Source organism: Eptesicus fuscus, chromosome 9 (genome assembly GCF_027574615.1).
Source record: "Eptesicus fuscus isolate TK198812 chromosome 9, DD_ASM_mEF_20220401, whole genome shotgun sequence".
Taxonomy (NCBI): Eukaryota; Metazoa; Chordata; class Mammalia; order Chiroptera; family Vespertilionidae; genus Eptesicus; species Eptesicus fuscus.
Window position 1 is genome coordinate 48615671 of NC_072481.1, and position 60948 is coordinate 48676618.

Here is a 60948-nt window from a genome sequence, read left to right on the forward strand (position 1 = left end):
TTGATGTTGCCAATTATTTTTTCATATAATATGAAATCTCTGGGTTCATAAATAACATTCTTTCCCTATTCAGGAAAAACCATGCTCAGCAATGTGTTATTCATGACTTAATTATTCTATAGATGCTTCATTCATATGCATGCAGATATATCTGGCAGCATTGCATTTTAATGAAGATGCTGAAAGGCAGCAGGCTATAATTTCTAACAGAGAATTCTGTCAGGATTGAACAATAGCAGCGCCTGGAGAGGACTGGGAAATAGCATAGCCCAGAAAGAAAATTAAAAATCCATTTAAATATTTTAATTATAATCTTCATTAGTGAAATTTTGAAGTCCTTTTGCACATACAGAGCTTCTATAGTTTAGGAGCTATTTTTGTTGGAGGAGAATAATTTTGAGGAAGAAAAATATTTTCAAGATTCCATGGATTGAGGTACAATCTCTTCCTTGGGAGCACAGGACTAGGTCTCTGCCCCTATCCCCTGTACCTGCTTAGCCTGACTTATTTTCATTGAAGTACTGGGGTCAAAATAACCCATTAGTTCAACCTTGCAAGGGACAATGAGAGGAAAAAGGGGGGGATTTATTTCAGGGTTTTTGTGTGTGTATGTGTGTGCTGAATACACGTATATGAGGTGTAGTATTTTAGCACTAGTTGGATGCCCCTCAAATTCCCATCCTTTGACCTTTCATAAAGCTCAGTTTGACTAGAAACAATTAAGACTTATTTCAAATATGAGGATTGCCAGAGTTTTTTTGTTGTTGTTGCTCTTGTTATTTTTTTTAATCCTCACTCCAGGATATTTTTTTTCCATTGATTTTTAGAGAGAGTGGAAGGGAGGGAGGAGAAGAGAGAGAGAGAGAGAGAGAGAGAGAGAGAGAGAGAGAGAGAAAATATATAGAGAGAATTCTATTTTCCCCATTGATTTTTAGAGAGAGTGGAAGGGAGGGAGGAGAGAGAGAGAAAAGCTGTGAGAGAGACACATCCATTGATTGCCTCCCACATGCGCCCTGGCACATACCTGCAGGTAAGTGCCCTTGACTTGGAATTGAACCCCCCACTCTTTGGTTTGTGGGCTGATGCTTTAACCAGTGAGTCACACTGGCCAGGGTAAGGATTGCCACAGTTTTGTTATGGTTTCTCTTTCATTTTCCTAGGAATAAATATCAAAGAAAATGATAACATTGTTAAAAGCACAGGAAATAGCTAAGTAAATTATGAAACAGGTCATAATTCTACTTGCTCTATTATAAAATAAAAGCAAAATAGAAGCCTATCACTACATGTTCAGGTATTTTAGGAGAACTATGAATATGCAAGTGACAGGGTGTTTGGGGCATTTAGGAAGGTGTGGCATTTTCTGGAAGGGTGATGAATAACAGGAGCAGCTGTCTATGCAATACCTGGGTTTCCTCCCATGCCTTTGAAACTGCTCTTGTTCTGGTCACCGGTGTTCTTTGTGTAGTCCAATTCAGTGCACACTTTGCTGTCTTCCTTTGACTTTACTTCTCTCTATCTAATTCAACATGAATGACAGCTTCCTTTCTTCAAACATGCTTCTCTCATGACTCTTGATGCAATTCATTTCTACTTTTTAGCCTCTTGTACTAGTATTTCCCCCCTTTTTTCTTTTCTTTTTTTTATTGTTAACCTTTGGTAAATAGAATTTAACATCTCTTATGTACTTGAATTTTTCATCTTTTTCTGTAATTTACATCTTTGATGTAAATTTTAAAATGTTTCTATTTGCTTGTCATATTTTGAGGTAGAAACCCAACCTCTTTCTCCCCTATATGTATGACCATTTGTTCTAGAATTATTAATTGAATAGATCTTCTTTTCACCAATGGTCTGTAAAGCCACCTCTATTGTAGATTGTATACCAACAGTTTATTTAAGTATGGATCTATTTGTTTCCTGTTACTGCATAACAAATTACCACAAATTTGCATTTTAAAACAACACCCATTTACTTACACCCAGTAGATCAGAAGTCCAGGCAGGCTTTACACCATTGTAATGAGCTAGTTATTTATAATAGGAAAGGAGCAAAGAGGGAAGGCCAGACATCATAGGCATGGCATTTGGCCAGCTGCAATTTCACACTCCCCAGGGAACACTGGCCTATTCCCTGCAAAATGTTGGGGGGAAGGGATCTAACAAAAGGAAGATAGGTAGACACATGCCAAGTAAAATTGGGGTGACATAGGGAAGGTACTTGTCTGTCAATCACACTTGGGGACAGAAATGTTTGGCCAGAATGGGTGCAGCCACTGCAAGCTCGTGAAAACTTGGGAATACATAATCCCCTAAACACAGAAGTTTGCTCTCTTAGTTCTCTTGTTGCTCCCTATTTCTGTTGTTATGTGACTTTTAGCTCTTGGTTCTCTTGCACTTATTTGTCCATATGACCCATGGCCATATAGACCCTATATGCAATGAACTAATGGACTGCAGTGAGAAACAGAAGCTAAGCTAACCTGATGCTGGACTGAACCTGGTTCCAATATGGAATGGAAACTCTGGATACTGGCTTGGATTCTACTAGTAGCTCTACTGAAGCCCCAACTACACTTATTTTATAACTAGACTAAGGGAATTGGGACTTAGGAAACCCAGGGGTGCAATTCCATGGAAATAAGGCTTTCTACTATATCTCATCTTCCTGTGGGGAAATGCCTGTTCCAGCAGTATCCCAATAATCACGCGCCCACTAGCAACTGGGGAGATGATCCCTTCTTCTTTCCTCTAACAGGCTCACCTGGGTTCTCATAAGTGTTGAAACTGGTGTTGGCTGGGCCAGGCTTTCATCTGCAGGTTTTGGACCATAACCTGCTTTCAAGCTCATCAGGAAGTTGGAAGAATTCAGTTCCTTGAGGCTATAGGATTGAGGTCCCTGATTCCTTGACTATGAGCTTGCGGCTACTCTCAGCAACTCAAGGCCACCCATATTCCCTGTGGCCCCTCCCATCTTCAAAGCCAGCAACCACATGTCAAATACTTCTCAAGCTTCCAATCTCAAGTTCCTTATCTTCCACCAGTCAGAGAAAGATCTTTTTTTGAAGAGCTTATATGAATATATTAGCTATATCCAGGTAATCCTCATTTTTCCACATAGTGTAACATAATCATGGGAAGGATATTTTATCATATTCTACCTTAATCAAAGTGGAGGATATTATACAAGGCAAGAATCATTAGGAGTAATTCTTAGAATCTTACCTATCACAGTCTGTGGGCTTTCTAACCATTGGTTTAGCCCCGTGCCAGTATCCACATTGTCTAATCAAGTTATATCAAGAATCCCACTGATATTTTAACTAGAATTACATTGGATTTATATGGTTCTGTCTTTTTGATATTGAATCTTTTTATTAAAAAGACTAGTGGCCTGGTGCATAAAATTCGTGCACATTAAAAGGGAATTAATTAGAAGACATATTTTAATATTGCTATTTGCCCTTTCTCTATAATAGGAGTGTCAGAGATGAGAGAAAATTAGTAAAATGTATATAAAATCTCCCTCCTGTCAGAGTCTGGGGCATATCATGGGACCTAGAGTCAAGTCCCCGCCCACCACCCACACGCATTTTGAAAATGCAGGAGACCCAGACCCGGCTGGCCCCACCCCCGTCAAACCCCTCTGGGTAGGAGGCGCAGCCTCAGGTCTCCCAGCCTGGTGCTGGGGTGAGGGGCCTGGCCTGAGGTCCCCCATCAAGCCCTGCTGGGTGGGGGTGTGGCCTGAGGTCCCCTGTCAAGCCCAGCCCCTCCCCCCCACACACACAGCATCATGTCAGCGCTGAGCGGGGACGCACGCAGGCAGAGTCACGTCCGTAGCTGGGGATGCAGGCAGGCAGCTTCACCTCAGTGCTGGGCTGGGACGCACACAGACAGCATGACCTTAGCGCTGGGGGCGGAAGTCCCCGCCCCTGTCCCCGTCCCCGCCCACAGACTGGTTGTGACTGGGACACTGTAGCAGAAAAATTAGCATATTACCTCTTTATATGTATAGATGTGATATATCTCGTTATTTATAATTTTGTCCATAAATCGTGCATATCTCCCTTTTTATATGTCATAATGAAACATTACAATGATTTCTGGCCCAAACAAAAATTTTGATTTGAAGTGGGACTTTTGGAATGGTTGAGTGAAGAGGTACACAAATCCTCTCCCCGCAAAACCAACTTTAAAACCAGACAAAACTCAAAAACAACCACTTCAGGGTTTTAGAAATTGACCAAAGGCATCCCTCTAATTGACAAGAATTTATTCAAGTAAAACGAAGCATCAGTAATCACAGTGGGAGCCTGTGGCATTTTATCCCCAGGCTTCTGCCATTCCTGACCCCATCTCTGCTGTTCAGTCATTTTCCTAGGGCAGGGCAAGCTCTGAGCACTGAAAGCCTTTTTACTAGAGATTTGTTTTAGAGCACAGTTAGCCTAGGGCATTTTCAAAAATGATAGTAGGAAAATCTAGGGAAAATCGCAAACAATTTAAGAAAGCTGATATTCCTGCTTTGTGAGGTCACAATACTACTTGGGCAAGCAACAGACTGATAGATGGGCCAGGAAATTGAAAGGGAAATTCAGAGATTGAGATAGTGATAGGCCTTCATGTGTGTTCACGTAGCTCCAGTGATTTAGAAGAGGGTATGCATGCTTAAGAATGTACACACACACAGGAAAAATCAAATAGGGCTCAGCTATCTACTTTTCCCTGACAAATGGGAAATCTTGAGTAGGCAGAAAGAATAAGCTAGAGCAGACCTGTAAACTGCTTGAACTTTTATTATATTCCTTAAAAACACACAGCTCCATTGGCAAAGAGTGGGAGTCTTCCTTGTTCAAAATGTGTATTCACAACATCTAAGCAATCATTGGCTGACCACTAAGCTATGCTGACCTCTAGGAAGCCGGGCTTAAAAAGAAACCACAAATACATTTTTAAAAACCTGAGCGGAGATATGGCTGGCTGCACAATGCTGGGAAGACAGACTCTACAGAGTTAATCCAGGAAAGTTATCAAAACAAAAATATCAGCAAAAACAACTACCCCTGGAGGGGATAAAAATACAGAGTTGCTAATATATATTACTTAAAATTTCCAATTTAAAAAATTACATGGAAAAATAAATATTCAGGAAAGTGTGACCATACACAGGAAGAAAACCGAAGGGATTCAGGACATGTCACCCCAAAATATGCCACTTTGGCATAGTGATAATTTGAATTAAAGGCACTTAAATAACAGCAGGTGCAAGAAAAGCACTTGATTCACCCTTTTCTTCCTGAAAAACTCCCTTGTGAGATCTTCCCTCCCTATGCCAGGAGGAAAGGAACATTCTTATCACCAGATATGGGAGTCAAGGCCAAGAAAATTAATTACATTTCCGCAATTGCCACTCTTTGTTCAACCTAGTATATAAGTATCTAGGTTCTGTCACTTTTTGGATCTTCATTTCCTTATGAAGGCTCCCATGTCATATAAAGCTAAAATGAAATAAATTTGTTTGCTTTTCTTGTTATTGTGTCTTATGTCAATTTAATTCTCAAGCCCAACTAGATTCTTTAAGAGGGGAGAGAGAAGGGATTTGCCACTCCTACAAAAGCAATCAGTAGAAACTATCTCTGAGGGGGCCATATATTAGACGTGGCAGAGGAATAAATCAAAGCAATTATTATAAACTAGAGGCCTGGTGCATGAAATTCATGCACGGGGGGGTGGGGGGGTGTGTGTGTGGGGGGGTGTCCCTCAGCCCAGCCTGTACCATCTCCAATCTGGGACATCCCTCTCACAATCCAGGACTGCTGGCTCCCAACCGCTCGCTTGCCTGCCTGCCTGATTGCCCCTAACCACTTCTGCCTGCCAGCCTGATCAACTCCTAACCACTCCCCTGCCAGCCTGATTGACACATAACTGCTCCCCTGCTAGCCCGATTGCCCCTAGCTGCCCTCCCCTGCTGGCCTGGTCACCCCTAACTGTCCTCTTCTGCAGGCCTGATCGCCCCCAACTGCCCTCCCCTGCTGGCCCAGTCCCCGCCAACTTCCCTCCCCTGCAGGCCTGGTCACCCCTAACTGCCCTCCCCTGCTGGTCTGGTCACCCCTAACTGCCCTCCCCTGCTGGCCTGGTCACCCCTAACTGCTCTTCCCTGCTGGCCTGATCGCCCACAACTGCCCTCCCATGCTGGCCATGTTGTGGCAGCCATCTTGTGTCCACATGGGGACGGCCATCTTTGACCACATGGGGGTGGCCATCTTGTGTGTTGGAGTAATGGTCAATTTGCATATTACCTCTTTATTATATAGGATGTGTTTAAATAAAGGAAGCAATATTTAAAGAGGTAAAGGAATTATAACAGCAACTCATCAAATAGAGAACATGGATATAGAGATAAATATTATTTAAAAATCAAATAGAAATTCTGAAGCTTAAAAGTAGAATAATTGAAATGAGAAATTCGCTACAGGGACTCAGAACAGATTTCAGCTGGCAGATTAAAATAAGTCAGTGAAATCAAGGATGGTTAAAAAATTATAAGAAATTACAAAAAAAAGAACAAAGTCTCAGAGATCTGAGAACACCATCAAATGACCAAACATAAGTGTTCCAGAATTAGAGGAGAAAAAAGAAGGGGAAGAAAAAAATATTCAAGAAATTGTGCTCCAAAATAAGTAAAATATATATAGTAAAAAGCATCTGCATTATTTTGTTTGGCCTGTCATAACAAAATGCCATAAACTGAGTGGCTTAAACAACAGACACTTATTTTTCACAGTTTTGGAGAATGAAAAGTCCAAAATCAAGGTGCTGGCAGATTCAATGGCAGCCTTCTTACTGTGTCCACACGTGGCAGAGAGTGAGGGAGTTTTGGTCTCTCTTCCACTCCTTACAAGGACACAAATCCCATTATGGAGGACCCATCCTCATGACCTCATCTAAGCCTAATTACCTCACAAAGACCCCATCTCTAAACACCACCATATTGAAAGATATGGCTTCAAATATGAACTTTGGGGGGACATAAATATTCAGTTCATAACAGCATCCTACAAATGAATTTAGTGTACTAGAAAATATGCAATACAAAAAAGGCAGTAAAGGAAGAAATGAAAAACAAAAATGACACGAAATATGTATATAAATAAATCCAAATAAAAATTTAACAAATAAGTTAAAAGTAAAAAAACATAGAAAAAACTTGTATTAGAATGGCCAAAATCAGAAAAACTGACTATCTTTACTGCTGGTAAAGATGGAACATGAACTCACATTCATTGCTAGTGGGAATATAAAATGATATAAATGCTTCGGAAGACAGTTTAGTAGTTTCTCACAAAACTGAATACTTATATGATGGACTCAGCAATTGTGCTCTTAGGTATTAACTGATTTGAAAACTTTTGTCCATATAAAACCTGCACATGAGTATTTATAGGAACTTAATTTATAAGCCAAAGAAAGAAACTAAAATGTCCTTTGGTAAGTGACTGTATAAACAAACTGTGGCACATCCATAGAATGGAATGTTATTCAGTGATTTAAAAAAAAAATGAAGCCATAAAAAGACATCATGAATTTTAAATTCATGTTGCTAAGTGAAATAAACCAGTTTAAAAAGGTTAATACTCTTATGATTCTAATTAGGTGATAATCTGGAAATGGCAAAAGTACAAAGACAGTAAAAGGATCTGTGACTTCCAGGGTTTGGCAGGAGGTGGTGATAGTTGGGGAAAGAGTCAATAGGTGAAGCACAGGATTTTCTAAGGGTTTAAAGAATTCTATATAACAATGTAATTGTGGATATGTGACACTATGCATTTGTCAAAACCTTAGAGCAAGAAGAGTGTACTTTAATTGTGCAAATAAAAATTTATTTAGAAGGTTTTAGGAATCCCAGGATTAAATCCAGTAAAAGAGTAGAACCAAGATGGCAGCATAGGTAAACATGGCACTCACTGCCTTCCACAACCACATCAAAATTACAACTAAAATACAGAACAACCATCATTCAGAACCTCCTGAAATCTGGCTGAATGGAAGTTCTACAACTAGAGAAGTAAAGAAGAGAGCACATTGAGACTGGTAGAAGAGGCCCCAAGCCTGGCACTAGTAGCAGAGCAGCCTGCCTTGCTTCACAGCTTGGCCTCTCCTGGGCATTTCCAAGCCCAACACAAGTAGCAGCTATCTTCAGATTGCTCTGTAGCTCATTCCAGGTGGAACAAGCAGTGGTGACTTTGCATCTTCCAGGAGGCCCCAGAGCCAGTGCACCCAGTGGACAGCTTCAGACCATGCCAGATTCCAACTCTACACATCCATGAGTGACACAGTCAGGGGGCAGACTCCGTGAGCATCAAAGCCCCACTGAAGCAAGTCCTGCTCCATAGGGGTGTCCCCTGCACAGCAGCTCTTCCACTATAGTCGCAGCTGGTCCTCACAGCCAGTTGGCTTTGGGATCACTTCATCCCAGTGATGCCAACAGCAATCAAGGCTCAATTACAACAAAACTGTGCAAACAACCCATACAGGGGCACACCTGGAGTGCCTAGCTCAAGTGACTGGGGGGGCTAAGCCAGTGGGCCACAAGGTGAGAAATATGCGTGAATCTTGAACTGAGAATGACCCTTGGCCAGTTACCCACAGTAAGAAAATGGAGATCTTAGTCCTACAACCACATAAGAACTGTTTCTGCCAGTAATCTAAATGGGCTTGGAAGCAGATTCTTCCCCAGAACCTCCTGATGAGAACATACCTCAGTTGACATCTTGATATTTTTCAACCTTTGAGATTCTCAACAGAGGACATAGGTATAGTATATTGGACCCTTGGAAACAGAGAGATAATAAATTTGTGTTGTTTACAGTTGTAAGTTTGTGCTAATTTGTTATGCAGCAATAGAAAATGTTTGTGTGTGCATGTGTGTTTATAATTCCAAAAAATCCCCTTAAGCAAAAGAGACCACATTTTTTTTGTCAATAAAATAGAAAAAAAGGAGATATAGAATTTTTACTAAAACACATAAAAGCAGTCTAGCTAGAGGTTTTAAAAAGATCGTGTAGGTCAGTGATGAAATGAATTTTATAGTACACATAGGATTCTAATAATTTTTAAAAGCCCTTAATCAAGAGTGTTAGCTCTAAGTTTAAGCTTCTTATTATTTTACCCTTTTTCAGGATTCTGTGAGGAATATATACACCTGTGTAGTATGTGCTCTTTGAGAGTTGAGATCTCGTTCAAACCAAATCACTTCAGCAAATAATCATTGAGCACCTTGTATGCACTACTAAACACTGGGCTTAGCTCTGGGGATTAAATTATAAATATTTCTTGTTTCCTAGTGGCTTTATGTTGGATAGGAGAAATAGTCAAGTAAATATACAATGGCAGTATAGTATGTTAATTACTATAATTAGCTACTACAGGAGCACTTATGAAAATAACCTGATTCAAACTTGAGAGGGGTGGTGATAGGGAAGTCCAAGATTTGAGGAGCAAGAAGGTGACAACCAAGTTGGCAGTATGTTGTGCATTCATGTACAGATGTGCAGGAGTGATGTGTGTGTGTGTGTGTGTGTGTGTGTGTGTGTGTGTGTGTAAAGTGTTTTGAGCACAGGAAATACATATGAAACATGTCTGAAACTGTGAGAGGATTTGACAGATCTATAAGTATTTCAATGTATCTAGAACTAGAATGCTAGGGTCAAGTGACCAGAGGAAGATGAACAGGTAAATAGGAACCAGTTATGAAGGGTCTTCCATGCTAATTTGAACTTTATCCTGAGGATAATAGGAAAAATCATGAAAAGTATTAAGCATAGGAGGGATTAACATTATCAAGCTTTACCTTTAGAAAAATCTGTGTGCCTTATGGTGGTGAACTCTAGGGAACAAGATCAAATGGCAAAGAGTTTAGACCAAACTCTTCCAGATTAGAGATAGCTGACTGAGTGATGGTAGGAATGGGGAGGAGAGAAGAGTGTATGGACTTGAGAGATAATAGGGATGAGATCAACATGTGTTTGTTTTGATCTGGGCTATGAAAAAGGGGAAGAAGAAAGGTTAATATCCATGTTTCAGGCTTGTGAGACTGGGTAACTGTTTGCATCAATCAAAAGATGGAAACTCAGAAGAGGGAATGTTTGGGGGAAAGAGATGCGCTTAGTTTTGAACATGCTGGTTGGAGATGTACGTGGGATAGCCAAGGGGAAATGTCAAGTAGAAGGTTGTTCTAAAAGTCAGAAGATAAATCTGGACCAGATAAAGGTTTTGACAGATGAGTGCTATGAACTGTTGAGGAAGGGAGTTGAAATTGTTGGCAAGATAATGGAAAGTGATAAAATAAATGCTATTTATCTGTAAAATGGGGATAAATTATCTGGACTAATCATGAAGACAGCATGGCCAAAGGCTTGGAAAACTTTTGACACATAAATGTGTAGACATGTAAGAGCATAGGATACATTATAAGCAAAGGACACTCAGATATCTCACCTAAGATATGTGAGGTGAGTGTTGATTCTCAGGCTCCCCTAGCTCTTCCTAGAACAACTGCTATATTGGTGGTAATGGTGTTTCACCTGTGAGGGATGAGGTCCTGCAAGGTTGAAGGAAGCACTGAGCAGAAGCTGACCAAATATCTTATATCCCCAAAGATATCACAGCCAAATTCCAGGATAATTACTTTATAAGTCTGAAAAAACTTCCTTTAGCAAGCTTCATTATCTGTGTCTAATCAGTATAAGTTCCAGGTACAACTCCTTACTAAGCCACCAGTTACTTCTTGCTACATTGCCCTAGGTTTTAGAATGACGACTACGCATCTTGAGTAAGTAGTTACCTATAAAGGACTTAGCCTTGACTAAGACCCTCAGCATCTAGTTTACATAGTAGTCCCAAGAATTAAATGATGTAAGGTATAAAAATGCTTGATACAGTGCTTCACATAAACTAAGAATATAGTAAACTAGAGGCCTGGTACATGACACTTGTGCACTGAGGGTGGGGGTGGGGGGTCCCTCAGGTCAACCTGGAGCCGCTCGCAGTCTGAAAGCCCTCTGGGGGTGTCCGACTGACGGCATAGGCCTGCTCCCCATGGACATCCTTAGAGCTGTTGCAGAGGCAGGAGAGGCTCCCGCCACTGCAGCTGCACTTGCCAGCTGTGAGCCCAGCTCAGGGCTTCTGGCTGAGCAACACTCCCCCTGTGGGAGGGCACTGACTACCAGGGGGAAGCTCCTGCATTGAGCGTCTGCCCCCTGGTGGTCAGTGCACATCATAGCAACCAGTCGTTCCACCATTCGGTAGATTTGCATATTAGCCTTTTATTATATAGGACTAGTGGCCTGGTGCACAAAATTCGTGAATGGGGGTGGGGTGTCTCTCTGCTCGGCCTGCACCCTTGCCAATCTGGGACACCTCGGGGGATGTCCAAATGCCGGTGGGATTGGGCCTAAACCGGCAGTCAGATATCCCTCTCACAATCCAGGATTGTTGGCTCCTAACCGCTCACATGCCTGCCTGCCTGATCACCCCTAACCACTCTGCATGCCAGCCTGATCGCCCCCAACTACCCCCCCTCTGGCCTGATCACCTGTAACTGCCCTCTGCTGCCAGCCTGATCACCTCCAACTGCCCCCCTGCCAGATTGATCATCCCCAACTGCCCTCCCTTGACAACCTGCTTGCCCCCAGTTTCCCTCCCCTGCTGGCCTGCTCACCCCCCAACTGCCCCCCATGCTGGCCTGCTCACCCCCAACTGCCCCCCCCCCTGCTGGCTTGCTTGCCCCCAACTCCCCCCCCTGCTGACCTGCTTGCCCCCACTGACCCCCGCTGCCGGCTTGCTTGCCCCCAACTCCCGCCCCCCCCCCCCCCCGCCAGCCTGCTCGCCCCCAACTCCCTTCCCCTCCCCCCCCCCCCCCACTGGCTTGCTTGCCCCTAACCGCCTCTGCCTTGGCCCTGCCACCCTGGCTTTGTCTGGAAGGACATCCAGTCTCCCGGCCTAATTAGCATATTACCCTTTTATTAGTATAGATGTTAGCTGCTACTGCAGTTAATTCCTATTACTTGCTATTGCTTTTACCACTGCTATTATTGTAAAAGAAGTAAAGACATTGGGGAGAGAGAAGGTATCTGGAAGTTATGATGAGGTTGAAGAAATAATAGAGTGGCAGGAAGCTTGCAGAGAGCAAAGTGTTTGAATTTAAGCTTTAATAGAGGGAATAGTTCTGAGTAATGACAGGACTATAACATTCTAAGATGCACATAGGAGTATGAGTGATGTGAAACAAGAGATAGGAAAGGGAGATGTGAGATGACAATCATTAGCACTAAGGAGGTCAAAGAAGTCAGAGTTTAGGGAATTGATTAAGTCATCCATGGGATTATGGAGCTCTCCCAGGATGACAGCATGGCTTGAATTAGAAGAGACAATTGTGAATAAATGCTAATATCTTTAATAAAAGGATAAAATACTGAACTTTGTTGGTAGGATTCCCATTCCTCAGAGTGTCTCTGGATCCCCTGGGTTCAGCAGAGTTATTATGTGCTCTACTTATGCTGTTGGCAGATTCTCCCCCTCCTCTAACTTCAGCAAGTGACTCTCCTAGGCCAGTCACCAGAGACCTGCTAGGTATTTAGGCCTGACCTGGCTGTTTGGAATACTTCCAGTATACTGTGTACCCATTCTTCCAGTTCAGGCAAACTGCTCTGGTTCCAGGAAGAAAAATCCCTTACAGCTATTTGACTAAACATCACGAAATCTGTTCTCATTCTAATTTAGAATGCAGAGACTTGTGTGGTGACTCACACATTTGAAAAGCTCAAATTAAGTAGTGGTGATCTCAACCATGATTCACTGATGAAAACTGGAAAGTGATTCATCTTTATATGCATGTCCTTGGAGTCACGGGGCTTAGAGGTCTTTTTCTGAACACACTGCACTCAAGGAAAGATGCTGGGCCCTCCTGTGGTGGTATTTTAGTAATTGCACAGAATCATTTACTATATTTTCTTACAAGGCCATTTTCTTTAGCCCATTTTATCCCCATCTGTAATCTGTAAGTTGCTCTAGTGCTATCATGACTCATTGCTAATAAATCAGGGAAGGCAATGATGCTCTCAGGCCAGGGTGGGGATACACTTGGTAAATCTTTGGTGCAGATTCACAATTCTGTAATCTGTAGGGACCATTGCATCTTTCTTAGTATCTACTAGTATAAGTTATCAAGGAATAACTTATTTTCTTAGAAGAATAATAGGCTTAAATTAATTTATAAGATCCTAAGAGGAAATAATAATAAAAAGTACTAAAAAGTGAAGATGACTTATACTATAACACCGTGGTCGGCAAACTGCAGCTCGCGAGCCACATGTGGCTCTTTGGCCCCTTGAGTGTGGCTCTTCCACAAAATACCACGGGCTGGACAAGTCTATTTTGAAGAAGTGGCACTAGAAGAAGTTTAAGTTTAAAAAATTTGGCTCTCAAAAGAAATTTCAATCGTTGTACTGTTGATATTTGGCTCTGTTGACTAATGAGTTTGCCGACCACTGCTATAACAAATAAACTCAGAGATTAAAGACTCTTGTGTACCAGTAATAACATTGTTCAGAATTAAAAATCAGTGTCCAAAAGATCCATCTGAAAAGGAAAGACCATATGATTTGACCCCAGTAAGCATTTATTTGTGCACCACTCTGTGCCCAGTCACTGTGCTGATGTCCCAAGACTAGGTAGGAGCTCTTCCTGTGAGCTTCCCTAGCACCTTATACTAATGCTCACTGTAGTTCTTATAAACAATCAATTCCAATGCCATCTGATATACCTGTGACCTCCTCTCTGGCCTATAATGTTTATAGCTAACATTTTACTGAACTTATTTTGTGTCTGATACTGAGTCTAAGCACTAAACATGTCTTAGCTTATTTAGTATTTATAGAAACCCAATTTTTATATAGAAAGAAACTAAAGCACAGAGACATGAGATATTTCCCAAGGTCACAGAGCATAAGATGGGTGACCCAGGGTCTAAAGCCAGGTAGAATTGCTTGAGTCCATGTTGTTCATCTCTCTCCTGTATGCCTCTCTTTAAGTCTCTTTCTTACACATTGTCACAAGAAAGACAATGATGCTAGTACTGGGCGTCATCATATCGGCCACTCAGCTTTCCTGCTTGTGTCCCTATGGTCTTATTTTTTTTTTTTAAGAGAGAGGGGAAGGGAGGAAGGAAGAAGGGAGGGAGGGAGAAAGGGAGGGAGGGAGAGAAAGAGAGAGAGAGGGGGGGAGAGAGAGAGAGAGAGAGAGAGAGGGAGAGAGAGAGAGAGAGAGAGAGAGAGAGAGAGAGAGAGAGAGAGAGAAATATCGATTGGTTGCCTCCAGTATGTATCCTGACAAGGGATCCAACCTGAAACCTGGTATGTGTCATAACCAGAAATCGGACCTGTGACCCTTCTGTACATGGGGCAACCAACTGAGCCACACTGGCTAGGGCCCACAGTAATATTTTAAAACCATTAGATAAAGTTACCATCTGTGCCAAACCCCCCAGTGGTTCCCCATCTCACTTAGAATAAAATCAAACTCCTACATAATCTGTCTACTGCCTGCATAGTTACCTCATCTTTACCATTTCCTTTCTTGTTCACGCCCCTCTACCTACATCATTCTTCTTGCTGTCCCTGGCAGATAGCAACTCCTTCCTGCCTCAGGGGATGGAAAATTGCTCTTGTCTCTACCAGTGAAATTGTTTCCCTAGCATTTCTTTTGCCTCATTGGTATCTCTTCCTAAACATGATCTTTTCAAAGAAGCCTTTTCTGACCACACTGTCTAGTACAGCTCACCCATTCCCAGTCTCTGACTTGCCCTTACTCCACTTCATAGCAATTAATAATTATCTGAAATTTTAGATGACAATGCCACCTTCATGATGATAGGCAATTTATTGTATTGTTCACAGCTGTATCTTGAGCACTGAGAACTAGTGCCTGGTTCCTAGTAGGCACTCAATAAATATATGTTGAATGAATGCCTATCTAGTAATAGATCTAAACTTTTTTAAATGAGTGAATAAATGTATGCAGTCTTATAGATGAAACACAGATCATTTTAATATAGTGTGAAATGTTTATGAGTGCATAGAAGAGGAATTCTTAAGTATTTCAAAGTACAAAGAGTAATTAAAATTAAAAGTAAATGAAAAGTAAGACAGTAGAGTTAGGGTAAGGGCATAAAATAGAATCAGCAATGAGGCTATAAAAGACACATACCACAGTATATTGATATAGTTCCAATCCCTGGGACACAAACCTGATTCTAACCTTCCTAACTACCAGCAGCAAAAGGAATTTCAATCAATTTTATAAGTCATATCAGAGAAAAACAGTCCAATTGTTTAAGAAAAGGTCAGTCCAGGTAGAATTTTTTTCTTGAAAGAAAATATGCACTAGGTATGTAAGAATATAATTATTTGCTAAAACATGGACTTAGATTTTCATCTATAATTTGATGTTTTGAATTTTAATTTTTCGTGCTCAGACTCTAATTTGTTTCTAGTTAGAGTCGTGGTGGTGTTGACTATTTTGCATCTACTGAAGAGGAAGCCTACATCCAGGTAAAAAACATTTTTCTCACATTAAATTATGGACATCTACCTGTGGAATATGATGATCCTTTATGTAGCCCAGAAAAAAGCTAAGTGGACAATTTCCTCAAGATTTTGAGTCTCATCTAGATGTAAGTTGATAAGAGGAAAAAAAAAGTAAATTTGTTCCTAAATGGATTGCAATCATTTCCACTAAAAATTGTGATGCATTTATGCCAAGTATTTAGATGAATTATAAAATGTGGCAACAGAAGTTAGCATTTAGCAATAGAGAATAATTATCCTTTTTATAAAGACATGATATAAATAAATTCTTGTTCTTGACTAATCAACTGGAGACTAACTTGAGTTATAAGTCAGATGCATTTTCAAGCTCATTATAACTTCATGGGATTTGATGACTCCTGTGGCAATGTGATTTTTGTCTTTAAACTTTGTTAGTACATTTTATATACCCAGGCAAAAGAAAATGTTAGAAAGTTTTGAGGATCTGTGACTGCGAAACCCCACAATCTTATGGAAGTAGAGAAATAATTAATGTCAAGAAAGAGATCTTTGAATTATAGAAGTTCTGAAAGGACTGTCAAGCAGGGATGAATTATTTTGAAACAGAAAAGCCATGGTGATCATAAAACAGCTTCTGGAATTCAGTGGATCCTGACTTTGGATCCCCTTTCAACTACTTATAACCATGTGACCTTCAGCAAATTATTTACTCTCCATGTCTGTTTCTTTATCAATAAAATGAGTACAATGGTAACAATCTATTTCATAAGGTTATTGTAAGAATTTAACCAACTATTCATGTAAATGGTCTGGCACATGATGAAAAATGATTGCTATTATGATTAGTGCTTATATAGGTGCCAAAACTTTTGGCAGGCACAGAATTGCTATTGTTTGATAAAGCAAGAAAGCAAAGGGACTGGCCATTAGCTTAATGTTTTACCAAGATTTGTATCTTTTGGAGTGACTAGCACATATTTATTGAATGAATAGATGAATGAATATATGGACACAATCTGTTTTTAAGCTGCTCATTCATTTACTAATTTATTCAGCAAATAATCATTGAGTACCAACTATAGAGAATGATGTGATGTGAATATTAATCCCATTCCCAGTGGACGAGAGGGTTCTGCAGAGAGAAATTTGTTTCAGTATCCAAATCTTCAGCAGCTCAAAGTGAAGTTTAGACTGAACTGAGTGCTATGCTATTTGCTTAAAAATACTTTGCTTATGCCAGGCAAATTAATTTCTCCGGGGAAGGCTCATTGTTTAGTGCATGAGTTAAAATTTTTCATGGTAATTAAGAAGCAAATTATACTGTATCATGTATCATCACAGATATTTAATGAATATCTGCTGGGTATGTTTACATGTGCTGGGCACCTCATAAATTTTGGGTTTCTAGAGAGGTGTGAGAACAACTGGCTTACTAAATTCAGTGTTCTTATTAAATGTTTCATTGGTTTTATCATTTTGGAGTAACACCTGAGCCTGTTGGATCAAGAACTAATGGGCCGAAACCAGTTTGGCTCAGTGGATAGAGCGTTGGCCTGCAGACTCAAGGGTCCCAGGTTCGATTCCGGTCAAGGGCATGTATCTTGGTTGTGGGCACATCCCCAGTAGGGGGTGTGCAAGAGGCAGCTGATCGATGTTTCTCTCTCATCATTGTTTCTAACTCTCTATCCCTCTCTCTTCCTCTCTGTAAAAAATCAATAAAATATATTTATAAAAAAAAAAAAAAAAAAAAAGAACTAATGGTTCTCCCTAATCAAGTGTTTGCAGAAATAGTTGAAACAGAAGCCATTAAAATAAACTACAAACTTTAGGTGACTATATGAATTGCCCCAACAAAGCTGAGATAGTAACAAAATACCATATATTGAGCTCTTAGATTGTGCCAGGACCTGTTTTAAAGGATTTACATATATTACTTTATATAATAATCAGAATAATCCTATGGAGTAGATACCATAATCACCCTCATTTTACAGAATAGTTAAGAAACCCGGCTGATTGGTACTAATAAGTGGTGATACTGGACTATACACATGGACAATCTGCCCTCAGAGACTGTCCTTTTGACCAGTATGATGTAATAGTACTAGTAGAATAAATTAGCAGTAGAATTAGTAAAGTGATAGCAGCAGCTTAATACTGAGAAGTAGTGTGGCTGATGGTTGAGAGTTACTCTCAACCATCAGCCACTCTGCTTCTCAGTAAGAGTGCAGGGGCAGCACCACTCGCCCGCCTACAGCTCTGGGACCCGACGGTCAGGTTTCATTTCACGTTCTTCCGTCAGAAAGACTCTGGAGCCTTACTGCCTTGGTTCAAATCCTAGCTCCAATTCTAATAATAAGTGAGACCTCGGGCAAGTCACATAATCTCTTTGGGCCTCAGGTTTCTCATTTATGAAATAGGTCTTGGGGAAGGATCAGATGATATAATACATGTACTCAGAATAGAGCCTGGCACATGGTAAGTGCTCAATAAGTGTTAGCTGTTAATATTTATGTTATTGCTATCTGTTCTATACCCTTAAATAGATTAGGAAAGACCTGCATGAGGAGTCCCTTTTAATTTTTCTCTTCACCCATCTTTAACATCCTTTCTTAGTTTTGCATGCTTCTCCTTCTCCTCATCTTAGGATGTATTTTGTATGGAAATCTGATTTGCGAGTTCCTGGAGATTTATGCCTTACCTGTCTAGATATATTATAAATTTCTTCAGAGTATGTTCAGCAACATATTGCAAATATTCAGCTTGGTAGATGATGAGACAAGACAATCTTGGAGTAATGAGAATATAGAAATTATATATGTAATTGGTGTATAGGGGGAAGAGGGGCAGGCAGACCCAACTTGGAGGAATAAAGGGCGAATTTTCTCAGCTAGTTAGAGCAAGCTGGCCATCCACAGGGACAACTCAGAAAAACAGGAGTAAGTCTCCAGTAAAGAGAGTGGCGTTGGGGCTGTGCATTGATCCTTGAGAAGAAAGGGTGGGGGTAGGGAGAGGAGATACTGGCAAAAGCAGGTAATATGCTCGTTGAGACTGGGTTGCCTTGCTTATAAAAAAGCCAATGAAAAACTCAGTTCCTCTGTCACGCTAGCCCCGCTTAAAGCGCTCAGTAGGCACATGTGGGTAGTAATTACAGTATTGGACAATACAGTGTAGAACATTCCATCATCCCAGAAGGTTCTACTGGTCCAGACAGTACTTGGAACACAGTGGTTGCTCAATAAATATGAGCTGACTGGAAGAGTTGATGGAACAAAAGCTCTTCTCAGTTGGTGAGTGATCTGGATATATTGGAGAGCTTCCATTTTCACGATGGCTTCTAAACAAATACTTCAGTGGAGTACCGTTTGTTCTAAGGGTGCACAATTAATTTTTATTGTTGGTCATGCTGTAGGAATTTGCGTTTCCTCGTGGCCGCTGTTCCTGCAGTTAAGTAAACCTTTCTTTTTGACTATAGCAAACAGGGTGAACTTTGTGTAACTCTATGGTCCTGTTTGTTCTTCTTTCTTTTTCCAACAGGCCCCTCAACCTTTTAATTTCCCATTCAAACCCCTTTGTGACCACACCTAGGAACATTATGTGAAATGAGCTAGTGTTAGGCAAACAATGTGAGGTGTGTGTGTGTGTATGTGTTGGTTGTGAGCACATTTGGCAGTCAAGAGATTTGTAATCCACTTGCAATGGTTTCCCAAGCAACCTGTGTGGATGACAAAAAGCTGCTTTTAATAATAGGAGTAAAAGTCACTTTTCTTCTTCTTTTCTTTTTTTTTTTTTGTATTTGCCTTTAGTTTGTATATTGTGTTTCTTATTTTTAAACTTCACTGATAATTGATTCATTTATTAGTCTCTAAACTAATAATCACATTCTTTAAATCAGTGCCTTACATTTGAATCCTTCTCAGGTTACCAATGGTGTTTATAGATGTTTATTTGTGTCATCTCACATGCCTTACAACGTTCTTGGAGGGCTGATAGGACAGATATAATTCTGCCGACTTCATGGGAAAACTTCAGAGCAGAGTATTTTGTGTTAGTGGCTCACTTCCAGTTACGTAGCTTATAAGCAGGAAAATAGTGCTAGAACACAGGGCTTCTGACTCTGACTCCTTTACACTCTGCTGCCTAATTTGCTTTGAAGGGAGAAAAGATCAATAGGTAGTAGCAGATATAGACATCAATAAAAGCCAGTTTCCCCAATAGCCTTAACAACTAGGTCATGAAGACTTATAAGAACATTAATATCATGATCTGTGGTCTAATATATACTTTTTGCAGCTTACAGAACACGGCTCTGCTCCTTAAACTTAGAAACTGCCTGCGGAGTGAACATTTTCTCTGTGCTGTTTGATTTCTATTGATAAGTAACCCAAAGCTTTTGTTCTATAAGCCTGGACTGGAACTAGGACTTTCATAAATGCCTAGTCATAGGTCACCCATTGTTCTTGTATCACAGCCCTACTTGCTGATCACTGAGTCAGCCTACCATTGCTGAATTTTTCAGTTGTCCCCATCAATCAGAAATTGAATTTTTATTCCTATGGCCCAATGCAAAGGTTGCTCTTATAAATGAAAACTACCCATTTGCTTACCTTCTGGAAGGAGATATGTCTATGGATAAATCCATGTTAAAGGAACTTGAGGAACAGTGAATTTTGAGATTTGTGTTGCTACCTTCTTAAATATATTTTATCATTCAACTAGTATAATATTATGAATGTATTCGAATAAGAAATACTCATAAACAGACTAATCACCGATATATTAGATATGATTCCTTCATCTTATTTTTTCTTTTTCTTAAGTAAAGCTCTTTCATGTAACTTTAATGTAATAATTGAAATATAATTATTTGCTCTCTAAAGGTACATTTATGAAGTTATTTAAATCACAAAACTCTAGACTAGGTCCTATGAGGTTAGAGCTTTACTTACTAAGTTAAAACCCAGTTTTGCATAGAAGTGTTCAAATGTTCTTGCTTCACAAAACTCTTAGTGTCTCAGTAACTTTTTTATGGCACTCCAAAAGAAATACCTAACATTCTGTTCATTACATAGTAGTTCAATCCAAATGGCATAATACATATATTTGTTCTAACAGTCTAGTGTCTTTGGACATTACAGAACTTTTTAAACTTTGGAATCAGATTGGACACAGCCAATATAATTTTGTGTTTTACATTAATTTTTGCATGGTACTTGCATTTTAACATCAACTGGTAAAACTTAGCTTTTTAAGATATCATGGAAAGGAATGTAGTAATCTAAGGCTGAAGTTGTGAACTACCTCAAAGTAGTAGTTCACAGTGTCCAACAGATACAAATGGCATTTGGAATCTGATCCCTATTCTCATGTAAACGTGGCCACTATTTAACATTATCATTTTCCTCACCTACAAAAGAGGATAATCAACTTTACACACAGAATATTAAAAACTTGATACATGGTCAGTATTATTCAAGAAACATTTTGGCCTACTAATTAATAGTAAGAGTTACTGAGTAGTTGAAGATTTTATTTGCACTCAGCCTTGATGACTAAGTAGCATGACAGTGGTTGTATTTGAAATAAAAGTTTAAATTAGTCAGAATATTTCAGAAGTTATCAGAAACCATAATTTAAGTGAAGGAACTATTAAGTTTAGATTTTAGTTTAAGTTTTCCTACTCACAAGAAACGTAACTTGGCCTCCCTTTCCTCATTTTCAGAATGGTGCAAATAGTATCATGATAGGTATAGTATTAGATGTAATTTCCACTTTTCTGTAAAAGTAAAGGACACTCAATAAATGTGAGTTTTCTTTCTTCCTGTGTGTCAGAGATTGTTTTCCCATTGAGACTGAATTTTATGAGATGCTCAACCATTGAGCCACACTCGCTGGGCCAATCAACTTATTTTAAAAAAAGTACTTATTAACAGTTTTATTTAATACAATTGAATTCTTTTCTTAAAACAGATTTATTTGTCTATAGATGGCATACAGTTTTGTAGATTCCCCAAATGGGTAGCTCTGGTTCTTAGAAAAGAGGTTCCTTAATTTTTTCAATAAGATTTTTTTTTCAATATGAATTACTCCCTCTTGCCAGACTCAAATCTCCCTTGTTTTAATTTAAGTTTTTAAATCTCACATTCCATCCTTGGACTTGAAAAATAGCTCTTAAGCCTTCTTGGTATAATCTTAGCAATGATTGTATAAAGTGTGTCAATCTTGGTATAATGGTATTGGTGGAATGTTGTTTTAGTCAGATCTGCCTCTCTCTCTTCTTAACACTGTATTAATCTCTACAGAGCACAGTGCTCAGAATAGGATTCTGCAACAGGAGGTGAGGTGGGCACACCAAATGACAAGACTTACTATGGAAAATAAATGGAAAGTAGGCAAGGAGTGATTGGCAAGAATAGGAAGCAGATATTTTAGGAATTCTCTTAAATTGGGACTCTTTAATAAGTCTAAAGTTTAATACTTGTTCAGTAATTTATTTTTTGCATTTTTAAAAGAAATAGATAACTAGCTTTCTTTGTGGAATATGTTCATGTTCCATGCCTAGAGATAAAAAACAATGGACTAATGTTTATCTACAGTCACATATTCCATGTTATTCTCAGCATTTTTGTTTCTCTATCTTGAGATTTCTAGTTCTATTTAGGGATTATCCACAAATAAATAATGATTACATTAAAATCCAAAGAGGAAGTGGGGAAGGAATGATGGAAAAGACAAATATCCATATCTTAACAGTAGTTGAACTTAGATGACATCTTTATGACTTTTACTTTATAATTTCCACTTTTCTGTAGTTTTAGATTTTCTTTGAAAAATAAATGAGTGTTTGTAATTGGAAACATGAGTTTGCATTTTATATAAATAAAGAAATCAAATGGATGCATCAAGTACTATGGTTAGTCTGTTTCTTCAAACTATTTTTATTTAGTCAAACACAATGCTGATCATCTTAATACAATGATATGTAATACTTCTGAGCACAAAATAGATACCTTAGTAAAGATATAGAATAAAATCTTTTGTTAATCTCCTTTTTTCAATATGCAGCACAGAAGATAATAACAATAAAAGCAACAATAACAAAAGTGCTTAAAATGTATTACTATCTGAATGCTAATCATTTAATATTTTCTCTCTCTTCAGGTGATTGCAAAGTACTTAAATATAATTAAGAAGAAGAGACGACAAACAGTATCCACACTTTGATTTTAAGTAGAAATTGTAAGTATTTTATGCTTTGTTTTTCAAAAAATTACAATCAATACTACATATGATTGTTTTATTGTTATATAAGCTTTTGATAGATAATCTCTAACATATTATTTGGTGGCATACCCTCAGTTGATTAAAGATAGGTTTCCTCATTGTAAAACCAGAAATAGTAGTAATTGCCTATGTTAAGTGGAAATGTTAAAGTTCATAAAGCTTGAAAATCTTTTAGCAATAACATATATGCAGTTACAATGATTACTCTTACATGATTGTCCCTGGTTTGAAAGAGAGTTTGGTTTGACATTTAATAATGAAGCCTTTTTTCACAATACTGCCTTGACTCAGCAGAGCTGCAATCAGGAGTAGAACACTTTGGCTTTTAAATATTAAGATATATTGGAACATATAGATGCCTAAAATATACTTTTATAATAGGAATAAAAAACAGGTTAATAAATCCACATTCATTTTATATTTGATTGCTAACTATATAAAGAGATTTTTAGTTATGGTCTTTCTCACATAGAAAGTCTTGTTTTCTAAATATAGACTTGATTTTAGAAGTAATTGCTTGCTCAACTCTGTTCTTTCTGGAAAACATTGTAAATGGTGTGTGTCTGCAAGTTAAAACCATATAATATAGCAGGCTGAAACTGAACAGAATTTGATTGCAGACCTGACTGACTATATTTTTCTTGGTTTTGTCATCAGAAACATATCTTGCTAGAATGTGTTTAGGATTTTTTGAACAGTCCATGAAAGGTGACAGGGATGTTAATCTCCACTTCAGCCCTGGCAACTTCACTCAAGTCCTTGGCATTCAGAATCAGGAGATAAGCGGGCTTTTGTCCTGTTCCAGGGCTCACCACCACACTCAGAACTACACCTATTAATCAGAAGTAAATAAAGTAATGTTGAATTTGTAAAAAATGCCCAGTGATACAGATTAAATGTAACTGAAATAATATAGGAGGTATTAAATTGACATATAAAAAGAAATTGACACCCTGGCCAGTGTGGGTCAGTGGTTGAGCATTAACTTATGAACTAGGAGGTCATGGTTCAATTCCCAGTCAGGGCACATGCCCTGGTTGCAGGCTCAATCTCTAGTAGAGGGTATGGAGGAGGCAGCCAATCAATGATTCTCTCTCATCACTGATGTTTCTATCCTTTTCTCCCTCTCCCTTCCTCTCTCTCTGAAATCAATAAAAACATATTTTTTAAAAAAGGAAAGAAAATGACAATATTTTGTTTTGACTCTTCCACCACCTCACTATGTGTCCACCTTGAAGGGGTCTTTTACTAGTAAAGTCTTCATATTTCCTAGATTATAAACTGTAGAAAGGGAGTGAAGCCCTAACTGGTTTGGTTCAGTGGATAGAGCGTCGGCCTGCGGACTCAAGGGTACCAGGTTCGATTCCAGTCAAGGGCATGTACCTTGGTTGCGGGCACCTGTCCAGTGGGGAGTGTGCAGGAGGCAGCTGATCGATGTTTCTCTCTCATCTCTTGTTGATGTTTCTAACTCTCTATCCCTCACCCTTCCTCTCTGTAAAAAATCAATAAAAATATATTAAAAAAAAAAGAAAGGGAGTGACCATATCTGTCTTGCCTACTGTCATATCCTGATAGCCTGCTACAATGATTAGAACATAGAAAGTGTTCATTAAATGTTTATTGAACTGATCTGTATTCTTATCTGTAACATAACATACACCATCTGTTCTACCTACTGCAAAAAAAGTGTTGTGACAAAGAAAATGTGTACTAAAGACTTTGACAACAATAACGTATATTATATCTATAATTTCCAAGACCTAGCTGGAAACTTATCTCCTTCAAACAAAAGGAGAGCAAACCTTTTGCAGTTTTGATAGGATGGACTGTATGTGTAAACTCATTTCACATGAAATGGCTCCACAGTTCTTTATTTTTTCATTTCTCTGTGGTTTTCCATAATTTAATCCCTGCTAAAGACTGATGCTTTGTAGTTGAGTTGCTGTCTTATAGGCTGTATATCTGGTCTCTTTCTAGCCCCAGCTTACTAAAAGAAATAAAACTAGAGCCACAAAGCCAGAGTCTCATTCTCTTTGATCTGTTAGAATACTCAAATTTCCCTTCTCAGAACTTCTTTCTCTGCCGCCCCCCCCCCCAATAAATGTATGTAGATCAAGAAAGGCAAAAGCCTAGAATCCATGCTGTTCTTTCCTCCTTCTCCTCTACCTCAACTACAGCAGCATTGGTGTCCATCATGACACCAGATGGTGCTTTAGCATTTTTTCCACTAGTAATCAAGGCAAACTGACCACAAGATTACACTTATTTTCAAAGAAGTTTACATTCAGTAATATTAAGGATCATTTCTGAACATTAGGGAAAAATTGCTATGACTCCCCTCCTAGTGAACTAACTACATGAACTCCAGTAAGAAGAGAATGTTCAGACACATCCAATGCTTTCATTACCATCATCTTCCTCCAAGGCATCTGGGTGAGAAACAAAGATGGGTTCTGACGGATAGGAATCAGGCTCTTGCCATACCCAAGTTTCTTTAGTTTTGACATTCAACTTACAAAGCTGTTCATTAAGAAAGAAAAAAAACCCAATCAATCAGTCAGTATGCTTTACTTGACTAGCATGTGACTTAAAGTACTGCTCTAATACCAGTAAGATGGATTCATTACCCTGTCTGGAACAAAGTGGTTCAAGCCAAGTCCATATGTGTAAGTATAAGGTTTCCCACCATACTTCTGGTAATTGATTTGAGGAAACTCAAACGCTACAAAATAGAGCACATGCTTAAGAAAACCCAGTTAATCTCTTTGAATGGAACATTTGTTCCCTCTCATGTGAGGTTTTCTTCTACATTATCTCACCTTGGCGAGGCCCTGCAAAGAGAACCTCAGGTTCCAGCCAGATGGTCTCGTCACTGCACAGAATTGCAGTGGCAGTGGTGTTGGGGAGTGTGACTAAATTCTTGCCTGTGTCAGCCTAAGAAAGAGGATAACAGAAACCTCAGCAAGCCAGAAAGAAAAATCAAGGAGCCATAAATCAAGGAAGGAGTCTTCCTGAGTTTTGTCTCCTGAGCTCTTTACTTAAGTTAACATGTAGGGGGGAACAGTGCAGAAACTCTGGAAGGGTAGCCCAGGAACATGACTGAGAAAGCTGTCTGGGCCTGTGTCAATGGGAAAGTCACATGACCTCTTAGGTCTTCGATCTTCTCAACTGTGAAATGAGACTGTTCTCAAAGAAAGGGCCTCTGAGGAAGGGCCTCTGGAAAAAAATAAGCAAGTATTTCTCTGCAGAACAACAAAGACTTCACCTCTTAGGGATCCATTTACAGTGTTCATCTCGTTTATAGTTAGGGCATATTTTTATTTTGTTTGAAAAAATATTGTGCATTTATGTTGTTAAAAAGAAGAAAATAGGAAAACTACTAGACTATATGTTTTATAAGATTTCTTTTCACTCCCCAATCCCCAATGCATGTGATATGTATGAAAGGAATGGATACCACAAGCCCTTTCTAAGAATATATTCATTTAGTAATACCTGTATCAAATACTTGAGTACATGTATTGTGCTAGGTTTTATTCTAGGCATTTGGGATATTTCAGAGAAATAAGTCTCTGTCCTCATGAAGCTTACATTCCAGTTTGTGGACATAGACAATAAATATAATTAATAGACAAAGTGGATAATATGTCATAAATATGGGGAGAAAAAAATAGAGCAGGTTAAGGGGGACTCAGAAGTGTGAAAGGCAGGTGAGTTGTACTTTTAAAAGGTAGTCAGGGTGGGCCTCATTGAATAGGTGACATTTGAGACAAAACTGGTAGGAGGTGAGGAAGTTAGCAGTGCTCTGGCTGCTCTGTTGAGACTTGGGAGGAGGGGGGATGCAAGAGTGGACTCGGAAACCAGTTTGTTTTGTAGTAGTCTGGTCAAAAGAAAACAATGGTTCAAGGAAGGCTAGTAACACTGGAATCAGTGAGAAATGGAAAGTTGAGCCTAGAGGATTTCCTAATATATGGGAGATGGGGTGGAAGAGGCATGAAATTAATAGAGTCAAGCATGCCTCCGACATATTTGGCCTGAACAATCAAAGGTTGTCACAAAAGGACGGGCTTCTGAAGGTGGGGTGAATTTTTTGGTGGGGAGGAGGAGAAATTTAGGTTTTTATTAAGTTTGCTATGTCTGTTGGACATCCAAATGGAATTGGCAGTAGCATATATGAGTTGAAAGGAAAGTTGAGTTGAAAGGAAAGTTAAAAAAGTAATTTGGGGCTGCTTTAAAGCATGAGTCTTTAGAAAGGAAGTGAATGTACAAATAAAAGGTAGAACAAAAGGCTGAGTTCTGGTGCCCTGCAACATTAAGAGGTCTACAAGAAGAGAAATGAGGGAATAGCTGGTGGGGGCAAGAGGAGTCAAGAGAAAGATTTTGTAAGAGGGTAAAATCATAGCATGATATACGAGTAATCCAATGAAGAGGGGAGAAGAGTGATGCTATAGGAAAGAGGGGGAGTGATGTCCTTGAGTGGGTGAGGGAGGATGGGAACAACTAGTTCTGGATAAGACGATGGATAACTTCAGTATGAATACAGATGCTGGTGGGTGGGTAGATGTGGTGGCAGAAGTCTACGTTCTTTTCTGATTTCTTTCACTCATTTCAGTGAAATAGGAAGCAGAGCCATCAGCTGAGTATGAGTGTGGAGGTGGGAGGAGGTGTTAGAAGTTTGAGGGGAGGAGGGTGTGAAATATTTAACTAGGAAAGTGGGAGAGTAAATGAAGTTGGGAAATTTAGTGGTAAGATTTGTGGTCATGTGTTTAAAAATGAACCGATAAACACGATTGTGTGTTTTCAACACTTAATTTCAGCCTCAGAGGCATAAGCATGGAGTGGGTGGGGTGTTTAATTTAACTAGGGTTGTGGTTCTGACAAATGAGTTTGATAAAATAAGAAAGAGACACAAGAAATAATGATCTATACAAGAGGATGCTTATAATTATTGACCATGGAATTTTAATTGAATGAGAATACTTGTCTTTCTCTGACTGCTTACTTCACTTAGCATAAGGATAAATCCTCAAGGGAGTGAAGGATTATAAGCAGGTAGGAGATTGAAGGTTCCTGGTGAGAATTGCAGTACAGCAAGTGATCTTGAAAGAGGTTGTAGTCAGAATGTGTCACGCATGAATTTAAAATTATGGATGAAACACGCAGAAGTCATAGGTAATGCCAATGTCAAAGCCATAAGAATGAGTGGCTGAGACAGAATGGAAGACAGGATCAGTGGAAGAGGTCAAGGAAGTGAAAGGAGGAATTGTTGGAGGAATCACTTCTGATGTGCATCTTGAAATCCCTGAGATCCAGGAGTAGATCTGTGAAGTGTGACATTAAATCAGAAGGAAGAGAGAGTGGTGGTTAGTAGATGATAGCAATAATGAGAAATGTATATATATACCACTTGGCTATATAATGAGCTAAAATGAAATAAAAAATGGGGAGATTTTAGCCTGGCCAATGTAGCTCAGTGGTTGAGCGTGGACCTATGAACCAGAAGGTCACAGTTTGATAGTTTGATTCCCGGTCAGGAGCAGGGCACATGCCCGGCTCATCCCTGGTAGGGGGCATGCAGGAGGCAGATGAACAATTATTCCCTCTCATTATTGATAGTTTCTATATATCTCCCCTTATTTATTCCTCTCTGAAATCAGTAAAAACATATTTTTAAAAAATTGGGAGACTTTAAGGGTAGATGGAAGAAACAATGGTCCGAAAGCAGCAAAGTGGAACAAAGAGGACCCCTACCCCAGTCAGACCTCATGATGCAAGGGTTGTAGGAGAAACCACCTCCCCTGGAAATTGCTGCTGAGGAGAACAGCGTCCTTGGGAATCAGATCTTTGCAGATAGCAGGTGGAGGGAACATTTGAGAAGAGGATTGTGATGTATTATGAATTAAGAGGAAATGGTGGAGGATTTTCAGGATAGGGAAGGGGATGGGAGATGAGGAGCAAATAGGGAATGAATTTTGTGTAATATTCTGGTTATATCTGAAATCGACGGAGAGGATAGTTACCTTGTTAATATTCAAAGGAAGTACATATCTTCTAACTTCAGGCTGGGGAGCCTTGCTGGCATTTTTCTTCACCTCTTCCCAGTTCTCACGTAAATTGGCTAAGTATAAGTAATTATAAACAAATTCAAACCTGCAAAAATAAGAAGTCAAACATGAGCACACATAATTACAAATAATTTTAGGGAGACATTCAATCTATTTAAAAGCCTGCCTGTTCTTTATTTCCCAACCTGGATACTGCTAGTGACCCAGGTATATTAAAGCCATTTCTTTCTGCCCACACAAGATGGGGGGGAAAAGAAACTTGCCTCATGGGTATATTTAAATAACAGCAACCTTTGACACTTTCTGTTCTGCTTCTCAATTACCATCTGTCTGTGACTTTAGGGACTACTCTCGTTAGTGATGTGGATAATTTGAAGAAAGCAAGCCTCTTTCTCCCAAACCCTGGATAGGTGGAGTTCAAGGTCCCCTAAGGAATCTTGTCAAGTTTAAGTGAAGTTGAGTTTAAGTTCACTTATCAGTTCACAGAACCTTATCTTCTCAGGTCTGGTTCATGGACCTGATTCATTTTAAATCATTAATCATGGTTTTGATGTTCAGTTTGTGTTTCTGGTTACCTAAACTATCTACAGTTTTTTTCAATGATGTCTTAAAACTTAAGCATACTTCTCACTTTTTAGAATGTAATTTAGGTTAATGATTGAGAGGAGCATCTTTGAAAAAAAAATGGCCCCTAATTTCCAGGAGCAGCTAGAGATGTAACATTTATCCACTGTCCTTTCTTACCCTTTCCAGCAACAGAGATCCACAATCAGAAACTCATTGTCTTCATAGGTATTGATGTGGTGGAAAAGGTTAAAAGGGGAGGTCCTGTATTTATTATTGAGATACTTTCTTCTTTTTTTGTCAGCGACGTGAAGCCAAACCTTGAAAATGAGAAAAATATTTTGACGCATTCAAAAAGGAAAAAGTGTGCATTATGAAGCACACCTTCTTCAGCATCATAAACCTGACAAAAAAAAGTAAGACTTACACCCATGGTTTCATTGGACTCAAAACAATCCATGTAGTTGGCTCCCCAAAGACTCCATGAAGAGAGGAACTTGAACAGGTTAATTTTGACTGGTGTCTCCACAAAAACAATGTAGTTGGGAGTCAAGCCAAAACTGTTCAGAAACACAAATGGACTTGTGAGTGGGACAGGCATATTCTCAAACCACAAAGAAATGTGAATACATGAGTATGCTCAGTTACTGGAATAGACAGTACCTATGTGAAATTAATTATGTTTAAATTTAGGTTTCTTCAAGATAATGTAATCAGGATTGGTATAAAAGATAGGCAAAACAGATATTTAAAATTAAGTTTTCCTGAAGATTCAGAGCAGCCCTTCAAGTTACCTATGGACGTAAGATGGCTTGAATCGTTCACTGCAGGGGAATTGTACAACGACCTCTGACTTGCTTATTGGATCTTCCTTGTCTGAAATAAAGTGGTTTTAAAAGGCTTTGGAACAGCCAGCCTTTCTTTTTCTTTTTTAAAAATACAAAGCATGTAGAACATCTTATGCAAGTAAAGAAATACATTTTCAGATCTTGATTTTTTCAGAGCTTATGTTCATTTTCTTAGTCATTGGCATTTCTTAGCGAAATTTCATGTGAAGCTGCAGTCGCTCAGGAAAATCCAAATAGCAGCGGATTTGGGAAAGTGCACTTCCACAGTATCGTGGCAGGCAGAGCACAGTGGAGTCACATCTTACACCTGGAGGTGGGTTCTAAGTTAGGGGACTAAGGCACAACTTTAGCATGGTCACAGCCTTTCACAATACTGCCTACGAGTGCAGAATATCTCAGATTGTGTCAATAGCCTGGCACAGTAATTCTTATGCACATTAAAGTTCACACACTACTAAGTCAGTAGTCTTCAAAACCTCACTGTATATCAAAATTCTGTAAAAGGCTTCTTAGAAAAGTTATTGGGGCCCCACTCCCAGAATTATTCAGTTGGTTTGAGTGGGACTCAAGATTCATATTTCTAACAGGTTCCCAGGTGGTGCTGCTGGTGGGACTACACTTTTAGAACTATCTAAGCAATACTGAACACAAATCCATATATATTCAAATAATTCTGTCATCAAGATGGTTATCAAATTTCTGACAATGAATGATGAATGGAAAATTCTAAAGAGTAGTCTCTCTTCTCTTTTAATATTCTTTAGCTATTATATTAACACTAGTAGCCCTGCACATGAATCCGTGTGCCAGTAGCTCACTACTGCCCTCCAGTAGCTCTCCGCCCACTGCCCAGCCCTCCTGTAGCTCCCTCTGCCCCCCACCCCCCTCATAGCTTGCTGCCCTGCCCCCTCCTGTAGCTCTCCACCGCCTGCTTGTAGCTCACTGCCCCACCCTCCTGCTGATCTGTGATCCAGTCATTACGTGGTCGGTCTTTATGCTTCAAAGCGTAATGACCATTTGCATATTGCATCATTATTATATAGGTTGAGTTAAAAGGTTTGTTTGTAGTCTGGTGAGTTAAACATACACAAAATAGTACTTTCTCATATATGGGTGTATATTATGCAGATGCATATGTTTGAATAAAAATTTAATTTCATTTGGCACATGAATAAATGCCTAATAAATGTTTGCTACACTTGATTCCAAATCTTATGTAACCAAGTCTGCATATACACTACATCTTTGACACATTGCAGAAATAGAACTTGGCCATTTGCTTTCTGTATTTTCAAGTTGTCATTTCCTGTTATTGTGCCCTTGGCCATTGGTAGGGTAGGGGTGAGGGCAGTTGTCCTGAAATCGGAGAGTAATTTAACTGCATATTGTGCTATTCTGACATTTTGATCTGGCATCCAGTATTTCCAGTAACTTTCATACAATACAGATACTTGTTTTAAGAGGAATCAAATTGGTAAACTGACCTGCTTGTAATGGAGGGATCTTCACAATATTGTAGGCAATTGAAAAATTTTTCCCGAAGCAGTTACCAATGTTGTAAACAGTGCCATCACTTTCAATGTGGGGGTGAGCTGTGGCTCCATTGACGGAGACATAGTTGCAAAGATCAACCTATAAAGGGAGAGCAACTGTCATTCATGTTAAGAGAAAGATTATGTTACACCTTTGGTCCCTAGTTCCGACCTCATCATTACTGCTTGCACCCTCACCCTAAGTGCACTTCCTCTTTCCTCCTCTCTCTCTGGGTCCTACCTTCTCTGAAGTCTGCTTGAATTCCCATCTTCAGTGCAGAGCTCTCCTCTGATCCCCATGCTGACCCCACGAGCCTCTGAAATCTTGGAGTTCTCCCTGGCTGTGCTCTTTAATTGACGTATACCATACACGGCTCCAGTTAGTTATTTTCCTTTTGCACATGCAGGTTGTCCTCAAACAATGATAAATGTGAATCCTGGGATTTCTTTATAGCCCCTTCATTGTATTAGATGAATTGTATGAAATTGCTGATATTTAATAACTTTAATTTTATAAAAATAGCAATTTTGTATGGTACAACCTAAATCTCAAATCCAGGGCATTGCACAGAGTATGGAACTGGAATTGGAAGGAACCCCAGGATTCATCTAGTATAGAAAGTCTTAACCTAAATAGATTTCAGGGGAACCACGAACCACTTGGAATTAAATGCAAATATTTTTGGAGAGAGGATTTACACTTTAATTCAATTTGGAGTCTTATAAGAAATCCAGAGCCGCAAATCCAGCACAAAACTCTCAATGTACAGGAGAGACTGGGGTCCCAGAGAAGTCAAGTGACTTGTTCAAGACACAGAGCCACATGTTGGCAAAATCAGCACTAGAATTTCTACCTGCGACCTGCTCAGTAAAGATTTATTGAATGAATAATTGATGGAGTGTATATTTATCTAACCAATTTTTTTTCTATTTGATTAGGAGAATATCTTTTAAAATATAGGGAGTTTTTCGCATCTTTACTTCAATAATAGCCGAGACATTCATTCATTCATTCACCATTCATTAAATACTCTTTGAGCTTCTATTTTATACCAGGCACTGTGCCAGGATCTAGAAAAACGGAGATGGTCCATGCTTTCAAGGACTTCAGTCTAGACTTTTGCTGTCCAATATTGTAGCCACATGTAATAATTTAAATATAAATTAATTATAATTAGATAAAACTTCAAATTCAGTTCCTCAGTCACATTAGCCACATTTAAAGTGCACAATGCACTTGGACAATGCAGACACAGAATTTGCCTTCACTGTAGAAAGTTCTATTTGACATCACTGTGTTGGGATAATAAGCTGGCATACAGACAGTGCTGCAAGTGTAAAATGGTATCTGTAGAGAAAGGCCATCTGGCCCAGCCAAACCAGGAGGTTAGGCAGGGCTTCCAAATAATGTTTGAAAGATGAATAAAAGCGATGCAGGTGAACAAGCATGGCAGTGTGTTCCAGGGAGCAAGAACCCCAATGTGCAGGCCCAGAGTTGTGAAACAGCATGTGCTATTTGGGGACTACTAATCGTTCAACATGCATTCATGAAGGGCATGCATGGAGGAGGGGAAATCAGCATGGGCCAGCCACAAAGGCCCTTGTTTGGATTTTATCTTGGAAACTATGGGTGCCCTAGATGGAGTAACACATTTATACTTGCATTTTAGAAAAAAAAAATGCTTCTACTGAAGTAAGGAAGTTGTATTTAAGAAATCAGGCAGGAAGAAAAGGCACTGATTAGGAGGCTATTTCAGTAATAGTAAACAAAACTTCAACTTCTAAAGCTTAAATTTTTACATGAAGTCAGGATACAACACTATTCACAATGGAACCTGACCTCTAATAAAGTCTATTCTGGAGCCATATCATGAACTTTATATTTCCAGTTAAATGACCATGACATTTGGAATACATACAGATTCACTATCAGAGTCCCCTCCAGTTCTTATCTAAGTGATCTACACTCAGGTGGTTATAAACATACATCAGAAACAAGAAAGAGCCATTGAGAGTATGTTAAGCATTAGTAAATAGTCTGTTGGGAGTTATTAAACAGCTTGTGACATTGATATCCAGGGTTGGAACTATTTTTCCTTTCTATTCTTACTACACTAAATTTCTGGTCTTGAATTCCACCTAACTGGTCTCCTAGCTCCCTTATCTCTCTTGCCCTCCCATATAGCTTATACATGGCAGATTAAATATCCCAAAACACAGGTCTGCTTATATCACTTCTCTGTGCAAAAAATTTCAGTAGCTTCATAACTTACTACATATTTTTGTCCATTATTCAAACTTTTAGTTTTACCCTACCCTTGACATTGCATGCTCTTCATTAGTTCTTAACTGAAAGTGATATTGCCCCCTAGGGGGAGAATTAGAAATGTTGAGGAACATTTGGGTTTTCACATTGATTCAGGACATGACTGGTATTCAGTGGATGGGACCAGGAATGCCAAACCTTTGCAATGTGTGGGGACAGTCCCCACAATGATGAATTATCTCCCACCCAATGCCACTAGCTCCTCCATTGAGAAATACTGCCAATCTAATCAAATAAATTATTCTTTCATTTCCATGAACATATCCTCTCTTTTCCTACCTCTATGCCTTTGATTATGTTACTCCCTTTACCTGAAATGTTCCTTTTCCAAATTCACTGAAGTTTCTTCCCTTTAACTTCTAACTCAAATGCAAGCATTTTTAATCTTCCTTGATCTGCACCACCTTACATCCTCCAACTACTGCCAGAAGTAATCTCTTTCTTCTCCCTGCTTTATGGAAGGTTTTCCTTCTCCTAAAGGACTCAGCACATTATGTGTCCTATTAGAGTTAAGTAGCATATTTGTTTGATTTCTCCAACAAGATGTTAAACTTTCTAAAGATAAGAACAATGCCTTCAAATAGTTATATCTTAATAAATATTGGTTGAAAATGTGGATCTATTTTATTGAATGCTGCATTGAGATTGTCTAAGTTGTCAGCAAAATTTGTCTCTACTATTGCTGATATTTTTCTCTATGCTATTTCATGTAAAATATAGCTTCATTTTTAATAAGAAGTATCTATAAGGGGCAAATAGGTTGCAACATACTTGTCTATAATCACAAATAGCAGGGTTTTCAATATTAATAGCTATAATTTTTTTTGAACGCCCAATATGTGCCAGGTCCATGCTAGCCTATAAAAGCCAGTAAGGGCAGGGACCATGCTGTTTCACACATTGATGTATCTGCACCCGGCATATGTTTTGGTACATGTCAGGGACTGAAAAAATAGTGTCCCACGAATGAATGAATGAATGAATGGATGGATGGATGAATGTTAGGTATTTTATACAGTTTTATTTCAACCCATATAAAAAGTTTTTCAAATGTCATAGATGAAGAAATAAATGTTTGCCCTATGTCACATAGCTAGTAGTTGATGACAAAGCAAGAATTTGAAAATTGTTTGGCTTTCTTTAAAAAATATTTTTTTTAGTGATTTCAGAGAGGAAGAGAGAGGTAGAGAGAGATAGAAACATCAATGATGAAAGAGAACCATTGATTGGCTGCCTCCTGCACAACTCCTACTGGGGATCGAGCCCAAAGCCTGGGCATATGCTCTAACTAGGAACTGAACCATGACCTCCTGGTTCATAGGTCAACACTCAACCACTGAGCCACACCAGCCAGGCAAGCACTCATGTTCTTTCTACCAAATTGCACAGTTGATTTAATTTTAACTCTAAGCTGCAATTCTAAATTCTCGAGCAGTGTCACCTGAGCACTGTATCCTACCTGCTCAATTGTCTCCAAGGTCTCAGGATTAATCTTTGTGATGAAGTTGGTCTCTGTGCAGGCATAGTAATCTTCCCCCACGGGGTAGATATTAACAAGGGCATTGTCAGTAATCTCTACTCCTCGAAAGTAAGAAAAAAACCTGCAGAAGCAAATGGTTTTTTTTGGTCTAGTAACTTTTAAACCATGAGAGAAAAGGGGCTAGTGTGAAATGCCTTTAATAACATGCAGTTAGGTTTCAGTAACCTGGAAAATATGTTCTTGCAGGGATCTGGGAAAGCACAGGTGCCAAATTCTGTTATGACGATCCTTTTCTCAGTCATTGCCCGAACGTAAGCATCAGTGCGGATGAACCTGAAGGACATTAAAACATGGGGAAGGGTCATAGACAGGGGCAATCAGTGTGGTCCAGGTGGATCTTAGAATGGTCATTCTGTCCTTACGGAGTCAGAATAATAAGTCCACAACATAAGGAATGGAGAGTATTGTCAGGTCAACTTCTCCTAGGGACCAAAGGAGAAAGAGACAATGTGCCATGAGCTTACATTTATGTCTTACAAATCTCACAGTGACGGATGCAGAACTCACGGCTCAGAGAAGTTAAGTGATTGGCGTTTGTGGCAGAGCTGGGTTACAATTCAAGTTGGCCAGATCTGGAAAACATGCATTTTCCTTATCACACCATGCAGCCCCCATGGTAGCTGACATAAGACCTATGATGTCCTGTAGCCTATAACCCATCAACCTACACTTAGTGGGAAATACAAGGCATGGTATGCTGAATTATATTCCTTTCTAACTATTTCTTGTCCCTCTTAGGTTTTTCTTTGATTTTAAAGTTTATTTTGCTACTTTTAAAATTTGGGATCCCTTCAATCCAGTCTCTTGCACAGGCAGACCTCCTGAACCATATCCCAGACTAGATGGCATACAGTGCCTAGGATTTCTCTTGTGGAGAGCCAATTAAAATCTAATTTTACCCTTTCTCCAATCCATTTAGTAAGTGTTTAAAATTTCATAGATGGAAGAAACAAAGTCATTAAAAAGAAAAAAAGACCAAGGTCTTTAGAAGGCACATGAAAGCTTTGTCTGACCTCCAAAGCATGCTTTTTCATAGATAAATTTTGCTTGACCTGATCAGTTTCTCTTTTATTATAGTCCAAGTCATCCTGACTACTTAAAACCTCCATTTACTCTTCCTTTTGAGGTCTCTTTAGAACGCCTGATGTCTGTGATTACCAACAAAGCCACTAACAGGTGAGAATATTAAAGCATAAGACAAATTATTTATTGTGGTGTTAATGGATGCTTCCTGGAGTGATAGCTTAGGCCATGGGTGGGGAATGTCTGGTCCATGGGCTATATAAGGCCTATGAAATCATTTGGTCTGGCCCTGCCAAGGCATTAGGGATGAGTTAATTAAATGTTTGACCAAATATAGCAGGTTAACTTTTTTAAATATAGTTTTTTAAATTGATTTCAGAGAGGAAAGGAGAGGGAGAGAGAGATAGAAACATCAATGAGAGAGAATTATTGATCAGCGGCCTCCGAAGGCTAATTTTTAAATTGATACTTTTGTATAACCTGCAAATGATGTTATAAATATATAAATGGCCCTTGGCAGAAAAAAGGCTTCCCACCCCTGGCTTAGGCCTTCAAGCCTTTTAGCAACAATCTCCTATTTTTAGAAAAATTCTCTTTTTTGTATCATCACCAGATATTTGGTCCTTACCTCCTTTGTGAAACCCCTCTCTCCTTCCCTGTGGCCTTTTTGATGATAAAAAAAAAAGGGGGGGGGGGGGAGGAGTAAAGAGAGCCGATGTTTTAATCATAATAACTATAATAATATTATTACTGAATACTCCTATGTGCTAGGCACGGTGTTCTTATTTACTCCTTGTAGTGAACCCTGAAGTAGACTCTATGCTGTCCCATTTTAGAGATGACAAAACCAAGAGTTAGATATTAACATCTTGCCAATGGTTGTAAAAGGTAGATACAGGATTTGAAGCCAGACATGTTGAACCCCAAAGGCCTAGTTCTTAGTTTCTCCTCTATCCCGTAGCACGCTCCCAGGTGTCCATGCAGATGCATTGGCCCAAGTGGATTCTGAGAGAAAGTGAGTATATAAGTCCCCTTTTGGGTTTAGGAGGTTGAAAGCCCAAGGGAGGAGGAGCTGAGCTAGGCCCCACCCTTATTAGGGGGAGTGGGGCTTAGCATTTCTTTACCTTCTGTGGTATGTGACATGTCCTTCTTTAAAGTCAAACTTGTGCAGGAGGGCTTGCCCATCAAACAGGTGGTAAAATGGCTCAGATCCAACTTCAAAGAGTCCTGGCCCGCATCGGAGGAGGCTGCCTGTGAGCCAGAAGGGGATCCTGCCTGTGACGGGCGAATGGGAGACACAGAACATTGCTTCTTTCTCCTGCCCTTGGCTGGGCCGTCCCAGGTCAGGCACAGGGATTATATTAGCAGCCTCATTGGTCAGTGGTTCTTTATAAAGCTGGCAGTGATTTTCATTCCCAGCTCTCAGGCTGGGCAGCACTTAGGAAGTGCCTGTGGATCAATTCTCTTTTCTCTAGGAGACCAAGTAGGAGAGAATGTGGCAATGCCTCAGAGTTTGGGTAACTGGTTGGAAGGAGACAGGGAAAAGCATCTTGAGGGAAATGGGAATCTCTACCTAACAGAGTTCCCCAGATACCAATACATGTACCTTTTTCCAACATCTCACTTTTAAGAATTTCAAATTTCTTGATATAATTTGATACAGTAGGGGTAGGAAGGATGGATTAAGAGCAGAGATCAAAACACTAAAAATGATGGGCCTATAGAAAAAAATCATTTAAATGCTACAACAAGAATATTGGCCTTTTAAAATCTAGAGCTATATTCTTTCGAGGGTATGTGCTACTGTCCAGGCGAAGGCCAACTTGCTGTAGCAAAAACTGCACAGGGCTGGGTGTTAGGGACCTGGATTCTGGTTCGGGATTTGCCAGGTGACATCTCCAGGCCTCAGTGTCCCCATCTGCACAGCAGGGCCACACAAGAAAGACCTTAAGGCCTTTCAGTTTAACCAATTACACTTGTGCCCTTTTATCCCTTGAAAAGTGCAGTGTTTGGCAGTGTTTGCTTAATCCTTACCAATGTTTTTTTTTTTTTTAATTTTTGGAACAAACTAATTATTTTCTGCAGCTCAGTCTTAGCAACCTATTTGATAAAGATTTATATTTCTGGTAAAATTTTTAAGAAGGTGTGGCTCAACTAAAAGGTTCAGCATTAATATAATTGTTAGAACCTAAATTGTTAGCATCAGAATCTAGTTTAGAGTGTTTGGCTCATTCCTTCTAATTTACAGAAGAGGAAACTGGGAGAAAAGAGACTTGCCCAAGATTTGGCCCTTCCTATGACACCATGTTTAAGCAAGTATGCTGTATGGGTTATATAATATCTTTAGGTAGTGATAACAACAGACTAACTACCACCTGTTGATCACTCTGTTTAGGATACTGGTTGAATCTTTCTATTTACACTAGCTCATTTCATCTTTACAACATCCCCATGAGGTAAAATTTGGTCTTTGGTCAGTGAGAGAATTGAGGCTCAGAAAGTTTAAGTAACCTGTAGGATCCACAGCTACTAAAATGATAGAGCTGCCATTAGTGCCTACATTTGCCTGACTCCAGAACCAAGACTTCCAATATAATGGATATAAAACCTACCACCTGTTAATGTAGTATTTCCAGATGCGTGTCAGCAGGTCCTCATTTACCCAGACACTGATAGAGCAGATATTTACAGGGCCTTTACTATCTGCCAGGCACTGATGATTTAAAAATGACAAAGGTGTAGTCCTAATCCTAAAGGAATTCCAGTTAGGTAGCATTTTTTTCTACATTAGAGAAATAAATAAAAGGTAAGTGAGAAGAAATGGATTCTGGGTATAGAATTCTTGAGCCTCCAGATTCCCTTCTGTAGCCCTTAGGGGAGCCAGTAAGGAGATGTGCCAATGAATAAGAAGGGAGAGAAGAGAGATCCTGAAGAAAAAGAGAGGATGACTCCAAGGTCAGTGAGACCCACCTGTCACATGAGCTGCGACTGGCGAGGAGAGTTCCTCCACAGTTTCATACAGTTTCTTGTAACCACCAGCAGGATGCTCAACTCTGAAATGTGGAATCACAAGGAAGAAGCCCATGTGAATACTCAAAGAAGTCCATGGAGGCAGTAGCAGGGTTCAGGGACAAAGGTGCTCTCTGGCTCAAGGCCAACTCACACCACCAGTCCAGATTCTGCTAAGGGAGCACACGGTGCTTGGGGGATAAAAACATGCCCAGGTTTGCAAGAGGGTCCCAGGTCAGCGCTCCTTCTTTAATGTTAGGAGAAATGACCTCCTTTTTAATGTCACAGTGGATTTAGTCCTGCCCTCTGCAGTTTTCCCATAGTTCTGAAGGTAAATCAACCAAACTTGCTGCTGTCACTTCTCTTCCTAACAGAGTCCTTCCCACGCAATTACGCTGCCCAGTCGATACTCTCAGCTTTCTCCTGCCTCAGAGGCTCATCTCTCTCCCTCCTATGCATATAGAGAAGACAGCTTTTTGGGTCAGTACCTCATCTTTTGTTCTTCACCCGTATTATACCAACATCTCTTACTGTCATCTCAGGTCTTCACAAATCTCCAAGAGCTTTTAAAAAAATATTCCAAGTACTTTTAAATAAATAGTCAGTTTTATATTTTTGCTTATTTTCTGCCTCCTCACTTTGGCTCCATTGTATAACTTCTTAGAGTGGGAGTTCTGACCAGCTCCCTAATAACGAATGATAGTTATCTTTTATTAGGAACTTACTATGTGCCATGCACCATTAAAAACAACTTTGTATGTTATTAGCACATTTAAATCTCACAACAACGCAATGGGGTAAGTACTATTGTTACATGCATCTTCTATATGGAGAAACCTAGACTTTAAAATGTTAAGTACTTTGCCCCAAATCACCCAGCTAGGAAGTGGTTGAGTGAGATGTGGAACCCAGGTCTGCTTTATTGAAATCCTCATGCTCACAGCTGCTTCCAAGGTCCATTCTAAGTCGCATAGATTCCACTTGAATTCCAGATATTTGCTTCAATATATAAATAGGAAGAAACTCCCTCAACAAGACCCAGGCCTTCCCTAAACAGGACATCAATCCTCTTCAGGAGTTCCTGAAATAGCCTATTTACCATCAACCCACCCAAGGCATTTAAAAGAAATCTCCCAGAGATACTCACTGGATGGACATTTTCTCTCAGTGGAGGATTGAGAGTTCTGGCACCAACTGTGGAATGAAGAAGCAAGTCCTCAGCCAGGGCCCTTTATATGCCTTCTCAATCCTCCTAAAGGGAGTTACGGCTTTGAGAACCCTTTCCCACCCCCTGTAGCTGAGGGAAGGGGAACAGAGGTGGCTTTCAGCACTCAGATCCTCCTAATGCTTGAGCATTATTTGGGCTGCTGTTCCCATAACAGTTTTTTGGGCTGTTTTCCAGAGACCTCAATCCTTCCCAAAGAGAATGAGAAGTGGATTAGAAAGAAAGGAGCTACATGGGAGTGACTAGCATTAGGCCAGAGCTGATTCAGGTCACCCCAGTGGAACCTGGCACCATTCTCTGGTACCCAGCTTCCTCTACCACCTCTGTGCTCTCATCTCCACCCTGTTAGTGCTCCTTGTAGACTTATGCTCCTGGAAGCTTCCCAGCAGACTTACCTCTTCTCTGTGCCTTCAACCACAGTGTCATTCCTCTTCAAGGCAAATCAGACCACATCCCTTCTATACTTAGGATCTTTCAAGAGGTCTGCATTCCATACTGGATAAAGTGCACTTTGGCACAGCTGTAAGATGCATACTTCTCAGTGTCATCTTCTGCCACTCTGCCCTTTCATTTGGATGCCAGGAGTACCAAGCTCTTCACCGCTTCCCATTGATTTCATACCATTTCATGCTGCCCTTTCCTTACAGTCTAGGTCCTTTGCTTTCTTCTTTCCCTTGTCCATCTGGGAAATGCCCAGTTTCCATCACAACTCTGCTAGAGCACCACTTTCCCGTTATGCTCCAGACAGGATGCTCTCCTTTGTAATTTTTTTGAAACATATATGTCTATTTTTGTCTGTATCACATCATGTTGTCTGATTTGTTAGCATGTCTCTCTTTACTTATTGTAGCGACATAGAATTAATCACCCTAGCACAATGGCGTTTGGCTAAATCTTCCAACACCTGTCAAGATGGAAACCGGCAACCACCCGAGCAGCTCCCCCAAGGTGAAAATCAGACTAACAAAAGCTCTACATTCACTTCTGTGCACCCCCATGATTACATGTGAGGAAACACATCCAGCCCCTCTGTCCCTGTCTTCCCACCACCTCCAGAACTTAGTTTGCTGGGCATCATTCAAAAATACCATGGGAAAGAAGAAATATATATAAACACTTATGCCCAGGTATCCTCTCTCTCTTCTCCTCCAGGGGACATCAGTGACATCTTGCTAGTGGGTCCTGCCTTTCACTCAGGGAATCCCCCTTGCTTTGTACACACTGGTGTGTAACAAACATTTAAATTATTTGGGGTATTTTGACATCTGATATCTTTAAAAGGCAGAGCCTGGCAGCAACCTTACTGTAATACTTATGCATCATTATGCTCAGGGTTTCAGTAAAAAGCTCAATAAAACTTATTTGTTCAACCAAGTTAGTAGAAACCTCTAGAAAAACTGCCTTAACTGAGCACAAGAAGAATTCCAAAATTGCACTTATAAATGAGTGTTTAAGGATTTGGGTTTGTTTTCCCCCCAAAGAATTTGAAATATTTTACTTAAAATCTTGATTACACTTATTTTAATCAATCAGCTCTTGATTCAAAAAGAAAACCAACCAACCAACCAAACAAAAAAGCACAAAAGAGGATTCTGGGCCAGAACTATTGGATTAATGGTGCCTCAGCTATTGAGGGACTCAGTATACTTTTAAGTTCTCATCTTCTGCCAGTTGGTACAAATGCAGAGAGGAATGGGCAGCTGAAATCTTCTAGAACAGACATTTCACCCCCTCTCTGGGCCAGAGAACTGGTGTATTAGACAAATACAAATTAGGAATGACTTATCCTCTTAACTACAAGGCACATGGACATCAGGAAAAGTGCTACTCTGATAGCATTAGGAATCCTGCTTGTGCTGATCTAGTTTATGGCATTTTTAGATTATTTATGGGTCATTCTCAGACAAGGGGAGAACAGGTTTCCTAACAGGAGAAAGTTAATAGTTGAATGAATATCCACCCTTATCTCTGTTCCTCTACTTATCAGAGTATATTATCTGTTGTTATGTTTGTTTCATGAAAGCAGTGGCCCTGTTTATCACTATAACATAGAGCCCAACACCTATTAAGTAGTTATTAAATATTCTAGGCTATTGTGTATTGCATTGCTTTTCTAAAATTTTGAACTCTCTGCTTGCTGGGTGCTAGTGTATATAAATAAATTTGATAGTTGTATATTGATCTTTTATCCTGTAATCTTTATAAACTCATTTATTAGTTCTAGTAGCCTTTTCATAGGTTCCATCATATATTCTGTCTACATAGAAGGTCATATTGCCTGTGATAAAGAGTTTACTTCTTCCTTTCCAATCTTTTATTTTCTTGCCTATTGCACCAGCTAGAACCTTCAATGTAGTGTTGAATGAAGGAAGACTTTGTGTTCCTGATCTAAGTAGAGAATATTGAGTTTTTCACTATTATGTTAGTAGTGCGTTTTTCACCATGATGTTAGCCTGGTATTCCAGCGGCCTCTGTCTCACTCAGCCATGATCCCTGCTGGCTTTTACATCCTGACGGTATGGGGACTTAATTTGCAGGCACTGGAACCCTGAAGCAGGGGGCCTTGTGTGAGCCTGGGACCCCTCACTCCTCAGAGGGGACCTCCAGAGCCAAGATATCCCTCCCGATTTTTATCCACCACACATGGGTGTGAGACCAGCCCGTTCAGCATCCCTGCTCCTCCCACCACTCTCAATGTGGCTTCTTTAATTCCCTAGTTGTAGAACTTCTATTCAGCTTGGCTTCAGGTGTTTCTGAATGATGGTTGTTTTGTAGTTTAGTTGTAATTTTGATGTGGTTGTGAGAGGAGGCAAGTACCAAAATATGTGTTTTTAATTGGAATATGTAGACGATTTACATTTTATGTGATTATTGATGTGATTAAACTGGAGTTTATCATCTTATTTGTTTTCTGTACATTTCTTCTGTTCTTTGCTCCCCTTTCCTCTTTTTTTTCCTGCCTTCTTTGGATTACTCATATTTTGTTGTTGTTAATCCTATCTAATACATTTTTAAAATCAGACTTTGTGGTTTTTCTACCTAGAATTTCTGTTTGCATTTTTTTAATATTGCCCATATCTTTACTTAATTTCTTGAATGTTTTAATGTACCTGTCTGATAATTATAATATACTATAATTTACTATGAATTTGTGCATGGGTGGGGTCCCTCAGCCTGGCTGGTGATTGGGGCCGATCAGGGCCTGTCTCGCCCAGTCCCAATTGGGCTGATTGGGGCCGGGAGGTTGGCCGGCTGGTGGGAGAGACCATGGGAGGTTGGCTGTGGGAGTGCACTGACCACCAGGGGGCAGCTCCTGCATTGAACGCCTGCCCCGTGGTGGTCTGTGCGCATCATAGCTACCAGTCGACCGGTCATTTAGTCAACCAGTCATAACTGTCGCTTAGGCTTTTATATATATAGACTAGAGGCCCGGTGCATGAAATTCATGCACAGGGGTGTGTGTCCCTCAGCTCAGCCTGCACCCTCTCCAATCTGGAACCCCTCGAGGGATGTCCGACTGCCCGTTTAGGCCCGATCCAGGTAGGATCGGGCCTAAACGGGCAGTCGGATATCCCTTTCACAATCCAGGACTGCTGGCTCCCAACTGCTTGCCTGCCTGCCTTCCTGATTGCCCCTAACTGCTTCTGCATGCCAGCCTAACCACTCCCTTGACAGCCTGATTAATGCCTAACTGCTCCCCTGCCAGCCTGTTTGCCCCTAACTGCCCTCCCCTGCAGGCCTGGTCACCCCCAACTGCTCTCCCCTGCAGGCCTGGGTCCCCCCCAACTGCCCTTCCCTGCAGGCCTGGTCACCCCTAACTGCCTTCCCCTGCAGACTTGATCGCTCCCAACTGCCCTCCCTTGCAGGCCTGGTCCCTCCCAACTGCCCTCCCCTGCTGACCATCTTGTGGCGGCCATCTTGTGTCCACATGGGGGCAGCCATCTTTGACCACATGGGGGCAGCCATATTGTATGTTGGAGTGATGGTCAATTTGCATATTACTCTTTTATTAGATAGGATGTGTTAGTTCTGGGTTAGTGTCTATTGATTGGTCTTAATTATGGCTTATATTTTTCTACTGCTTTACATGCCTGGTAATATTTTATTGGAACCCAGAAATTTTAAATTTTATCTCATTGGCTGCTGGGGTTATTTGCATTCCTTTAAATATTCTTGAGCTTTCTTCTGGAACTCAGTGTTACCAGAAACAGTTTGATCCTTTTGGGTTTTGCTTTTAAGATTTGTTAGGTGGGTTTGAAGCAGGGCTCAATGAAAGACCAATTTTTCCCAACACTGTATTATATAAGGACTACTATTCAATACTGAGTCAAGATTCTTCTGTGTATTCTGCCAAATTCTTCATGAATCATTAAGTTTTTCTATTGATAGAATGTTTTGGGCAGTGGGGATAGGCACTAGTCTCAGCTCCATGGGGGGGGGGGGGGTGGTACCTAGCACTGTTACCTCTAATCCATTTAGTGGTTCTCTTGGCCTTGGGTAATTTCCTTATACAGAAGAACTGGTAAGTATCTCAACTGAGTAACCAAGGGGAACACTTTGCAGAGCTTCAGAGTTGTCTCTCTGTAGATTTCCCCCTCTATAGGACTCAGTGTAAATGCTAGTCATTTCATTCTCTTTACATTCTCAGCTCTATAGCTTCAACTCAGGGAGTCTTTCCAACTCGATCTAGGTTCATTTCCTGGGCATCACACTTATAATGTTAAGGTGGTACAATCAGATGGCTTACCTTATTTAGGGATCATTGTTCTTTAATGGCTGATGTCCAGTATCTTGAACACTTTTTAAAATTGTTTTTATTATTATTATTATTATTATTTAATTATTTCAGACAAGAGGGTAAATCTGGTCCTGTATGCTTAATTTAGATTGGGAGCTGAAGTTCACCAATTAATAAATACTTGTTCTGAAGTAAATTTCAGAAAACTTCCAGAGCGTCATATAGAACAGCCCAGGGCACTTGCATTGTGTGTCTTTGGAAGTTGAAACATGAGATTATGGAATTTCATGACTGAAGGCATTAGGTGTGATATGGTGGTTGGGTAAAGCAAGAAGCAGGAAACTTAAGAAAAACTACTGTTAAGATGAAGAAGAAATAAATAGTGTCATACACTATGTAAATGGAAGTAAATAAAAAAACAGGGTCCCTTTCTTCAGCAAAATTCATCCAGTGGAGAGATAGGCAATATAACCCCTGAAAATACACAACATATGCCATGTTACCTCATAGTTTTATACTTCTATCATAGCATTTGTTACATTATATTAAAACTAGAGGCCTGGTGCACGAAATCCGTGCACTGGGAGGGGTCCCTCAGCCCGGCCTGCACCCTCTCGCAGTCCAGGAACCCTCAGGGGATGTCCGATTGATGGCTTAGTCCTGGCAGTCAGACATCCTCTGCACCATTCAGGCTGGGGAGGGACACAGGAAGTTGGCCAGCTGGAGAGGGACCGCTGGAGGGCTCCTGGGCATGTCCGGCCCATCTCGCTCAGTCCCAATCAGCTGGACCCCAGCAGCAAGCTAACCTACCGGTTGGAGTGTCTGCCCCCTGGTGGTCAGTGCACGTCATAGCGAGCGGTTGAGCAGCCTTAGCTTATCATTAGCATATTACTCTCTAATTGGTTGAATGACTGACCAGTCAACCGGACACTTAGCATATTAGGCTTTTTATTATATAGGATTGGCAATTTATCCATCTCTTTCTCTAACAAGTCTGTGAGCTTCTCTACATCAGTAGAGTGTCTTATTTAGACTTTTATCCTCATTGTCTAGCACAATGCAGAGCACATAGCAAATATTACTGAGTGAACAAATAAATGGATGTATGAATGAATGAGTGATATAAAATTTTTGTACTAGGGTTGACTATTAAAGGAGTTATTAGGGATAAATGGGTTTTTTGGTTACTTTTAAATCACTGCCCTAACACATATCAATCAAAATGGTCACCATATTTATTCTCAAGCCCAACTGAAAGTGGTATGTAATAATGATAGGTTAAGTGCTCAGTATATGTTTTGTAAAGTTTAAGTACTAATCTTCTATTGAGAACTTCAAGTTTTTTGCTTTCAAATTTAAAAGAAAAAAGAGCAGTAGTACTTTCTAAATTTAGAGTACTGAGATGCTAATTATGTGTCCACTTGAGCATTACTCAGTACTTCACAATATGGGAAAGGTAGCTTTGTGATCTTCCAATGTAAAGGGGGAAAAAAAGAGCAGTAGTTAATTGTGGACCATGTCTACAGAAGAAGAATCCTTGTATGTGTTTCTAGTATCTGGAATAATACCTAGAAGTGAATGAATAAATAGATGAATGAACAACTCATCCTCTCAAGTTTAATTCACTATCAGCAAAATGATTCTGAGATAATAGCTGAAAAAAAGGAAAAGATAAACCCATTTCCCAAAATAATATATATATCTGATGAGGATGCTATTATGGTTTATGAAGAGAATTCCCATTTCCCAAAGGATTTCTTCTAAAACAGATATTTTTATAACCAAATAGACTTGGGCCTCTGCACAAATGGGCAAGCAGATTGTTTTTTAGAATATCTGTGGAATCTAATGCTTTAGCTCAGGCCAAGCTATTCAAGCCACGATTCAATACCCTGAATTCCAATCAAGTTTGTAAAATGAGGTCAGATTGAAAATCTCTGTTAGAGTTAAATTGCTTCTCAGAAGGTCCTTCTATGTAATCAGCAGAATAGGACAAGGGCACAAAGGGCAAGAGAAGGAGAAAAGCCTCCCACAAAAGAAAACGTGGTACAGTTATGCATAAGTTATAATGCTTTAATGATATTTTATAATTAAATATCTGGCCAAACATTTGATAAGACATCAAATATAATTATGGAAAGGAGATACATTAAAAAAGAAATCATTAAAGATGCCTAAATAAGACTTGTTGAATTACTTATTTCCAGTCTCTGCTTATCTTGCATATAGGGAAAAATAAAAAGCTGAGGGAGTCAAAATGCAGATGATTAGATTCTAATAGCTTTTCTTGCAAGCTTTGTCAATTCGTTTGCAACTGCTGATAATGGCACAAAATGTGCATTAGAGTTGTGAGATATTCCATGAAGCTGCCATGATGTCTTTTCTTGGCATCAATCATAAATGCAGAAATCCAGTCAGATTTTCTAATGATGTTCTCCCCACTGTAAATCTCTCATAATCTTTCTTAAGCTAAGTGAACCATATCTTTCATAGTTGTATGTTGTTGAAACAATTATTTGGAGAATCTTGGTCTACAAACTCTAATGTTTATAATTTTATTTTTTACTTTACTTTTTTTTAATCTTTCAATTACAGTTGACATACAACATCATATAGTTTCAGGTGTACCACCAGTGATTAGATATTATATAACTTACAAAGTGATCACTCTGATAAATGTGGTACCCATCTGACACCATACCAGGTATATATTACAATATTGACTATATTCCCTGTGCTGTACTTTACATCCCTGTGACTATTCTGTAACTACCAATTTGTACTTTCTTGATCTCTTCACCTTTTTTACCCATCCTCCAAACCCCCCTCCCATCTGAAAAACATCAAATTGTTTTCTGTATTTATGAGTCTGTTTCAGTTCTTATTTGCTTGTTTTTTAGATTCCACATATAAATGAAATCATTTGGCATTTGTCTTTCTCTGTCCGACTTATTTCACTCAGCACAATACTCTCAGTCCATTCATGTTGTTGTAGATGGTAAGATTTCATTCTTTTTTAAGGCTGATAGATATTCCCTTTTATTCATGCACCACTTCATTATCCATTCATCTATCGATGAACACTTAGGTTTCTTCCATATCTTGGCTATTGTAAATAATGCTACAATGAACATATAGATGTATATGTCTTTTTCAATTTAGTGTTTTGGGTTTCTTCAGATAAATACCCAGAAGTGGACTTGCTGGGTCCTTCTTTGTCTCTTGTTACATAGCCTTTGTTTTAAAGTCTATTTTGTCTAGTATAAGTATTGCTGTTTTGTCTGGTATAAGTATTGCTGTTCAGCTGGTTTTTTTGTTTGTTTGTTTACATTTTCATGAAATATCTTTTTCTGTCCCTTTACTTTCAGTCTGTGTGTGTCTTTTGATCTGAAGTGAGTCTCTTGTAGTCAGCATATGTCTTTTGATTGGAGCATTTAATCTATTGCATTTAAAGTAATTGTTGATAAATATGCACTTATTGCCATTTAGTTATTTTAGTTCTTTTTTTCCCTTCTTCTTATAGAAGACCCTTTAACATTTTTATAATATTGGTTTGATGGTGATGAACTTCTTTAGCTTTTTCTTGTCTAAAAAGAAATGCTCTTTACATGTCTTTTGAGTCTGAAGATAGCTTTGCTGGGTAGAGTAATCTTAGTTGTAGGTCCTTGCTTTTCATCACTTTGAATATTTCTTGGCAATCCTTTGAAGCCTGCAGAGTTTCTGTTGAGAAATCAGTTCACAGTCTGATATAGTTGAGCCTTGATTGTTGTTAGCATGTCAATGGGAAGGATTTCCATCCAGGCTAATTGGCTGTGAGGACTGGCTGTGACCACTGTGGAGGATCAGTTGTGCAGGGGTCCAACCCACGGAGCAGAACTTACTTCAGTGGGGCTCTGGCACCATTGAGTTCACCTCTTGAATGTGTCTCTTGTGGAGTGGTTGGGTGGTGCTTCAACATGGTCTGAAGCTGTCCACTGGGTGCACTATCTCTGGGGCCTCCTGGAAGGTACAGGTCAAGGTCAGCTACCACCTGTGCCCTGCCCGAGGCCACCTGGCATTAGCTACAAAGTGATCTGTAGATGGTTGCTTCTTGTGCTGGGCTTAGAGGTACCCAGGAGATGCCAAGCTGAGAACAAAGGTGGATTCCCCAGACCACTTAGCAAGGGGTATGAAGCATGCTAAGGTCAGATGCTGCTTGTTTGAGAGATTTTAGGAAAGTCTGAAGCATGGCCCAAGACAGGCTGTTTATATGGAAAAGCCACTGGAAATGGCTTGGGTTGGGCCTGTAGCTGAGATGAGGCAGAGTCTCAGGGAATCACTAGAGTGGGGTGAACAGTGTTAGCTAGGTTGATAGACACTCAGATTTGGAAGCTGACTCTGTTGGGGGAAGGCTCAGAAAAGGAATAATGGCTTCTGCCAGCACTTCCATCTGGGAGAAAGCTGCCACTCTAGCTCTCACCCCAATGCCAGACAACTCAATTCCTCCCCATATGTCCCTGGTGCCCCAGGGCTGGAACTCACAGTGAGTGATTCCAAGTAAGTCCATGCACAGGCCCTTTAAGATAAATGCAGCCCTCCGTCTTACTCAGCCATAATTCCCCCTGGTTTTTACAGCCAGAAGTTATGGTGACTTCTCTTCCTGACACTGAACCCCTGGGTTGGGGGGCCTGGTGTGAGGCTGGGACTCCTTGTTCCTTAGGGAGGACTTCTGCAGCCAAAATATCCCTCCTGATTTTTATCCACCACACGTGGGTGTGGGACCAGCCCGTTCTGTGCCTCCTCCCAGTTCCAATGTGGCTCTTCTTTTTACCCTTAGTTGTAGGGCTTTTGTCAAGCTTGATTTCAAGCAGTTTTGAATGATGGTTGTTATGTAGCTTAGTTGTAATTTTGATTTGTTTCTGGGAGGATTCCAGTACCATGTTGTTTACCTGCACCGCCATTTCGACTGGAACTCCCCGTCTAATGTTCATACTTTTAAATGAACGCTTTTAATTTCTTTGTCTGAATCACCTACTGTTGAGGCAAATTTATGTTTTATTTTTTGCATGAGGACAATTTTTTGAGTGCCTAATGTATTATTTTTTCGCGTTCCTTAATTAGAGATGTTTAATTTAATTAGTAATTTATTTTAACAACCGGATTTAGAAAGGTTCTAACTGGACTGAAATTACATTTTAACTGTCACAGTCAAAAGATCTATCTTACATTTATTAGATAAAGTTCAAGTTCTTGAATATGACTCAGGTAAATGAAAGGTGAACATGGTGCTACATGGGCAGGCAAAATAGCTATCTCAGATGGTGGATAAAGAAAAATTGAATTTATTTAAGGAAAGGGGATGGGGGTGGGATATCCAAAAGGAAGGGCTGCACAACACTAAACCAAGGGGACACTGGGTTGATGATAGCAGCCAAAATATACCTGGGACAGTGAAGTTAGGAAGGGCATAGAAAAAGGAACTGGAAAGCCTAGGCTGGGCTGCTCTAGCTCACTGAGAAGTCAGAGAAAAGAGGGCCTTGAAGACAGGTTCAGGGGTTAGTCCTGAACAAGCTGCCACCGCCCATTGATCCCCTGGTTGCAATTCTCATGGGGTCCTTTAGAGGTTTGGGTATATGTGCCAGTGGGGGATTGGCAGGGGCATGCTCCTTGGAGGGAGAGCACATACTGGGTACTTTGTCCAGAGTGTATGTATCACTCTCTTACAGTTAGAAATCTTAGGGGAGGTCTCAGGTGAGGGTTTTAATAGAATATTCATCAGCTTTCCAGGTGTGCTCTTTCAGGGTTGTGGTCTCCACTGATTGGTCAGTGCTGGGGTAGGGGGTCATTGGTCAATATAGCTAGTCCTGAGACAGCCACACATCACTTGTCTGGTTTTGCTGCTTTTCTGGGCCTGGAACTAAAATACAATTGAGGCCTAGATGTTATCTTTAGGGAGAAACAGGTCAGGGGGTCTAACCTGCCTGGCCAGCGATATGCAAGGGGAGGAAATATTACACTGGTGGCAAGGTTATTGTTTTCCCAGTTTTGCTCCTTGCTAGACATCCAGGGCTTTCTGCCCTGGAGAGTTTCTGTACCTGGACTATCATCTTGCTCCTAACATTCTGGGGGCTGCCTAACAGTATCTTTTTTCCTCAGCCAGAACTCCAGTAATTCCTTGCCTCAAATACACAGTTCAGAAATCTTGATCAGCTACTATGATCCATCCCTCAAAAATACATATGCTATTTCTTACCCCTGTCATCTGCCCCTATCTACAAGGGCATTACTTTCCCATATTCCTCTCCTACATCTCTGTCCTCTGTCTAGCAAAATATTCAGCTGGGGCATTACCTGACCTGAGAAATGGTCCCCTTCTTTTTTTACTCCCCAAAGACCCTGTGTCTACCTGGAGCACCGACTCTCTTATATAATAAAAGCATAATATGCAAATTGTCCCCTTGACTGGGAGTTCGACCAGGGGCCAGGGCGGCCTGCCAACCACAGGAAGGGAGGCCCTGGATGGTGGCAGGCATCCGGGGGAAGGGAGGTCCCGGCCAGCAACCGGCAGCCGGCAGCTGCTAGGAACACTACCCGTGCACGAATTTCTTGCACTGGGCCTCTAGTATACTACCAGTATATTAGAACAATGTGTTTATGTGTCTGCTGTCTTTCAAGGTCCTTGAGAGTAGGGAGTGTGTGCCATTCAATTGTCCAGCATAGTACCAAGCACACAGTAAGGGCTTAACCCTTTGCACTCGCTTGCTTTTTTCTCGATTCCTTTATTCTAATGCTAACCGTGTCGAGTCAGACTCGACATCCGAGTGCAAAAGGTTAAAAAATGTCAAATGGCCGAAACCGGTTTGGCTCAGTGGATAGAGCGTCGGTCTGCGGACTGAAAGGTCCCAGGTTCGATTCCGGTCAAGGGCATGTACATTGGTTGTGGGCACATCCCAAGTGGGGGGTGTGCAGGAGGCAGCTGGTCAATGTTTCTCTCTCATCGATGTTTCTAGCTCTCTATCCCTCTTCCTTCCTCTCTGTGGAAAATCAATAAAATATATTTTAAAAAAATGTCAAATGAATGAGTATTTCTGCAATTATTTGTCAGTTAACTAATTGTAAGCAGCAGAAAGGAGGCAAGTGAATTTGAAGGAGTTTTTATCTTGAGTTGTTGAGAAAGTTTGGTAAAGAACAGATTTCTTTGCTGAGCCTGGAGGAGGAACAGCAGACAGGGCAGAGATGAGATGAGATGTACATGATGCACAGGCAGTGATGATAAGAAGAGCCGAAGGCACTGAAAGCTTCAGGGCTGCTCCTCCTGGTTGGGGTGCTTTTGATGTGTGCCTGCTTTGATCCCTGCTGTGTCGTTATGGCCCAGGATGTTCTGGAATGAAGAAAAACTACTTACTGCTTCCTGTTCCCAAGATTCAGGGTGTGTTAGAGAAGAACTTTTTCCCAAGTGTAAAAAGTGCCTCCAGCATGTCAGAGAGCGGAGGCAGAAGAACAGAGGATGCAGAGAGGGAGACACTGCAGTGTGCGGGAGAGAAAAGCAGAATGCAAAGTGAAAGCAGAGACAAGAGAAATCGAAAAGTGCAGAAAGGCAGCAGCCATGGGTGAGGTCAGCAGAGCTGTGCTGGGAATAGCAGCAGTGAGACACTGGGCCATGTGTGGAGGGATTTTGTCAGCCTCTTGGACCACACATGGGAACATAGGCAGTGACATGTTGCGCATCCTCACACTAGGAAAAGGACAACACTGTTGATAGATCATGACTGGGAAAAAGAGACACAGAAACACACTGCCACCCCTCCCTGGATGGAAAGCCAAGAGGAACTCCCATTGGTGTCATTTATTTTTAGAAGCATAAATTCTCTCACGGATATGTCCAAGTTCAATCATCCTTACTAAAGTGACTTGAAATGTGGACTCAGCTCTTTCCCAAAACTGCTTTTTGAAATAGACCTTCCGTTTTAGGAATTTCCCAAGTGTGCACAATAGTCAGATACTATTAACCATCTCAGACTATATATATGAGGGAAAGTGAACTATTATTAGTTGGGGCACATTACATGCAGAATCTGTGCTTAGGCACGTTATACATGTTATCAAATTTGAGCTCTCAAAGATGCCATGAATTAAGTATTATCCCCATTTTATAAATAAGAACACTGCATCTCAGAGAGGTTAAGCAAATTTTTTTAATGTCACGGAGCTAATAAGTAACGAAGACACAATTAGAACCCAGTTCTGCGTGATTCTGGTATCCATGTTCATTCCGTATATATTGTGCATCCTATACATTATGTTTAATAATTTGATTACAAATGTGGATATGACAGTTGATATTAGCTCAGTGGTTTAAAAATTCCTTATGGGGATCTGTACCTGTGAATCCACTCTTAAAATTGTGTTTACTAGTATTGCATACCTGACATTATAAAGCCATAAATATTCAGTAGATTCAAATCCCTTTTTTAAATTGAATTTATTGGAGTGACATTGGTTAATAAAATTAAATAGGTTTCCAGTGTACAATTCTATAATATGTCATCTGTATATTGTATTCTGTGTTCATTACTCAAAGTCAAGTCTCCTTCTATTCAAATCCCCTTTAAGAAGAGAACCCGAACAATAAAAGGAGCTGCATCAGACGAGGCCTGCAGATGGCAGTGCTGCCCAGGAGTCACCCAAATCTAACTTCAGCTTTCTTACAAAATAAATATACAGGGTCCCTTTAGGAATTATACAACACTGATTCCAAAAGTTAATTTTCAACCAACATTTGAGTTATTTTTGAATTGTGTAATAATTCCTTCCAATTTATGGTGTGATGTTAAAGTTTAATTTTCAGTTTAATGAACAATGAGTCTGTAATGCTTAATAGCATTCCCGCCTAGCAACAGGTGGAGTACAAATCTGGATGGAGAGGACACATGACTATCAAGCTGGGGAAGAGAAAGAGATGTGGACTCTTTGCTTGAGCATAAGGTATTGCCTGACAAATCAGATCACTTAAGTCAGATAGATTGGGGATCCTAAAATCCAAGTAGTCTTTAGAATTTCCAAGTTGTAAATCAGAAAGCTGATGAAAGCCCACAAATACTGAAGTCTGACACATTGTGCATAAAGAACAAAAATGCAGGTCTTTTCACTGTATTTTAGCTTCATTATACATTTTTAAGAAAAATTGTTCCTAATCTATCATCCTAGCTAACCACACACGCTTTGGAAGACAAAACAAGAGCTACTTTTTCTTGGGTCTTTAAGAGGCATACAGTTCTGCAGACAGAATATGCCAAGATTTTCATACGATTGTATGTGATTGATAAGATTATAGGTGATTTAAATGTTCACTTCCAAGTCATCTATAAAAAGTAGACTTCACTTTTAATGAAGGTAAATCAATAAATACTAGAGTAAAAAATAATACAAAACATTCATGCTTATAAGCCTTATCTCTCTCATATTAACACAAACCCTCTTTTTGTTTGTTCTTTTTAATACCAGGGATCTCTTTTGGAGGTGTTCTGCATAGATCCTGACTCAGTGCTGAGTAATACATTGTCCCAGCTCTCACTAATATTGGCTGCATTCCTCTTTAGGAAATGTGCTTGGCCAAAGAGAGTTGCCTCATCCAAGGTTACACCTCCTCCCTAGAATTAACCCATGACCAATGATAGTTTATGGGAAGTATTGAGACCCAGCCCTTCCCTCAATTTGAGACAATCCTGAGGAGCTATCTAGCTCGAGTCTCCTATGGGATCAGCTGTGGCCTTTGCTGCCATTGCATTACTAGTCAACCTTTTGTTTTGCCCCATCCCAACTTCATCCCTTTCTTATAAGTATTGTTCCCAAGTGTACTTCCCACTAACCTCAAACACACATATATTTTTCTCAATACTATCAGGAACATTACTTAAGACAGAACTAAGACTAGTCCAGAAATAATTCTTACTTTTGTTCCTCTAAATAAAATGTTTTTTCTCTGGATACATTTAAGGTTTTTTTCTTTTTCACTTGTTTCAGCAACTTGATTATATTTGCCTTGCTGAGGTTGTGTGGCTCTTTTGCTGGAGGGTTACTTGAGCTTCTATGGGGTTTATGGTCTTTATCACATTTAGAAAAAATTCAGCCATTATTTTTGGTCAATAATTTTTGTCTTCCCTTTTTCTTCTCTCACCGCTAGGCTCCTATTGCACACATTACTCAGTTTCATATTATCACACAGCTAACTGAAGGTCTAGTTTTTTTTGTGTGTGTTTTCTCCCCCGTTTTGTTTCTTCTATACTTTATTTTGGGTAGTTCTTATTGCTGTTTTCAAGTTCACAGATATTTTCTTCTGTTGTTGGCTAATGTTCTCCAAATTTCATTTCACATATTTTTAATCTCTAGAATTTCTATTTATATCTTTTTTTAATAACTTCCATTTCTATTACTATAGTCATGATTTTCTTTATATCCTAGAATCCTATCTAATAAAGAGGTAATATGCAAATTGACTATCACTCCAACACACAAGATGGCCACCACAAGATGGCCAGCAGGGGAGGGCAGTTCAGAGGGACCAGGCCTGAAAGGGAGGACAGTTGGGGGCGATCAGGCCTACAGGGGAGGACAGTTGGGGGGGGACCCAGGCCTGCAGGGGAGGGCAGTTAGGGATGACTAGGCCTTCAGGGGAGGACAGTTAGGGGTGACCAGGCCTGCAGGGGAGGGCAGTTAGGGGCAATTGGGCCGGCAGGGGAGCAGTTAGGCATCGATCAGGCTGGCAGGGGCATGGTTAGGGGGTGATCAGGCTGGCAGGCAGAAGCAGTTAGGAGCAATCAGGCAGGCAGACAGGCAAGTGGTTGGGAGCCAGCAGTCATGGATTGTGAGAGGGATGTCCCATATTGGACAGGATGCAGGCTGGGTGGAGGGACACCCCCCCACCCCCCATGTATGAATTTTGTGCACCAGGCCTTTAGTATTTTTATAATAAACTAGAGGCCCGATGCACGAAATTCATGCAAGAATAGGCCTTCCTTCCTCTGGCTGCTGGCACTGGCTTCCCTCTGGCACCTGGGACCCGGGCTTTCCTCCAGCTGCTGGCACTCAGGACCCGGGCTTTCCTCCGGCCGCCAGCAGGCACCTGGGACCCGGGCTTCCTTCACAGCCCCAGCTTCGTCCAGAAGGACTTTCGGCCTGACTTCTGGTCTAATTAGCATATTATGTTTTTATTATTATAGATGTTAAAAATCCTGGTTATGGGTTATATATATTTTTTATTTCTTTGCATGTCTGGTAATTTTTGGTTGGATGTTGAACACTGTGTTTCTTACATTGTTGAATGCTGGATCTTCTATTTCTTTCAAGTATTAGACTTTGTTCTGGCACACAGGAAGTTATAATATGAACATTTTGAGGCTTGTTTTTTAATATTTTCTAGGCTGAATCCATAGCAGTTTGTACTCTTGTAGTGGGGCTAATTTGGCCCCACTACAATGTACAACTCAACTCTTCTGAAGATGCTACCCAATGCCTCAGCATTAGCTCCCTCAGTTCTGGCTGGTGGAAACATGAGCTATTTCCAGCTCTGTGAGGTCCAGCAATTGTTTTGTTTTCTACTTTCCAGTCATTCTTTTTTTGGCCTTGCTGATTAGTACTCAACTGGACTTCCTTTACCCTGCCCTATCCCATTAGTACTGAACAGAAATCTCTAGATTATCCTGCAGAACTTGGGGCTTTGTTGTTGTTTTGCAGCTCCCTCAGTGATTCTGAACTCTGATCTCTATCTAGCTCTTTAACAAAGTGAGAACCTGGGCTTTATTTTTGTTTCATTTCCTTGCACAGTTGCCTCCAGGCAGTAATCTGGGGGCAGTCACAAGGTTCACTACTTTTATTGTAGTCTAATGTCTAAAAACAGTTGTTTCACGTACACTGGTTTTCTAGTTGCTTATGGAAGAAAGGGAAATTCAGAAATCAACTGATATATTTGAGGCTAGGCTTTGATGCAAAAATTGTTTTTATAATGAGTAAGAGTCAACACTACTTAAACTTATGTTATACATTCAGTGTTTCTTCAGTATACATTGTGAGGTTTTCAGGGAAAGAAAAAAGCAGCTATTTTGTGTATTTTTTTCAAGTCTTAGAAAATGAAAAAATTTTTTAAAAATATGTATATACTAGTGGCCCAGTGCACGAATTTGTGTACATTGAAAGGAAATTAATTAGAATAAATATTTTAATATCGCTATTCGCCCTTTCTCTATAATAGAAGTGTCAACCAAATTCACGATCAACAATGACAGATCAAAACACACACGTGCGATTGGCGCCAGTGAGAGGTTTATATGTATCATGCATGCACAAGTCAACTTAGCCTTTTATAGATATAGAACAAACTTGCTTAATTAGACCTGCTTTCTGATTTAGCTAACCTTTTTCCAGCCCAGTGAAGCACCCCAACTTCTCTTTCAGGTAATTGTCAGCAACACAGCAGTAAATATCAACACTAAGCACATTATGATTGCAGATCACACAGGGAGAACAAATATTTAACTGCAGCAGTGTTTGACTATATTCTGCACAGTGAGAAAACCTGAAGTCATTTTCAAGGTCCACCATTTCTTACTTCTTTTCAGTCAGATCAAGTTTCTAAGCTTTCTAAATCTCCCTTTTCCGGCTAATGAAAAGAAAATAGGATTCCACCGAGTCTAACTACCTACTCCAGGACTTCTTTGAGGATTAAATGAGATGAGGCATGGGAAAATGCTTCACAGACATTTGGCTAAAGTGTAAAATGTTTCCACCTGGCTATTAAGCAAGCCATGTTCCTAGGTTGAAGAAACTGCAAGGAAGCTAGTCATCACTAGGGAGAGGAAGCTGAGTGTTGCTATGTGACGTCCTAAGCATATTAGTGGAAGGATACTTAGCATATTAGACTTTTACATATATAGATTTTTATTGATTTCAGAGAGGAAGGGAAAGGGAGAGAGAAATAGAAACATCAATGATGAGAAAATCATTGATTGACTGCCACAGTGGGGATTGAGCCCACAACCCTGGCATGGGAATCAAACCGTGACCTCGTGGCTCATAGTCTACACTCAACCACTGAGACATGCTGATAGGGCAGAAAATGAAATTTTTAATTAATAGAAAAGATTCTTAAGATTCTTAGTTGGTGTGACTTATCACATTTAGAACTGTTAATTCTAGAGAAATGATATTTTGTTTCATTCAATTTTAAGTTTAATATTAAACTAGCAATCCTTCATTACTCTCCTAAGAATGCTTCATTTCAATAATAAGACTACATACATACACAAGCACATACATGCGCATACATATGCGTGTGCGTGCACACACACATATTCTTTACCTTTGAAATTAAAGGTTGATATATTTGGTAGAGAGGTACACAGATTACCAGAATATAAAATTCCAGTACTATCATTAATTCCACCAAACATGAGGTAAAAAAAATTACCACTGATAGAACAGAAAATATATTGTGAGATATGAGGACAGAGATTTGGTAGGAAAAGGGTTTTTTAATCAGCAGAGATCTTGTTAAGCTGAATATAAGGAAAGAAAAATAGGACTTAGAAATTTAGCACGGGCTTTCTAAATTCAAGATTTAAATGCATTGCCTTTAGATTATTATAACAACTTGGTTAATAGGTGTTATTACTCATCCTATCTAATAAAAGAGTAATATGCAAATTTACCATCACTCCAAGACACAAGATGGCTGCTACCATGTTGTCAAAGATGGCTGCCCCCATGTGGACACAAGATGGCTGCCACAAGATGGCCTGCAGGGGAGAGCAGTTGGGGGTGACCAGGTCGGCAGAGGAGGGCAGTTGGGGGGAATCCAGGCCTGCAGGGGAGGGCAGTTGTGGGGGACCAGGCCTGCAGGGGAGGGCAGTTGTGGGCAATCAGGCCAGCAGGGAGGACAGTTAGGGGTGACTGGGCCAGCAGAGGAGGGCAGTTGGGGGAGGACCAGGCCAGCAGGGGAGGGCAGTTGGGGGGACCAGGCCTGCAGTGGAGGACAGTTGCAGGGGACCCTGGCCTGCAGGGGAGGGCAGTTGGGGGTGACCAGGCCTGCAGGGCAGGACTGTTGAGGGGGACCAGGATAGCAGGGGAAGGGTGTTGTGGGGGGACCAGGCTTGCAGGGGAGGGTAGTTGGGGGGGACCAGGCCTGCAGGGGAGGACAGTTGGGGTGGGGACCCAGGCACTCAGGGGAGGGCAGTTGGGGGCAGGGGAACAAGCCTGCAGGGGAGGACAGTTGGGGTGGGATAGGCTTGCAGGGGAGGGCAGTTAGGGGTGACCAGGCCAGCAGGGGAGGGCAGTTAGGGGCAATCGGGCCAGCCGGGAGCAGTTAGGCGTTGATCAGGCTGGCAGGGGAGTGGCTAGGGGGTGATCAGGCTAGCAGGCAGAAGTGGTTAGGGGCACCTTATAAGGAAGAGGCAGGTGAGCGGTTTGGAGCCAGCAGTCTTGGATTGTGAGAGGGATATCCAACTGCCCATTTAGGCCTGATTCCAGTGGGGATCCTCAAGTGGTCCCAGATTGGAGAGGGTGCAGGCTGGGCTGAGGGACAACCCCTTTCCCCACCCCCCTCCCGTGCACGAATTTTGTGCACCGGGCCTCTAGTATTTTATATATGAGGAAACTCAGTGTTTTCCAAGGACAGAAAGATAGTAGGAAATGTCATGTACTCTCTAGTACTGAATGCTACATAACTGACTAGACAATATGTAGGGAGAGTGGCTCATTATATGACAACAATTAGCAGAAGCTATTGGGATCAGAAATACAATTGTTCAAATAACATGTCACCTGATCTGGTTTAATCTGTGCATATCCATAATTTTGCTAGGCTATTTCACACCCTCTCTCTTCAAACGTGCAGTATCCTCCTCACCCCACTGTACTCTAGGCAGCTGATATTGACTCTTATTTCCTGAGAAAGTAAGAGGAATTAGGAGAGAATTTCTATAAGCATCAAATCAACCAATCAGCCCATCTATACTTGAACTGAAAGATTGCCTTTTTTTCTGATAGAACGAAATCTGTCCATGCTCCAGTTCATGGCTAAACCCTCAACTTGTGTACTGCATCTCATGTTTTCATATACTCAAGGATATTGATTCTGAAGATATATGCTTCCTTCCTCATCAAATTTTCCTTTTATACCAGATCAAAGATGTCCAACCAGTATGTACAATCAGAATGCAT

The 60948-nt window shown here is 40.3% G+C and overlaps 1 protein-coding gene and 1 long non-coding RNA gene across 3 annotated transcripts; one reads left to right on the forward strand and one right to left on the reverse strand.

Annotated features, from left to right (window-relative positions):
• The first annotated feature begins 22777 nt into the window (after positions 1-22777).
• Positions 22778-40255, forward strand: LOC129150213 (uncharacterized). Its single transcript, XR_008556933.1, has 4 exons — positions 22778-22841; positions 36839-36937; positions 37746-37799; positions 40168-40255. It is a non-coding gene; the product is annotated as an uncharacterized LOC129150213 (long non-coding RNA).
• Positions 23567-40951, reverse strand: RPE65 (retinoid isomerohydrolase RPE65). 2 transcript variants are annotated; one of them, XM_008139423.3, is made up of 14 exons: positions 40941-40951; positions 39755-39837; positions 37909-38059; positions 35927-36034; positions 35681-35822; positions 31848-31995; positions 30310-30391; positions 29943-30075; positions 29696-29835; positions 28907-29036; positions 25706-25820; positions 25514-25608; positions 25295-25406; positions 23567-23718 (listed from the first exon to the last, which is right to left on the reverse strand). In XM_008139423.3, exons 1-14 carry the CDS (start codon positions 40949-40951, stop codon positions 23567-23569), a joined length of 1602 nt encoding a protein of 533 aa, XP_008137645.2. The 2 variants fall into 2 exon arrangements, with proteins under 2 accessions (XP_008137645.2, XP_054576743.1); XM_054720768.1 differs by lacking the exon at positions 35927-36034.
• Positions 40952-60948: the final 19997 nt, after the last annotated feature.

Excerpts from the sequence above, each read along its gene's own strand:
- RPE65 (XM_008139423.3), bottom strand. Across the intron at positions 29,037-29,695 it reads GATCTCTGTTGCTGGAAAGG|GTTTGAATTTGTTTATAATT; the intron begins GTAAGAAAGGAC and ends TTATTTTTGCAG. Across the intron at positions 25,407-25,513 it reads ACCACTTTGTTCCAGACAGG|CTTTGTAAGTTGAATGTCAA; the intron begins GTAATGAATCCA and ends CTTAATGAACAG.